This window comes from Hordeum vulgare, chromosome 4H (genome assembly GCF_904849725.1).
Source record: "Hordeum vulgare subsp. vulgare chromosome 4H, MorexV3_pseudomolecules_assembly, whole genome shotgun sequence".
NCBI lineage: Eukaryota > Viridiplantae > Streptophyta > Magnoliopsida > Poales > Poaceae > Hordeum > Hordeum vulgare.
In genome coordinates, this window is record NC_058521.1 from 370,593,330 (window position 1) to 370,665,418 (window position 72,089).

Genomic DNA, 72,089 nt, shown 5'->3' on the forward strand with positions numbered 1-72,089 from the left:
ATAGTACTTGCGCACCAGGCGAAGGTGCGCCATTGCTATCACGGTGTTTATGGCGCACCCCTAAAAGGTGCGCCATTGATATACCAATTTTATTGGTGCACCCCTAAAAGATGCGCCATTGCTAACGCTCCCCCCACTACGTCATTATCCTACTCCTTCCCCTTCTTTCACTCCCACCCCTCACTCGTCTCTCCTTTGCCAGCCACCGCCACCACCCGGCTCGTCCCATCTCGCCCCCACCCACCTCACCGCCACCTAGATCGAACTCCGCCTCCACCTCACTGCCACCCCGATCGAGGCTGCTCCAGCCCGCAGGCTCAAGCGACCTGCAGCAACTCGCCGCCGCCGCCGGCCCAAGTGTGCTCCATCTACAACTCTTCCTCCTCTTCCCCGCCCACCTTCTCCTAGCCGCCTCCCTCTCCCCATCACGCCCCTACCCCTGGCCGCCCCTCCCCATCTCGCCCGACCTGGAAACCCTTGGCGGCGGCGGGAGGAGGGTCGAACGGCAGCAGCGATTGGGTCAAACAACGCCCTCCCTCTCCTCTGATTCCATGGAGCCCTCCCTCTCCTCTGATTCCATGGAGCCCTCCCTCTCCTCTAATTCCTACCTTCTTCACATTCTTCATAGACTAATTGCCAGAGTCTATGAAGTTCTTTCTAATCCATTCTTCACATTCTCCTTTCAGCCTGCGAGTTCTTGCCTTTCCTCACCAATTTCGTAGCTTCCCAATTCTTGAAAGAGGCCCATAAGTGAAGCCTGAAGGTATGAATCATGTGTCTATCTTGATTCAGTTACTCCGATTGTTTGTGCAGAATCTGTTTTTACTGAATCTCCAATGTGCAGCTGCCACTGTGTATGTTCAATCTCCATTGCGGAATCTGAAGAAGCGGATTTAGCAAACAAGAACTGCTTTTGAGGTGTCCTCTCAGTCTTGCATTCTTGTTCCTTTGCCAAGAGTTCAATAAGAGCTTGACTCTGGTTTCCCTGATTCGATGAATTTCTTGCTGATACATTTATTTTCTCTTCTTGCAATCTTCAGGTTCTTGCTTTTCCTTACCAATGCTTGAAATACAGGAAGAAATTAAGAAGGGGGGTCATCCAAGAACCAAGTTCCAGTTCATGTATGTTCGTGATGCAATGATTGTGTGTCAGTTCTTGGTCTGTTCTATTCAAAGAAAAGTTTGATGTGATTGAATCAATGTGTCTGTACAAATGGTGGAACTGTGTGCATGGTCATGTGTTGTTTGCATTCTTAATTTCATAGTGCATCTGTATTGAAAGCGGAAGGTGGTTCTGTACCTCTTGCTCTGTAGATATCGCCAAGTGCTAATGATGTTATAATTATATGGATCGTGTTGCTTGATTTTGGCATTGACTGATTGGATATGATAGTTTCCTCTAAAGATTATGCGAGAATCAAATTTGTTTCACCATTCTTATTATTCTCTGGTTGTAAAACCAACCACTAAATGCTCTATTATTTCTTGAGTAATCCATACAAGGGTATTTTTATTTTTCAATTGCGGTATCTGAAGATTTCTTTTCTTGTTTGCAGAAAACTCCAATATAAAACAAGCACTTAAAGCCTTTCTCCTGAAGGGTATTTTTATGTAGGCCTTTTTTGTGCATGGACAAATAGTTACCCCTTTCTCCTCAAATGTTGATTAATTTCCGTTTCGGTTGAGAATGGGGCACTCCTAGGTCAAGAAAATTAGCAAAGGTCATGCCCAATTTTCTTGACCTAGAAGGTGCCCGATTCTCAACCGAAACAAAAGTTAATTAGCATTTAGAGACAATGTTGTTTCTACAAAGTAAATATTTCTAAGTGTCTTTTATAGTTTTCCCTTAAGTTGAAATGCAAACTATTTTTTCTTCCATACATATGCCATGCTAACGAAAGCTCAACCATCAGGCTCTAGCAATAACTCATTTTTATTTGTTTATTTTTTTGATATATATATATATTGGTTGCCTTGGTTGTTTATCATGAAAAATGTTTTATTTGTATGCTTGGTAATCAGAATGCAGGGATAGCAAATTTTTCTCAGGACTTGTATGAATCACATGTAAAGAAAATAAACAAAGAAAAGGAGATCTTACCTATGGGTGTGCATCAATTTGCATGTTTTATTCTCAGTTTTCCTCTAAATCCGAGAAGAACAGATACTACCCTGATCTCATCCAATAACTCTAGTAGCCTTTTTTCCTATTTAGAGCGAACATGGCCAACAACGATGAGGCCGGCGGTTCGGGCAAGCCATTCTGGGAGCTGTCCTAGGAGATGGAGGAAGAACCACACCGCTATGAGGACGGCGCGGAAGACATCGATCTTGACTGCACAACCCCTAGTGGTGTCGGGGATGACGCCACTGATGGTGCCGCCGGGATGCCACCACTGATGATGGCAGCGAACGCACAAATGGCAGCCAACCGAAGAGGCAACGGAAGGACCGGCGCTCGAACGTGCTCGGCACCGTCAAGGAGGAATTTAGTGAAGTGTCCTCCAGTGGGCATCCAACGGCGCCCAAAGAATTAGTCGGTGGGTACGCGGGACAACTCGGGTGCATTCTCCAGAGCACCGTCTCGATCAACACCGAGAACCTAAGGCATCGTGACCGAGGGAATTTGCGCAACCTCCTCTTCACGAAGCTGCACGAACGATACAAGTTCCCCGGTGACTTCGCAAACACACACCTCTCAGGGAATAAAGTGAAAAGTGCTGCCCTCACGAAGATGAGAACGACCTTGGCTACTTGGAGAGCCGCGGTGAAGAGAAGGATTCTAAGAGGTGATAGTTATGAGAAGATCAAGGAGACAAATCCTTCGATCAGCGAAGCTCACTACCTTGAGTTCAAGATCAAGTGCGAGAGCAACGCATCCGCGGAATCAAGTCAGTGGGGGAAAGATATGCGGGACTTGAACTTAGGGGTGCACAAACTCGGTCCCGGCGGTTACAGAGTGGCGGAACCTAAATGGGACAAGGAGGACGCGGAGCGTGTCGAGCAAGGCCTACCACCCCTCTTCGATAAATACCATGAAAAGCAGACCAGAAACTATGTCAGGGCCCGGTACAAGGTGGACCCGGTAACAAAGGAGCTTACCACGGATCCGAAGGTGAAGGAGCTTAAGCGTGTTCCGGAAAGAAATACACCCCCGCGTAATTAGCTCCATATGGTTGCATTCTAATTAATGAAGCCAAATTTCTAAATGGTTCACGTTCCTTCCACAGGAAACAGAAAGCAGTAGTGTGGGGTCTCAGAGCTCCCCGTCTGCCCCTTGGGACACCACTTTAAATAGGGCATTGAACGTAATGAAACACAAGGATAAGTTCAGTAAGCCATCATCAGCTGGTCGTGTGGCCGGCGAAGGCTTGTCCACGAAATGGTCAGAATACTATAAGGCTGGGTGAAAGGAGAGAAAGACCAGCTCGGAAAGCTAGGAGCGCGAGGTTAAAGAACTCAAGGCACAAGTGGCGCGGATTCCGGAGATAGTCCAAGAGCAAGTGCGAGACCAACTGGGAGCGACGATCACCACCATTATGCCTTCCTTGCTTGAGGGGCTGTGGGGGTGGATTGCGGGCGGCCAACAGGGGCCACCCCCGATTCCCAGCTTCACGGGCAGCAACTCGCACAACACGCCGACATTCGTGTCTCCGGCGGAGGCGACATTGGTGTCTCCAGCGTCGGCGCCGGTATTGGAGCTTAATGCACCCGGGTGTGGGAAGAATACGCCGGACGACACCTCAGCAGCAAGTGGCCCCTCCGTCACTTGCACGCCCGCCATTGGCGGTGCCTCGACATTAGCCGAGCTCGACGCCATCACGGTAACTAAGCCTCGGCCGATGACTTCATCTCCTTGCCTTTGACTGGGCATCCCTGACGCCCTACATGTTTTCGCAGGGCGCCGCCAACGTTCCATGCACTCTCCTGCACTTCGTGGACGGCGAGTTGATCGATGTCGCCAAGGCCAAAATCGTTGAACCGGGCAAACGCGTGTTCCACGGTAATCCGATGCCACCCATTGTGTATAGGGTTCAACTGGTTCGGGTGCCGCGGGGCTGCGACGACTTGTTACCTCCATATCGACCCCCTAGGGGCGACGAAGATGATATGATGACCCTCAACGCCTGCTTAAACTGGTCCATGCTTTGGCCGAACAGCCAGATTCATTTGGGGGCGTGGGACACCACCCCACAGACAACACCGCCAGTCGTGTCGACGCCAAGCCATGACAAGACCGCCGCAACGCTACCGCCGTCAGCTGATCCGGACATGCATATGGCATAGGATCCGGACAATGACGATGGTACATTTTCCAACGTCGATAAGTACATCAACGAACATGGGTATGGTGACGAATTCTTCGGGCCTCCTTCTCAAGAACCCAACCCTGCAAAAGACGATCCCGATCTAGCTGGTACCACGGAGAAACCCAATTGAAACATGCGTCGTCTGTTCAGCTCTCAGGAGACGCCTCCAGCTGCCGCCTTCACCGTGACTCAAATAGCCGAGGTGCGAAATATTATCAGCCCCAACACACTCAAGAAGGTGGTCTCTGAGCAGAACTCGATCCCATTACAGCAGCAGAAGAAGAAGGGACGGAAAATAAAAAATAACAAGGGTGCGAGCCAGCCGGCACCGAGTATGATTGGTGCTCACGACGGGCCACCAATATCTAAGGATATCTCGAGGAGGGTGCATGTGGCGGCTAGGCCGATGCTACCGACTAATCTGCTCAATGTTATAACCGGTGCTATGCGGAGTCTGCATGACGGTGTTCTTTCTATGGAGAAGCGGCGTCTCTCCGAGAATGATGTGGCATACCCAGTTTTCGTGGCCAAGGTGCGAGACCGCAAGGGCTTTGTCAATAGCACCATCCGGCATATGATTGTCCTGCCGTTTGATGACATCTTCGCTATGTTTAACCTTTATCCGCTGCACGAAACCTTCATTTGGCTATTTTCTCTTAGTATGGAGATGTGGATCATTAGAGACAAGACCCCGGACATCGTGATAGTCGACCCCTTCTACATGCATGCCAACATCTTGGGCACCGCTGGGGACCGGCAAGTCGCGAGTTCAAACCTCGAAGGCATCATTCTGGTGAACCCAGATAAGGATAACTTCCTCGTGCCTTACTTTTTCGAGTAAGTCATCCCCTCACCGCCCCGTAACATATGATTTCTTAGATTTCGATCGTTCTTTTTTTTCTAACATTCGTTGTTTTGTGTAATGACACACATTGCACACTCATCCTCTTAAGCCCGAAATATTCCATGGCCACGTATTTCGACTCGGACCTTCAGGCGAAGAAAGACTACACAAATATCAAGAAAGTTCTTGATGATGCTCTCCCCGGCTACGCCAAATCTGGAGGCACCTTCAAGAGACCAATTTGTAGGTACGGCAAGCATGTGTTCACCCACGTAACGACGTTCCCCTACGTCAAGCAGCCGCCTGGCAGTCAGAAGGATGCCTACTACGCCCTCCATCACATGCGGGCACTCGTACGGAACCATCATCAGCTTATGCTACCAAATAATCTCAAAGAATGGGCCACATGCTTGTCGGCAATCCAGGACGAGGAAATCAGACAAGAATTCTTTCGCATCCAGTCGGAGTTTGCGGAAATCATCTATCAAGATGTCCTTCGTACCTCGGGGTAGTTCTACCTCAACTATCAATCGTCCAACAGTGAAATAGAAACAACGCTACAAATGCACGTTGACAACGACAACACATTCATGACCATCACAAAAGACGGCGGTTCATCCACGCTCCGGTCCCTGAATCGAGACGAAAGTATTGATGTTATGTAGTTCTAAAATATTGATTAGCTCATGTTGTAATTAAACTATAATGAACTTGTATGTCTCTTTAGATTGGACAGTCGTTCAACTTATATGTAATCGATGCTATTTATTAGTATGACCATGAATCGTGCTATTAATGTGTTACTTTTCTCTTCCGATCCTTTGTTGCATACTTATATATTGCTTATATATTATCTGTGAATTGCTACTAATGTTTTTTTTGTCTAGTGCATAGAGATGTCGTGTATGTCATGTACAAGGGTGAGGTTCCCGGAATCTACGGCGACTGGGAGGAGTGTCGGAGACAGGTTCACCGTTTCAGCGGTAACAGTTACAAAGGGTACACCACTAGGGCGAAGGCGGAAGCTAGATACGCGCGCTATCTAGCGGGAGAGAGGAGGGAGCGGAAGAGGAACCGGATGAAGACGAGTTTCATCGCGATGATGCTCATCGTGACCGCAACCCTCTTCTATGTGATGGTAGTTTAGATATCGACTTGTAATGTGAAGACAAACTCGCTACTCGCGGTCTCGAGACTTGTAATGTTCTAACTCTGTTCGGTATTTTGAATTCGGAGACTAATACGATGAATTGTATTTGGAGACTAATCTTCTATTGTATTCGATAAATCTGCTGTTTATATGTTGTGCTATTTATATTCTGTGTTATAATGTATTTTGCAACCTGTGCAAATATCAGAAAAGCAAAAAAATAATTCCTAATATTCATAGTAGTGGCGCACCATATTGCACTTTGGTGGCACATGTAAATAAACACCCGAGTGGTGTATTATCTTAAAGTGCACCATTAGTAACCCAGAGCACAAGGTACACATGGCCCCTTGGAGTAACAGCAGTGGCGCACTTCTAGGCCTAGTAATGGCGCACTTGAGCTGCGCCATTAGTGTCTGGGATAGTAATGGCGCACCAGGTGGTGCGATACTATTATGTAGATTAACAGTGGCGCACCAGGCGTGCGCCATTACTGTTTATTAGTAGTGGCGTGATAATAGTGGCGCACCTATAGTGCGCCATTAATAGCCAAAATAGGTGCGCCACTAACAACCTTTTTTCTAGTAGTGTTAAGTTTGCAGCAGCAAACTTAGGGCTGCTAATGAGGGCACTAAGAGGAGAGATAATGGGGAAAAAGCATGTCTAGCAGCCTTAGGCATGGAAGGACTATATTTGTGCAAAGTTTCAGCTCAAGCAAGTGAGCGTAGCTAGTACTTGTTGTACAAAGCTACTTTTCAGCCATAAATCAACTTGAGGATGTGCTGCTCATTTTCTCCACATGAGCATGCCATCTTTTGGCTTGAAACAATGCTTTGGGATGCTAGGAACCCTCTGGCAAGAGGTGATGGCTTTGGCCTAAGAAGAAGTGATGCAAGAGGGTAAATATGGTGATTCCAAGGGTAAAGTGAGGAGTAGTTACATGGAGCCTCTCTCCAGTAATTGACCAATGGCCATGGAAATGTTACTGGAGGTAAAATGTAACTATGTGAAGCTGTGGTAGAAAGTGGAGCTCAAGGGTTAAAGCGGAAGGGGCCAAAGTATCCACTTTAGTGAGTGCACACAAGGTGTTTGATGAGTTCTAGAGCACCTAGATGAACTTCAATGGTTTTGAAACTTGACAGGATCAAATAATAGATGGAATTAAGCTTGGGCACCAAATTTTGGATTTGGTGGAGAAGGTTTCCAATGTAGACTTGGAAAACCCATGAAATGGGCAGAAATGGCTTTCTGCTTACAAAACTATTCAAATCAATTCCCACAAATCAAATAATTAGTGTGGGGGCATTATTTGAGCATTAAGGCATGCCCAAAAAGTTTGGAGGCAATTGGATAAACTTTATAATGTAAAGTTTCCCAAAGTCAGAAATTAACAGAGATGGTTTTGAGGGGCTTGGGACAAGTTAATCCATTCTCCTTGATGCACCACTTGGTGTGGAAGCATTATTGGAGTATTAGAACATGTCCACAAAATTTGACCACAATTGGAGACAGTTGACAATGTAGAGTTGCTCAAATTTGGATGTGGACAGATAGGGTTTTAGAATAATTAGGGGAGTCAAATCCACTTGGATTGAGACGAAACTTGGCAAGATCATCAAACATATCATAGGTTATATGCTGAAATTTTACTGGAATTTATTGAGAATATTTCTTATAGAAATATTTCAAAAGCTTGAAATAGGCACGAAGGGTTTTGGAGGGGTTTGCCCAATATTTTGATCATGGACATGTGTTGAAACTCATATTTATGGAATATATATGTCCACTAAGTTTCCCTAAATTTTCTCAAATATTTTGAAAGCAATAAAAATAACCTACCTTCATAAGAGACCACTTCTGGCCTCACAGAAAGGCATTTAAATAAAATAATAGAATAACTTTTAAAATACTAATATTGTGGTTTTTGGAAGACATTTTTACAATAGGTTTTAAATAAAATAATTGGTGCAAAATAAATTCCTTAATTTGAGGACTTGTAGTACAAACCTCATCTCACGGGTTATGAAGGCTTAATTCAAAGAAATGCATTTTTTGGGAAATTAATATTTGGTAGAAATATTTTTTGGTCCTAAACACATGGCATGATCATTAGGCAGGAGAACATGGGCTAAGGATGTGAGTTGGAGAATAAAAAGAATTATTGAGAACCAACACAAGCATACCAGCAAGCAAGCAAACACAATCACTTCAAGCATCACAAGTTTTCACAAATTTTTTAAATTGGTCCTAATTTTTGAAATAAGTTAATTAGTCAAGAAAGCTAAACACAGGGTGTTACAATTACTTGGTAAAGATGAAAACCAAGCATTAGCTTTATCTCTTAGTGAAACAGGAAATGATTTTAATTCCACAATATCATTGTCCATATACTTTTTCTTTTGCATATCACAAAGTTCAACAAAGTTATTAAAATGAGTAGAACGATCCTCATTATGACTTACCGACAATTGTTCTTTCATGACAACATTCAACAATCTAGCATTAATATCAAAAGCATCCGCACTAGTGGCGGGTGGTATTGGAGTACTAATAAAATAATTATGATTAGTATTTGAGAAGTCACACAACTTAGTAGTATGTGGAGACATGGTGATCGAACATGCAAAGTAACAAGCATGACAAGTAAACTAGAGAGCGAAGATGCAAACTAGTGACAACCAAAGATAAATATTTTTGTATTTTTCATTTTTTTAAGAAAGCAAGATATAACAGGAAATAAAAATAAGAACAAGTTAATGATAATTTTTATGAAGTTACTTGATAGTTGGTGCTGATATTCCCCGGCAACGGTGCCAGAAATCCTTCCTGATGATTATGATCTGCATTGGGTTTTCCAGGAAGAGTAACGGGTGAACGCAACACAATGTGGGTAAGTATTTACCTCGATTAAGAAACCATGGTTTATCAAACCTATATGAATATCAATCCTCAGCCATATTCAGTGGCTGCACATAAAAGACCAAACAAATTTCAACCAACACAGGCAAGAGGGTTGTCAATCCCTCGGTCTAGTTATTTGCTAGAAAATGAGGTGTGTAGATAACTGTAGATAGTTGGGACTTGCATAATAAAATAAAATACAAATAATAACAGTGAGGAAATTATAAGTTTTTTTGAATATATAAGTGAATAGACCCGGGGGATATAGTGTTCTCTAGTGGCATCTCTCATGGAAGCAACATATGATGGGTAAAAAAATTACTCTTGCCTGCACCTAAGCAAATGGTCCGACTCCTGCCTGCACCTACTACTATTATTCCACCCATCTATAGCTATCCAGCATGTATCTAGAGTATTAAGTAAAATAGAGTAATGCTTGGGTAACGATGACATGATGTAGACAAAGTAAACTCAACCAATATGAATAAACCGCAATGTTTAATCCTTATTATAAGAAACATAAAGAAGCAACTTGGCCCCTTCTATCACCGGGATATAGAAAGTCACCACGTTGAACCCACTATAACACACCCCTCACACTAAATATCAAACTACTTGGCCAAATCAATTCAATAGATCAGAGAAAATTATGAAGCTATGAGGATCATACAAATAATAATCATAAAACTCAGACAAGACTCAAATATGTTTCATGAATAATCTGAACATAAAACCACAATTCATCGAATCCCAACAAACACACCATACAAACGAATTACATCGGATAGAAAAAAGCGAAGATGCCATGATCATTGTATTGAAGATCAAGATCATGATCAAGAGAGAGAGAGATAGCCATCTAGACACTAACTATGGACCCATAGGTCTATGGTGAACTACTCACACATCATCACGAGGGCACCAAGGTTGATGAAGAGGCCCTCCGTGATTGATCCCCCCTCTGGCAGGGTGCCAGAATGGAGGTCCAGATGGGATCACCGTGGAACAGAGAATTGCGCCTGCGTAAAAAGTGTTCGGCTTCTGTCATCGGGATTTCTAGAATATTTGTGAATTTATAGGCTAGAGTACGCAACAAGAGGGGCCATAGGGGAGCACCAAGGCATGAGGGCACGACTACCCCCTGCTCGCGCCCTGTTTTGTTATGGGGCCCACGTGTGGCTTCTGGTTTCCTCCCAAAGCTTCCAGGTCTTCTTTTGGTCTAGAAAAATCATAACAAAATTTTGTGGCAACTGGAATTCGTTTGGTACTGGAAACCTAAAAAACAAAAAACACACAGAAAGCAACAAGTGGCACTGGGCACTAGGTTAATAGGTCAGTGCTAAAAATTATATAAATTTATGAATTATTATAAAAAGTATCCTAGGATGATAATATAACAGCATGGAACAATCAAAAAGATAGATACGTTGGAGATGTATCAGTCCTTGCACTGCGGGGTGTTTGAGAACAGGACGAACGAAACATGATCTTTCAAACAATTTCCCTAACACACGTCAGTGCCCATCCAATCCTAACGTTGACTACTTCTCATAGCATTGATCTAGCGAGAGTCACAATAAAGATCAACCAAGCCATAGCCCATATTGACTTGCGGTTTCATAGGTAAGCTTCCGATCTTGAAGTATCCATCCATCTCATTTAGCTTGGGTGGAGCTTTCCTCATGATGACTGGCAAATACACCGCTCACTAGGCTAATCTGATGTGGTAGATATCTGTGGTGCCATGGCAATCCCACACGGTAAACATCCATGGTGCCATTGGTTCCATTCCATAAAGAGGTATACTAAAATTTGTCTTGAGTCTTGCATCTCGAGATTGTCGTCTTGATCAACATGTCTTGAAGTCTTGAAATCTTGAAGTATTGTCGTCCTGAGGTCATGATCAAGCATTCTTCATTCTCACACCTCCAGTATAAGACTCATACATTTCCCCATCTACTAAAGTGTAGCATCCAACTAACTTAACATTTCTCAAGGCTTAGCAATAGGGGTGTGAATTCCTACCTCATTCTTCTACACTCAACTATAAGATTCAATATAACAATTGTAGGATTTATTGAAATGGTGACACTAAATGCTATAAAAGCATAGGTATTACAATATGGTCAAAGTGAACTTGCCACATATAACTTGCTGAAGGTTTATCACTCTCAAAAATAAATTGATAGAACTATCTGTCACTATACGATGAAAATCTATTAATTCAAAATTAGTATTTGTATAAGCAATCATACTAGCCATCAATCCTAGTAATCAATACAAAATCAATAATAAAATCATTAAATAACTCCATAAGAAAAACCAAAAAAGTAATCCAATGAAAACCTGAAAAGGGAGCTTTAAAGGAGCTACTACAAAAAATTATATGACTTTAATATAAAAATTAAGGTTTTTCTTCATTAAACTCAAAAGTAAAACTAAGTTAACATAAATAAAAATTCAAAACTAATAAAAATAAGAAAGTTTTTTCTTAAAAAATTAATAGAAAATGAAACAAATAAAAATATTTGTTTAAACCCCTATTTAGGACCTATATAAGTTTTCCCTACAAAACAAAAGAATAAAAAATATTTAAAAATATTTAAACTAACAAGTAAAAGTGGCTAGTGCTCACTAACGTAAACATGAGATAATTTGTCAAAAGTGAAAAAGGTAAATAATTGAAATCAATTCAAACTAAAAGATTAAAGACCAAATAAAAATAAAGATAAAAGAGTAATGTTCTTGCTAAAAACCCTAACTTAAAATAAAAGAAAAAAATGAAGTGCTACTCGATGCACAATTTTTTTTTGACAAAGTGCAAAAGTAATCAAATTAAAACAATTTTTGAAACTCAAGTTATTCATAAATTAAGATTTCAAGCAAATTTCAGCAAATTCAGATTTAAACTATTCAAACATGACCAAACTTTGCATCTACAAAAACTACCTAAAACTTTGCAACTAATGCAAAAAGAATCATTCTAATTGGAGGTGAAATTTGCAAAGTACAAACAAATCAAAAACATAACAATGTTGATGTCACATCCTGTTTTTACCTCACTTCAACTGTAGCCTTTTCAATATCTGAGTTTACTAAAACTTTTTAAGAAAGTGCTATGAGTGCCATGAATGCTATTGTTTGTGTGTATGCTTGAATGAGTGGATCCAAAAACCATATTTTATAACATGATATTTCCCAAAAACACCATTTTTCTCATTTTTAACTATTTCAAAGCCTTGCTTAGGGTTTGCACTACAAGTTCGTGATTTCAAGGGAGGGCATTCACCGGAAGATTGTATTTTGGTTTTAACACTATTATAACTCTCCAAAATCATAAAATAATTATTATATAAAATATTGTCCTATTTCTTTGGATGTCCTTTTCTAACGCGAGAAGTGATATTTATGTATGAAAAACTACTTTTCTTCCTTAGAAAAATCTAAGTAAATTTGGAGATACTCAGAGGACATATATTTTCCATACATAAGATTTTCAACCCCTACTTATGTTCAAAATATTTGAGCAAATCCTTGAAAACCTATTCTGTCTGTTTTGACCTTTGGAAATATTTCCAAAGGAAATATTCCCAATAAGTTACCAGAAAATTCCAGCATCCTTCCCAAGCTATATTTGGTGGCCACGACAAGTTTCACGTCATTCCAAGGTGACTTGGTTCACCAAATAATCCCAAAACTCTCTTTGTTCAGAATCAAGTTGAAGCAACTCTACATAGCAAAGTTTGTCCAAATGGTTTGAAACTTTGCAGGAGTGTTCAACACCCCAAATGAGGAGTCCCTGCCAAAAATTGAATTTGTGGGGATTGATTTACCCACATTCCCATTTGGAAGGCCAGAACTACCCATTTGGGGGTGATTTCATGTTTGCACTGTCAAACTTGTCCAATGAAGCTCAAATTTGGTGGAGCATCCTATTTTTGCACCAAACCCAATCGTGTTAACTTTCACCACCAGTGGTGAAGTGTAGCTACCCCAAACACCTGTCGAACCCCTTCTACGATCTTGGTAAAACAACATTTATCTCACTCTACACCTATACACTTTCCTCCAAACTCATAGTCCAAGCATCCAGAACCACTCAACTGCAGACGAGTGCCCCCTCTGTGGTTCCAAGCAGAAGAGCCAAAATCTCCATTTTAGTTTCTGGCTCAAGTCTTGCATCATTTCTTTAATCACTCTATTTTACCAACAGTGAGTCCCTCGGCTCTCAAACGGCTAGGGATCATCTACCACAACCCGAGGACACGCCAGACACGGCCAAAGCACCCCCAGAGCGCGCCAGCATGCCATGGCATGCCAAAACTGCACTCTGGGCGCGCTATAGGGCGCAGCCGAGACAAAGGTGGCCAGCCTCGGCTAGTTCTAGCCTCCCCTCGATGCCTATCCATGTCCCCAACAACCCTCCTGCATTAGAGCAGCCTCAGGGCCCCTCCTCCCCCTCTCTGTTGACCAGAGCGACGCGTGCCTACGTGCACCATATTCAGCCAGAAGAACGCGGCCACGAAGCACGGGCGCTCCTCGCTCTCTCTCCCTCTTAGTGAGTCACTGGGGTCCTAAACCACGTCCGTAATACTGTGGTTTCGACCCCGACCTCTCTTTGACTCTCCTACGAGCTACGGTGAAACCACCAGCGCTTCCCGCTCGGTGCACCGTCAATGGCCTATAAATAGTCCCTCTCCCTCACTCCGGCACCATCACCCCACTCCTCCAGAGCCTCTATCGAGCCCCTAGCCACCCCATTCGAGCACAAGGAGCTCCGGTGCTCAAGATCGACCGAGGCCCCGCCTCTTCAGAGCTCCGTCGATCTAGGGTTGCAGGCCAGCTCTCGCACTCTTCTCACCTCCTCTATGACCGTAGTGAGCTCACGCAGCTTCAGCACGACTCCCCCGAGTGAATCCCTGCCCGTAGTGTTGGAAATATGCCCTAGAGGCAATAATAAATTAGTTATTATTATATTTCTTAGTTCATGATAATCGCTTACTATCCATGTTATAATTGTATTGAATGAAGACTTATATACATGTGTGGATACATAGACAAAACACTGTCCCTAGCAAGCCTCTAGTTGGCTAGCCAGTTGATCAAAGATAGTCAGGGTCTTCTGATTATGAACAAGGTGTTGTTGCTTGATAACTGGATCACGTCATTAGGAGAATCACGTGATGGACTAGACCCAAACTAATAGACGTAGCATGTTGATCGTGTCATTTTGTTGCTACTGTTTTCTGCGTGTCAAGTATTTGTTCCTATGACCATGAGATCATATAACTCACTGACACCGGAGGAATGCTTTGTGTGTATCAAACGTCGCAACGTAACTGGGTGACTATAAAGATGCTCTAAAGGTATCTCCGAAGGTGTTCGTTGAGTTAGTACGGATCGAGACTGGGATTTGTCACTCCGTGTGACGGAGAGGTATCTCAGGGCCCACTCGGTAATACAACATCACACACAAGCCTTGCAAGCAATGTGACTTAGTGTAAGTTGCGGGATCTTGTATTACGGAACGAGTAAAGAGACTTGCCAGTAAACGAGATTGAAACAGGTATGCGGATACTGACGATCGAATCTCGGGCAAGTAACATACCGAAGGACAAAGGGAATGACATACGGGATTATATGAATCCTTGGCACTGAGGTTCAAACGATAAGATCTTCGTAGAATATGTAGGATCCAATATGGGCATCCAGGTCCCGCTATTAGATATTGACCAAGGAGTCACTCGGGTCATGTCTACATAGTTCTCGAACCCACAGGGTCTGCACACTTAAGGTTCGACGTTGTTTTATGCGTATTTGAGTTATATGGTTGGTTACCAAATGTTGTCCGGAGTCCCGGATGAGATCACGGACGTCACGAGGGTTTCGGGAATGGTCCGGAAACGAAGATTGATATATAGGATGACCTCATTTGATTACCGGAAGGTTTTCGAAGTTACCGGGAATGTACCGAGAATGACGAATGGGTTCCGGGTGTTCACCGGGGGGGGGGGGGGCAACCCACCCCGGGGAAGCCCATAGGCCTTGGGGGTGGCGCACCAGCCCTTAGTGGGCTGGTGGGACAGCCCAAGAAGGCCCTATGCGCCATAGGAAGAAAGTAAAAGAGAAAAGAAATAAAAAAAAGAGGAGGTGGGAAAAGGGGGAAGGACTCCTCCTTCCAAACCTAGTTGGGCTCGGTTTGGAAGGGGAGGGTTGCCCCCCTTGGCTCGGCCGAAGCCCTTTGGGGTCCTTCGACCCCAAGGAAAGGCTCTCCCTCTTCCCCCTATATAAACGGAGGTTTTAGGGCTGATTTGAGACAACTTTGCCACGACAGCCCGACCACATATCTCCACGGTTTTACCGCTAGATCGCGTTTCTGCGGAGCTCGGGTGGAGCCCTGCTGAGATTAGATCACCACCAACCTCCGGAGCGCCGTCACGCTGCCGAAGAACTCATCTACCTCTCCGTCTCTCTTGCTGGATCAAGAAGGCCGAGATCATCGTCGTGCTGTACGTGTGCTGAACGCGGAGGTGCCATTCGTCCGGCACTAGATCGGAGCGGATCGTGGGACGGATCGCGGGACGGTTCCTGGGACGGTTCACGGGGCGGATCGAGGGACGTGAGGACGTTCCACTACATCAACCGCGTTCACTAACGCTTCTGCTGTGCGATCTACAAGGGTACGTAGATTGGAAATCCCCTCTCGTAGATGGACATCACCATGATAGGTCTTCGTGCGCGTAGGAAATTTTTTGTTTCCCATGTGACGTTCCCCAACAGTGGCATCATGAGCTAGGTTCATGCGTAAATGTCTTCTCGAGTAGAACACAAAAGTTTTTGTGGGCGGTGATGTGCGTTTTTCTGTCCTCCTTAGTCTTTTCTTGGTTCCGCGGTATTGTTGGATTGAAGCGGCTTGGACCGACATTGCTCGTACGCTTACGAGAGACTAGTTTCATCGCTACGAGTAACCCCATTGCTCAAAGATGACTGGCAAGTGTCAGTTTCTCCAACTTTAGTTGAATCGGATTTGACCGAGGAGGTCCTTGTATAAGGTTAAATAGCAATTCATATATCTCCATTGTGGTGTTTGCGTAAGTAAGATGCGATCCTAGTAGATACCCATGGTCACCACGTAAAACATGCAACAACAAAATTAGAGGACGTCTAACTTGTTTTTGCAGGGTATGCTTGTGATGTGATATGGCCAACGATGTGATGTGATATATTAGATGTATGAGATGATCATGTTGTAATAGTTAATATAGACTTGCACGTTGATGGTACGGCAACCGGCAGGAGCCATAGGGTTGTCTTTAAACTAACATTTGTGCTTGCAGATGCGTTTACTATATTGCTAGGACGTAGCTTTAGTAGTAATAGCATGAGTAGCACGACAACCCCGATGGCGACACGTTGATGGAGATCATGATGATGGAGATCATAGTGTGACGCCGGTGACAAGAAGATCGTGCCGGTGCTTTGGTGATGGAGATCAAGAAGCACATGTTGATGGCCATATCATGTCACTTATGAATTGCATGTGATGTTAATCCTTTTATGCACCTTATTTTGCTTAGAACGATGGTAGCATTATGAGGTGATCTCTCACTAAAATTTCAAGATGAAATTGTGTTCTCCCCGACTGTGCACCGTTGCGACAGTTCTTCGTTTCGAGACACCACGTGATGATCGGGTGTGATAGACTCAACGTTCACATACAACGGGTGCAAAACAGTTGCACACACGGAACACTCGGGTTAAGCTTGACGAGCCTAGCATGTGCAAACATGGCCTCGGAACACATGAGACCGAAAGGTCAAGCATGAATCGTACAGTTGATACGATTAGCATAGAGATGCTTACCACTAAAACTATTCTCGACTCACGTGATGATTGGACTTGAGATAGTGGATTTGGATCATGTACCACTCAAATGACTAGAGAAATGTACTTTTTGAGTGGGAGTTCTTAAGTAATATGATTAATTGAACTAATTATCATGAACATAGTCTAATGGTCTTTGCGAATTACGATGTAGCTTGCGCTATAGCTCTACTGTTTTTATATGTTCCTAGAGAAAATTTAGTTGAAAGTTGATAGTAGCAAACTTTACAGAGGATTGTCCTCGTTGCTGCGCAGAAGGCTTATGTCCTTAATGCACCACTCGGTGTGCTGCACCTCGAGCGTCGTCTGTGGATGCTGTGAACATCCAACATACACGTTTCTGATGACTACACGATAGTTCAGTGCAAAATACTTAATGGCTTAGAAGCAAGGCGCCGACGACGTTTTGAAACGTCACGGAACATAAGTGATGTTCTAAAGAGATGAAATTGTGATTTCATGCTTGTGCCCTTGTTAAGAGGTACGAGAGCTCCGACAAGATTCTTTGTCCACAAAGTAAAGGAGAAAAGCTCAATCGTTGAGCATGTGCTCAGATTGTCTGAGTACGACAATCGCTTGAATCAAGTGGGAGTTAATCTTCCAGATGAGATAGTGATGGTTCTCCAAAGTCACTGCCACCAAGCTGTGAGAGCTTCGTGATGAACTATGACATATCAAGGATAGATACAATGATCCTTGAGCGATTCACGATGTTTGACACTGCGAAAGTAGAAATCAAGAAGGAGCATCAATAGTTGATGGTTAGTAAAACCACTAAGTTTCAAGAAAGGCAAGGGCTGGAAGGGATACTTCGTGAAATGGCAAAACAGTTGGTGCACTAATGAAGAGACCCAAGATTAAACCCAAACCCAAGACTAAGTGCTTGTGTAATGAGGGGAACAGTCACTGAAGCAGAGCAACTCTAGATACTTGGTAGATAAGAAGGCTGACAAAATTCGAAAGAAGTATATTTGATATACATGATGTTGATGTGTACTTTACTAGTACTCCTAGTAGCACAAGGGTATTGGATACCGGTTCGGTTGCTAAGTGATTAGTGACACGAAATGAAAGCTACGGCATAAACGGAGACTAGCTAAAGGCGAGGTGACGATACGTGTTGGAAGTAATTCCAAGGTTCATATGATCAAACGTCGCACACTCCATCTACCATCGGGATTGGTGTTAAACCTAAATAAGTGTTATTTGGTACTTGCGTTAAGCATGAACATGATTGGATCGTGTTTATTGCAATACGATTATTCATTTAAAGAGAATAATGGTTACTCTATTTGCTTGAATAAATCACCTTCAATGGTTTATTGAATCTCGATCGTATTGTTACACATGTTTATTGAATCCATGAGATCATATAACTCACTGACACCGGAGGAATGCTTTGTGTGTATCAAACGTCGCAGCGTAACTGGGTGACTATAAAGATGCTCTACAGGTATCTCCGAAGGTGTTCGTTGAGTTAGTATGGATCGAGACTGGGATTTGTCACTCCGTGTGACGGAGAGGTATCTTAGGGGCCCACTCGGTAATACAACATCACACACAAGCCTTGCAAGCAATGTGACTTAGTGTAAGTTGCGGGATCTTGTATTACGGAACGAGTAAAGAGACTTGCCGGTAAACGAGATTGAAATAGGTATGCGGATACTGACGATCGAATCTCGGGCAAGTAACATACCGAAGGACAAAGGGAATGACATACGGGATTATATGAATCCTTGGCACTGAGGTTCAAACGATAAGATCTTCGTAGAATATGTAGGATCGAATATGGGCATCCAGGTCCCGCTATTGTATATTGACCGAGGAGTCACTGGGGTCATGTCTACATAGTTCTCGAACCCGCAGGGTCTGCACACTTAAGGTTCGACGTTGTTTTATGCGTATTTGAGTTATATGGTTGGTTACCGAATGTTGTTCGGAGTCCCGGATGAGATCACGGACGTCACGAGGGTTTCGGGAATGGTCCGAAAACGAAGATTGATATATAGGATGACCTCATTTGATTACCGGAAGGTTTTCAGAGTTACCGGGAATGTACCGGGATGACGAATGGGTTCCAGGTGTTCACCGGGGGGGGGGGGGCAACCCACCCTGGGGAAGCCCATAGGCCTTGGGGGTGGCACACCAGCCCTTAGTGGGCTGGTGGGACAGCCCAAGAAGTCCCTATGCGCCATAGGAAGAAAATCAAAGAGAAAAGAAAGAAAAAAAAGAGGAGGTGGGAAAAGGGGGAAGGACTCCTCCTTCCAAACCTAGTTGGACTCGGTTTGGAAGGGGAGGGTTGCCCCCCTTGGCTCGGCCGAAGCCCTTTGGGGTCCTTGGACCCCAAGGCAAGGCTCCCCCTCTTCCCCCTATATATGCGGAGGTTTTAGGGCTGATTTGAGACAACTTTGCCACGGCAGCCCGACCACATATCTCCACGGTTTTACCTCTAGATCGCGTTTCTGCGGAGCTCGGGCGCAGCCCTGCTGAGATTAGATCACCACCAACCTCCGGAGCACTGTCACGCTGCCGGAGAACTCATCTACCTCTCTGTCTCTCTTGCTGGATCAAGATGGCCGAGATCATCGTCGAGCTGTACGTGTGCTGAACGCGGAGGTGCCGTCCGTTCGGCAATAGATCGGAGCGGATTGTGGGACAGATCGCGGGACGGTTCTTGGGACGGTTCGCGGGGCGGATCGAGGGACGTGAGGACGTTCCACTACATCAACCGCGTTCACTAACGCTTCTGCTGTGCGATCTACAAGGGTACGTAGATCAGAAATCCCCTCTCGTAGATGGACATCACCATGATAGGTCTTCGTGCGCGTAGGAAATTTTTTGTTTCCCATGTGACGTTCCCCAACACGTAGCACCCAGCTCCACCACCTCCCGTAGCATCTCCGTCGTGGCCACCTCGTCGCCGGTGACCCAGGGCCTCCCCGTCATTCCTTCGACCACCAGCAGGTAGGCAACGATGTGGTGGTCCCATTCCTACCATCGTTGGGGCAAGAGGGCGTCGGTGTTGCCGCCGCGCGTGCCTCCCCTTCCTTTGTCCAGAGGAGGAAGACGACCCCGACAGGTGTGCCCCACCTGTCGGTGGCTGATCTCTCCCCCTCTCTCCTCTCTCTTCCGCTGACCGCAGCGGCCCGCGTGTCAGGTTTGAACCTGACGGTGCGCGCGCGTGGGCTGCTGGCTAGCTGGCCAGTTGGGCCGGCCTAGCCACTGGCCGAGCCATGCCAGGGTTGAGCCCCTTTTCTTTTATTGATTTTAATCTGTTTTAAAAGATTTTTTTAGAGTTTGTTATTTAATTAAGTTTAAATATTTTTCCACCACAATTATTCTAAAAATGATTAGAATTTAATAGAGCTGTCATACAAATTTTAGTGACTACTTTTCTGTATAGTTATAACTAAAAGGCTTATTTTGAATACTTTAGTTCCTATAAAATTGATTTGAAAATAATCTTTTCACCAAAACTAGAGAGAAATATTTTTAAAACTACAATATATATTTATTAGAATAGGATAACAATTTTAAATTAAGTTTGTGTTCTGTTTTTGAGTGAGATACTTATTTTTATTACTATTATTACAATGATAGATTCCATGTTTGACGAAGGAGTTGGACCCGAAGACCCTGGATACCTAACTGACCAAGGCAAGCAATTTTTTGACCATGTTTGATCAACATATTATTTGCATGCTATGTAGAGCAATTATTCACGTTGCATATGATCATGAGTATTCGATAAATCACCGATATGATGTTACCGGTGGCTCCTCCGGAGCACTTGCATTTCAGCATGATCCTACCACCTATGAGGGTCACGCTAATATTACATTGACATGTAGAAAGTAGAGCTAAGTATTACAGAAGCATGAGCATGGTGGTAAATATCAAAGGTTTTAAGAAAACCCCGTCGGGTGCCACTAATGCCTGAGGGTGATGATCAGTTAGGTGGCCACTTATGAAGAAGTTGTGCACCAGTTATATTTGGTGTGAGTGGTTTCGGAAACAGGAATAGATTTATGATGTGTCGACCGTCCCAACCTTACATGTGCGACCACGTTACCCCTGTATGGGACGGGGCTTTGTTGATTACTATTTGAGGCTAGCAAAGAGCCACATTACTAGTGGCGGGAGTGATATGTGCTCACTCACGTGACGAGGTCTTACCAGGTAGGTCGATTATGTCATTCATACGTGTTCCGGGAACACCGTTGGTCCCCGCATGGATGATAATATCTAGAGTTGGTGCTCGTAAGACGTACATCATGTGGGCTGGGTACCAATCGAGTGGAACTCTTTGTCTAAAATTGTCAGGGGAAAGGCATTGATCGGGTACTTACCTCGGGTATGCTATATACCGCGAGTTGTGGATGACACGTAATTTCCCGGATCTCGTGGGTACGGCGTACAACCTGTGTAGAGTGTAAAACTATTCGAATAGCCGTGTCCACAGTCAAGAACAGTTGGGTAATCCTGCTTAAACTACGTCCAGTTGTTTCTGCCTAAACCAAATGTGTGTGTGTGTGTTTAATGGTGTTATCCGAAAGAGTTGATATGACCAAGTTTGGTGACTTGGCATATCGGGTGAACCCAAAGTGTTCAGCCCACAGCAGATATGTTGATATATGTAACCTGTTCTTCTAAATAACATCTAGCTTATGATGCATATCCATACCCGTCTATGATCATGTTTATTTACATTCACGCTTGCTTTCCGCAAATGCTGCACAATACTTGTTATCGTATCAACTGCATTATCCATATCATGGGTTGTTTGCGAGTACATTCAATGTACTCACTGGCTTGCCACTGGTTATGTTATTGACCACACATGGAAGGACTGGAGTTTGGAGAAGAATTCGTCTTTGTAGACGGACACGGGATCTAGGACGCTTCCCAGTCAGAATGCCTGTTGGTGAAGGCTAATGGCATGGGCTTTCGTTTATCCCCAAGAATTCTGCTAGTAGATGTATCGGTGTGATTGGCCTTATAGGCCCTACCTATGTGAAACTAGACCATGATGGTCATTTGTTGTATTTATCGGTATGTCGGATGTAACACTATATTCAGTAGTTGTGTGTTTGGTGAGCATTGATCTCCGGGATCACTGAGCACGTTCATTCGGCGATCTTGACTTGTAAGTCGGGGTCCCCACAGAGCTGGTATCACAGCCATCCTAACTGTAGGAAACCTTAGGTAGCATGGACGATAGACGAGACGAGTAGTACACTTATCCCTTAAACTTGAGATTTTCTACACCCTACTACCATTTCAAACTAACCACAAAAATTCTAACCCTCTCCTAAAAACCTTGTAGATGGCCGCCGTACCTGAGATGTTGTCCCACCCTGTTTTTATCTCACTTCAATTGTAGTTTCAAAATCTGAATTTATTAAAAATAAATAAAAAAATCCTATGAGTGTCATGATTGTCCTTGATTGTGTGTATGGTTGATTGAGTGACCCCAAAAATAGCTTTTATAACATGACTATTTCACAAAAACCTTTTTCTCATTTTTGACTATTTCAACACCTTGCTTTGGGTTTGCACTACAAGTCCCTGATGACAAGCGAGTGCCTTCACCCAAAGATGGTAATATGGTTTTAGAACTATTTTAACTCCCCAATATCATTAAATAATGATTTTACCAAAATATTTTCCTATTTTATTTGCATGTCCATTTCTGAGGCCAGAAATGATATTTCTGTATGAAAAAATACTTTTCGGCCTTAGAAAAATGTGAGAAAATTTGGAGATACTCAAAGGACATATATTTTCCATACATAAGATTTTAAACCACTATTTATGTTCAAAATAATTGAGCAAATCCTTCAAAGCCTATTCTGTCTGTTTTGACCTTTTGAAATATTTCCGAAGGAAATATTTCCAATAAATTCCCAGAATATTCCAGCTATCTTACCAAGCTATATTTGGTGGCCATGCCAAGTTTCACCTCATTCCATGGTGGTTTGATTTACCAAATAATCCTAAAACCCTGTGTGTCCAGAATCAAGTTGAACCAACTCTACATAGCAAAGTTTGTTCAAATGGCTTAAAACTTTGCAGGAGTACTCACTCCCCCTCGCTCCTGCACCATCACCCCACTCCTCCAGAGCCTAAATCGAGACCTAGCCACCCCATTCGAGCACAGTGTGCTCCGATGCTCGAGATCAACCGAGGCCCCGCTGCTTTGGAGCTCCGTCGATCTCGGGCTATAGGCCAGCACTCGCGCTCCTATCTCCTCCTCCGTGACCGTAGTGAGCTCAGGGAGCTTCCATACCTCTTCACCGAGCTAATCCCTGCCCGTAGCACCCAATTCATCCACCTCCAAAATCAGTTCCACCGCTTCCACCTCGTCGCCGGTGACCCAGGGCCTCCCCATCGCCCCTTCGACCATCAACAGGTAGACAGCAACGTGTTGGTTCTATTCTTGTCGTCGTTGGGGCTTGAGGGCATTGGTGTCGCCGCTGGCGTGCCTCCCCTTCCCTTAGTCCAGAGGTGGAAGACGACCCCGACAGGTGTGCCCCACCTGACGGTGGCACATCCCTCTCCCTCTCTCCTCTCTTAGCCATTGACCGTAGGGGCCCGTGCGTCAGGTTTGAACCTCACGGCGCGCACCCCCGGGTTGGCTGACTCGCTGGCCAGCTAGGCCGGCCCAGCCACAAGCCGAGCCAGGCCAGGGCTGAGCCGTTTTTCATTTTTGTTTAATTCTGTTTTAAAAGATTTTTGTAGAATTTCCTATTCAATTAAATTTAATTATTTTTCCACCACAATTCTTCTAAATATGAGTAGGATTTGATAAAGTTGTTAAACAATTTTTTATGACAAGTTTTCTGTATAGTGATAATTAAAAAGGCTTATTTTCAATACTTTAGCTTGTGTTAAACTGATTTTAAAAATAATATTTTCACCAAAACCACAGACAAATATTTTTAAAACTATGATATAGATTTATCAATATAGGATAACATTTTTAAAGTAAGTTTGTGTTCTGTTATTGAGTGAGCTACTTATTATTCTATTATTTACTACGCCGATAGATTCCACGTGTGACGAAGGAGTTGGACTCGAAGACTCCGAAGACCCGGATACTTAGCTGATCAAGGCAAGCAGCCCTTTCACCATGTTTGAGCAAAATATTAGATGCATGCTAGTAGAACAATTATTCCCATTGCATATGATCGTGAGTATTCGGTAAATCATCGGTATGATGTTACCGATGGCTCCTCCAGAGGACTTGCATTTGAGCATGATCCTACCACCTATGACGGTCACGCTAATATTATGTTGACAAGTAGAGCTAAGCATAGTAGAAGCATGAGCATGATGATGGTAAATATCAAAGGTTTATGAAAACCCCGTCGGGTGCCACTAATGCCCGAGGGTGATGATGAGTTAGGTGGCTAGTTGTGAAGAATTGGTGCACCGGGTGTATTTGGTGTGAGTGATTTCGGAAATAGGAATAGATTTATGATGTGTCGACCGTCCCAACCATACATGTACGGCCACGATACCCCTTTATGGGACGGGGCTTTGTTGATTACTCTGATCGGTGCTAGCAAAGATCCACATTACGAGTGGCGGGAGTGATGTGTGGTCACTCTCGTGATGGGGTCATGCCAGGTAGGACGACTATGCCGTGTTTACGTGTTCCGGGCACACCGTTGGTCCCCGCATGGATGATATTGTCTAGAGTTGGTGCTCGTAAGACATACATCATGTGGGTTGGGTACCAATCGAGTGGAACTCTTGATCTAGTATCGTCAGGGGAAAGGCATTGATCGGGTACTTACCTCGGGTATGTTATATACCGCGAGTCATGGATGACATGGAAGTTTCCCGGATCTTGTGGGTATAGCGTATGACCTGTGTAGAATGTAAACCTATTCGAATAGCCATGTCCACGATCAAGGACAATTGGGTAGTCCTGCTTAAACTACTTCAGTCGTTTCCGCATAAACAAAGTGTGAGTGTGTGTGTGTGTTCAAGGAGTTATCTGAGTAAGTGTTGATATGACCAAGTTTGGTGACTTGGCATATTGGGTGAACCCGAAGTGTTCACCCTAGAGCGGATATGTTGATATATGTAACCTGTTCTTCTAAATAACATTTAGCTTATGTTGCAAACCCATCTATGATCATGTTTATTTACAATCAAGTTGCTATGCACCAATACTGCATATTACTTGTTACCATAGCAACTGCATTATCCATATCATGGGCTATTTGCGAGTTCATTCAAAGTACTCACTGTCTTGCTACTTGTTATGTTATTGACCAGACATGGAAGGACCGGAGTCTGGAGAAGAATTCGTCATCGGAGACGGACTTGCGGACTAGGATGCTTCCCAGTCAGAATGCCTCTTGGTGTAGGCTGATGGCATGGGCACCCGCTTAGCCCCATGATTTCCGCTAGTAGATGTATCGGTGTGATTTTGCCTTATAGGCCCTACCTATGTGAAATTGACCTTGATGGTCAGTTGATGCACTATTTCGGTATGTTGGATGTAAGACTCTTAATATTCAGTATTTGTGTGTTCTATGAGCAATGATCTTTGGGATCACTGAGCACATTCATTTGGCGATCTCGACTCGTAAGTCGGGGTCCCCACATATCCTTCTAGAGACGGGCTTTCCCCTACTCTTGGGAGACAACTTGGAGAAGTGTCAAGTACGCCGCACGTCCATTTTTCTCTACCACGAGCATTGGGTCAACGCCGGCACAAAGGAATATCACGTGGAAGGGATAGTGAAGGAAAAGTGCTCCCCAACTAGTTGGTTCCTTGAAGGACCACATATGGAGAATCTCATGTTGGCAGTGGAGGCAGCTGCACGAGAGGCGCTCATGCGTCTCCGCGATATTCTTACCGATATGGCCAACGAGTCGGCTACTCGTCACTAGCCTTTTGTTAAAGACAGGATTGACGGGAGTTGGATGCTTGACCCATCTTCGGAGGACGGGACGCCACTCAGATTTCAGGCCTACTTCAGCCTCTGCACCGACACCTTGACTCACCTACTGATCAAGGAGTCTGTGAGGCTTCGCCAAGAACTGCACCAAGTCAAGGACCTACTTCACCTGGAAATGATGAAGACCTGCAAGGTCAAGAAGGAAGGAGCATCCGGAGGGAAGTCAACCATTGTCTTCCGAGGAGGGATACCACCGCTCCAGGCCACTCCTATATAGAGTCGCCGTTTGATCGCAGAAGAGTACACTAAGCTCCTCACCGCCTCGCCAACAAAGTGACACTGGGGTAGACCACTCCCATCTTCCACACCTCTGAAGGAACAAGGTACCGACGAGGATGAAGACGAAGACCGTGTAAAACCTGCATACGAGGCCGAGCAGTCCGCCGCTTAGAGGAACATCTTAGGCAAATTAGGAGTCTCCACGGCGTAGTTGAGTCCATGTATCGGTTCATGAGAACCATGAGTGTTGTGTGATCATGTTTGATGCAAGCGCATTTCTGCCTTAAGAAACTTGTAAGCGACTACATTACTTGTTTTAATTTAATGCATTAGTTTTCTCAAACCCTTTGTTTGACTCACACACTTGCACAGTACCAAACCCCCCTTATCTAGGAGCGTCATCCCTTATGATTCCCCGACCACTTTGGTATATTGACCTGTCTGCGCCCCAAACAGGATGGTGATTTCCACTTACACCAGCACCTTCGGCAACCCCAACACTACCACTTCTGGCCAACAGCAGGGAACCGATGTGTCCGCTCAAGCTGGAGATCACCTCGAGCAACAGCAAGGCGACAATCCCCGCCACCGCCTCCTACGGAGAGCCTGATAGTGGCTCAGTTCCTCCAAGCTCCCCGAGAGGAATGTCAAGCCGACACTGCCGCCATACAACAGTTGGCTCAAGTCTTAGTGAACAATCTGCCGCAGAACAGAAATGGCAACAGTCGCTCCACTATGTCTGAGTTTATGAGGACTACGCCTGCCATATTCACAGAGACAACTGAACCTTTGATTGCCGATAACTGGATCCGCACCATCTAAGACCTCTTCGCACTGGTCAAATGCATGACGACCGCGAGAAAGTCTTCTATGCTTCTCACTATCTCGGAGGCATGGCCAGGGCCTGGTGGGACGGGTTCCAGATCATCCGAGAAGGGCAGGCTGTATTCAAGGAAGGATTCCGCGCCGCTCACATTCCTTCTAGAATGATGACCATTAAGAAGCGGGAATTCTGAGCCTTGAGGCAAGGCAGTGGAACTGTCGAGGAGTATCTACAGAAGTTTAACCTCTTGTCGAGATATGCACCAAAAGACGTCAACACAGAAGCTGCGAAGGTGGAACGCTTCATGGAAGGACGGTAGCAGTCGCTTCAATATCAGCTGGTTGTCTGTGAATGCCCGACCTTCTGCAATCTGGTGAACAAGGCCCTTATGCTGGAGGATAAGCGTCGTGAGATGGATGACACCCGTAAGTGCAAGATGATGGGTAATGGAGGTCCTAGTAGCTAGAATTCACGTATGTGGCAATCAACCCCGGCAACGCCCAAGTACCAACAACAGCAGTATAAGGCACCAACGTTCCCCCAGAACTACCAGCCCCAGCAGCAAGTCAACCCCAAGCCAGCGAGCAATCTGCCCAACAACAGTGGAGTCAAGCCCAACATCCCAGGGCAGGTTACCTGCTTTGGATGTGGTCAGACTAGGCACTACTCCAAACAGTGCGGCAGCAAGAAGCCTGATGCACCGCACTCCAATGCGCCTAATCAAGGACAAGGTCAAGGAGCACCAGGAAGGAACCAAGATCCCCGCAACCAGCAGTACCACAGCCGGGGATGTGTGCATCACATCTCCGTAGAAGAAGCATGGGAAGACCCGGATTGCATTCTGGGTACGTTCCTTGTCAACTCCACCCCACCAACAGTATTGTTTGATTGCGGTGCTTCGCATTCTTTTGTCACTCAAAAGTTTGCAAAAAAATCGGTTTGAAGCCTACTCTCCTTAATGGACAAATGGCAGTACATACCCGAGGAGCAGTGCTAAGGACGGAACTAGGATGTAGAAGAGTCGGGACCAACATTAATGGGATAAGCTTCATAGCCGATCTCATCGTCATTAAGTCGCAAGGCTTGGACGTGATCCTTGGAATCGATTGGTTGGCCAGGCACCCAAGCATATTGGACTGCACTAAAAGGGCTATTACCATGACAAGTGACCAAGGGGTCAAAGTCAAGTATGTCCCTGAGCCTACCTCCACTGAAGTTCCTCACGTCAATTGCCTATGGGAAGAAGAGTTGGACCGAGTACCTATAGTCTGTGAGTACGTGGACGTCTTTCCTGATGAGTTGCCAGGGATGCCTCCCGACTGAGACATCGAGTTCATCATTGAACTCATGCACGGATGAAGGCCTATCTATAAGAAGCCTTATAGGATAGGACCCGAAGAACTAGCAGAGTTGAAGATGCCGTTGGATGAGCAACTCGGGAAATGATTCATCCGTCCAAGTGCATCACTTTGGGGGTCACCTGTTCTGTTCGTGTCTAAGAAGGACGGGACTATCAACATTTGCGTCGATTACCGTTCCCTCAATGAAGTCATGATCAAGAACAAGTACCCACACCCTAAGATTGAAGACCTATTTAACCAGTTAAATGGTGCCAAGGTATTTTCGAAGATCGGCCTCAGATCTGAATATTACCAACTGAAGATCCGACCCGAAGATATACCTAAGACGACATTCATGACCTGGTACGGTCTATACGAGTGCACAAACAAGTCATTTGGGTTGACCAATGCCCCAGCCTACTTCATGTACCTCATGAACAAAGTATTCATGGAATACCTGGATAAGTTTGCCGTCATCTTCATTGATGACATATTAATGTTCTAAATGTCCGAAGAAGAGCATCAACAACACTAGAGGCTAGTGCTGGAAAAGCTCCAAGAGCACCGGATTTATGCCAAGTTTAGCAAATGTAAATTCTGGCTGCATGAAGTTGGATTCTTGGGTCATACCATGACAGCAAACGGATTGGCAGTCGATCCCTCCAAGATTACCGCGGTAACGAAGTGGGAGTCGCTAATCGATGTGAAGGATGTCCTAAGCTTCCTCTGACTCACGGGATACTACCGCAAGTTTGTGGGAGGATTCTCCCGCATCGCTCAACCAATGACTCAGCTCTTGGAGAAGAGCAAGAAGTTCGAATGGACGCTGGAGTGCGAAGAAAGCTTCCAGGAATTAAAGAAGAGACTGACTACCGTCCCAGTATTGGCTACTCTGGATATCAGCAAGAAGTTTGTGATATACTGTGATGCCTCAAGAACCGGGCTAGATGGTGTCCTAATGCAAGATGGCAGGGTCATGGCTTACCTGTCACGGCAACTGCACCCGCATGAGGAGAACTACGACACTCTTGACCTCGAGTTGGAAGTAGTAGTGCATGCTCTGAAGACTTGGCGACATTACCTTCTCGGGAAGCGATGTGAAATATACACCGACCACAAGAGTCTGAAGTATATTTTTACTCAAAGGGAATTGAATTCGAGGCAGCGAAGATGGTTGGAGCTAATCAAAGACTACGACCACAACATTCAATACCACCCACGTAAGGCCAATGTGGTCGCCGATGCCTTAAGCCGGAAGGCCAACACCTTGAACACTATGCTCAAGGAAAGGATACCCGCCTTATATGAGGAGCTGGAAAGCTTTGGGTTGGAGATAGTTGAACCGGGATTCCTAGCTAACCTCGAAGTCAAACCCACTTTGGACGACGACATCAAAGAGGCCCAGAAGGAACACAAGAGCATTGAAGGCATCAAGAAGAAGATCCAGGAAGGCAAGGCCCAAGAATTCTCAGTGGATGAGCAAGGAGTCGTGTGGTTTGGGAAATGTTTATGCGTACACAACAAGGCTGAACTCAAGAATTTAATCCTGCAAGAAGCCCATGACACGCCCTACTGTATTCACCCCCGTGGCACCAACATGTATCAAGACCTCCGGGAAAGGTTCTGGTGGCATGGCATGTAGAGGGAAATAGCTTCCTATGTCGCCAAGTGCGATGTGTGTCAGCGAGTCAAGGATGAGCACCAATGACCTGCTGGATTATTACAACCTCTCCAAGTGCCTAAATGGAAGTGGACCGAGTCGGCATGGACTTCGTCACCGGTCTACCTAGGTCCAGCAGAGGCCATGACTCCATATGGGTCATCGTCGACCATCTGACCAAGGTGTCCCACTTCATTCCGGCCAGCCCCACTTATGGTGGCGACAACCTGGCTAGTCTCTACATTAAGCGTATTTTGAGCCTGCATGGAGTTCCCAAGGATATTATATCTGACAGAGGCACGCAATTCACCTCAAGAAGAAGTTCCAAGAGGCTCTCGGAACCAAGATCTCCTTCACCACCGCCTTCCACCCACACACGGGCGGACAGACGGAGCGAGTGATTCAGATACTTGAGGATATGCCCCATGCTTGTGTCTTAACACATGGGACCAAATGGGAAGACTGTCTGCCATTCGCTGAGTTCTCTTACAACAACAGCTACTAGTCCAGTCTCCAGATGGCCCCCTTTGAAGTGCTATATGGATGAATATGCCGCACCCCGCTTAACTGGTACGAAATTGGTGAAGGCCTGATTTTCGGACCGTAAGTTCTTCATGACCGTATGTTCTCCGGGAAAACCTGAAGGCAACAAGTCGCGGCAAAAGAGCTATGCGGATTCTCACCGAAGGGAATTGGAGTTTAACCTCGGAGACCAGGTGTACCTCCGCGTCACACCTCTCAAGGGAACATAGTGTTTCCACATCAAGGGGAAACTTGCTCCAAGCTTCATTGGACCTTTTAAGATCACGACAAGGCGTGGAGAAGTGGCCTACCAGTTGGAGCTACCTCCGGAACTTTCGGGTGTGCACAACGTCTTCCACTTGTCACAACTTTGGATGTGTCTGCAAGCGCGGAGCCGCCCAGATCTTTATAAGGACATTGACCATCCAGCCATCGATCTTAAACCAGACCTCACTCAATGTGAGAGGCCGATCCGCATCCTGGACGAAGCCGAGCGTTGTACCAGAAGACGTACCATCAAGTACTTCAAGGTTGAATGGAGCAACCACACCGAAGCAAAAGCAACATGGGAGCGTGAAGACTATCTCCGATCAGGATTTCTGTACCTTTTTAGCACCTAGCTTAGGAATCTCGGGGACAAGATTCTTGTAAGGGGGATAGGTCTGTCACACCCTGTGTTTACCTCACTTTACTGTAGCCTTTTCAAAATCTGAGTTTACTAAAACTTTTTAAACAAGTGCTATGAATGACATGAATGCTATTGTTTGTGTGTATGCTTGAATGAGTGGATCCAAACACCATATTTTATAACAAGATATTTCCCAAAAAGACCTTTTTCTCATTTTTGACTATTTCAAAACCTTGCTTTCGGTTTGCACTACAAGTCCCTGATTCCAAGGTAGTGCCATCACCCAAAGATTGTATTCTGGTTTCAACACTATTATAACTCTCCAAAATCATAAAACAATTACTTTATAAAATATTTTCCTATTTTATTTGCATGTCCTTTTCTAAGGCCAGAAATGATATTTCTCTATGAAAATTTACTTTTCTGCCTTTGAAAAATCTGAGAAAAATTGGAGATACTCACACGACATATATTTTTCATACATAAGATTTTCAACTCCTACTTGTGTTCAAAATATTTGAGCAAATCCTTGAAAACCTATTCTGTTAGTTTTGACCTTTTGAAAAATATTCCAATAAATTCCCATAAAATTCCAGCAAGCTTCCCAAGCTATATTTGGTGGCCATGCCAAGTTTCACCTCATTCTAAGGTGATTTGGTTCACCAAATAATCCCAAAACCCTCTTTGTCCAGAATCAAGTTGAAGCAACTCTACATAGCAAAGTTTGTCCAAATGGTTTGAAACTTTGCACGAGTGCTCAACACCCCAAATGAGGAGTCCCTACCAAAAAATTGGATTTGTGGGGATTGATTTCCCCACATTCCCGTTTGAAAGGCAAGAACTACCCATTTGGGGGTGATTTAAAGTTTGCATTGTCAAACTTGTCCAATGAAGCTCAAATTTGGTGGAGCATCCTATTTTTGCACCAAACCCAATCCTATTAACTTTCATCACCAGTGGTGAAGTGTAGCTACCCCCAAACACCTGTCGAACACCTTTTGCCATCTTGGTAAAACAACACCTGTCTCACTCTATACCCATACACTTTCCTCCAAACTTGTAGTCCAAGCAGTCAGCACCACTCCTCAACTACAAAAGAGTGCCCACTCTCTTGTTCGAAGATAAAGAGCCAAAATCTCCAATTTAGTTTCTGGCTCAAGTCTGGCATCATTCTATAATCACTCTCTTTGACCAATAGTGAGCCCCTCGGCTCTCAAACGGCTAAGGGTCATCTACCCCAACCCCAGGACACGCCAGACACGGCCAAAGCACCCCAGAGTGCGATAGCATGCCGTGGCATGCCAAAACTGCGCTCTGGGCGTGCTACAAGGCGCACCGGAGACAAAGGTGGATAGCCCCGGCCGGTTCAAGCCTCCACTCGTTGCCTCTCCACGTCCCCGACAACCCTCCGTCATCAGGGCAGCCTTAGGGCCCCTCCTGCCTCTCTGTTTACCGGTGACACACTTGCCTGCACGCGCCATAGTCGGACAGAAGAACGCGGCCACGCAGCATGTGTGCTCCTCGCTCTCTCTCCCTCTCAGTGAGTCACTCGGATCCTAAACCACGTCCGCAATACCGTGAGTTCAACCCCGAGCTCTCTTTGCCTCTCCTGCAAGCCACGGTGACACCACCGGCGCTTCCCGCTCGGTGCACCATCGATGGCCTATAAATAGGCCCTCCCCTCGCTCCAGCATCCTCACCCCACACCTACAGAGCCTCTATAGAGCACATCAAGCTCCGATGCTCGAGATCGGCCGACGCCCCACCGCTTCGGAGCTCCGTCGATCACGAGCTACAGGCCAGCTCTCGCGGTCCTCTCACCTCCTGTGTGACCGTAGTGAGCTCAGGGAGTTTCTCCACCACTCCCCGAGCGAATCCCTGCCCATAGCACCCAGCTCCACCACCTCCGGTAGCATCTTCGTCGCGGCCACCTCATCGTTGGTGACCAAGGGCCTCGCCGTCGTTCCTTCGACCACCAGCAGGTAGGCGATGATGTGTTGGTCCCATTCCTACCTTCGTTGGGGTATGAGGGCATCGATGTCACCGCTGGCATGCCTCCTCTCCCTCTGTCGGTGGCTCATCTCTCCCCCACTCACCTCTCTCTGGTGTTGTCCGCAGGTGTCAGCGCGTCAGGTGTGAACCTGACGGCCCGCGCGCCTGGGCAATTGGCTGGCTGGCTGGCCAATTGGCCAGTCGGGCCAGTCCAGCCACTCGTCGAGCCAGCCCAGGGCTGAGCCCCTTTTCTTTTTTTGATTTTAATCTGTTTGAAAATATTTTTGTAGAGTTTGTTATTTAATTAAATTTAATATTTTTCCACCACAATTCTTCTAAAATTGAGTAGAATTTAATAGAGATATCATACAAATTTTTCTAAATAACTCTATAATAAAAACCAAAATAATAATCCAATGAAAACCCCAAAAGATAACATTAAAGGAGCTACTAAATAAAACTCTATGAGTTTACTATAAAAAATTAAGTGGTGTCCTAATTAAACTCTAAAGAAAAGTAATACAACTAAGTTAAGAGAAAAGAAAATCTAAAACTAATAAATAAACATAAAGTAATTTTCATAGAAAATTAATGGAAAAAAGTAAAATAAATATATTTTTATAAAACCATATTTATGATCTATATAAGTTTTTTCTACCAAACAAAAGAAACAAAAGTACAAAAAATATTTGTACTAACAAGTAAAATTATCTACTGATGACTAAGGGAAACATGAAACATCTTGTCAAAAGTGACAAAAAGAAACTAATTGAATTCAATTACAATTAAAAGATTTAATAGAAAATAAAAAAGGAAGTAAAAATAGTACTGTTTTTGCTAAAACCATGATTTAAAACAAAACAAAGATAAATTGAAGTGCTACTGGATTCACAACTATTTTTGTGACAAAGTGCTAAAAGAATCAAACTAAAACAATATTTTAAACTCAAATTATTCACAATTTAAGGTTTCAAGCAAATTTGAGCATAATCGAATTTAAACTATTCAAACATGACCAAACTTTGCATCTACCGAGCCTGCATAAAATTTGGCAACTAATGCAAAAAGAATCACTCAAATTGGAGTTAAAACTTGGCTCTAGAAGGGATCACGGTGGAATAGTGAGTGGCGGTAGCGGAAATAGTGCTTTGGGTGGCTCTCTGGTGTTACACCGTGATCCCATATTGAGCCTTCGTCCGCTGCTTTGCCGGAGGGGCAATCAATCAGGGAAGGCCTCTACATCAACCTTGTCGCTCCCATGATGTTGTATGAGTAGTCTACCATAGACCTACAAGCCCATAACTAAAACTTAGATGGGTCTCCCTCTCTCTCTCTGTCTCACTTTCTCTCCCTTTATGTTCTTCTATACAAAGCTCGTCGCGATTCCAACGGTGATCTATTCAATGTAGTCTTCTTTGCGGTGTGTTCGTTCGGATCCGATGAATTGTGGGTTTATGATCAGATTATTCTTGAAAATATATCGAGTCTTCTCTGAATTCTTTATGCATGATTATGATAGTTTTGTATTTCTCTCCAATATGTCGGTTTCGTTTGCCCAACTAGATTGATTTATCTTTACAGGGAGTGGTGCGTTGTCATGGTTTCAATCTGGCAGTTCTTAATCCCAGTGACAGGAGGGGAGATGGAACATATTGTATTACTTCCTTTAAGTGTAAAAATATGGTGTTTATTCATATTATTCAAGTTTACTTTGTCTACATGATGTTATCTTGCTTCAAGCATCACTCTGTTTTACTTAATACTCTAGATGCATGTTGGATAATGGTTAATGAGTGGAATAATATTAGTAGATGCAGGTCAGTGTCGGTCTAGTTCCTTATGGATGTGATTCCTATATATGTGATCATTGATGTGAATAAATATTTCATAACTATGCGCTTTTCTATCAATTGTCCATAGTAATTTGTTTACCCATCGTATGCTTTCTTAGGGAGAGAAGCCTCTAGCGAAACTATGGCCCCCGGGTCTTCATAAGTCATATTTCCAAAAACAACAAAAATATTGCTGCCATTTACTTTATATTATTATATTATATTTTATATTTATATTATCTATCTATCACTACTTATTGCTTGCAATTAACGAGTTCAAGGGGATTGACAACCCTCTTGCCCGCGTTGGGTGCAAGCGTGTGTTGTTTTGTGTGTACACATTCAAGGCAGGAATTCGTGTGGTTGTCCTATTGGTTAGATAACCTTGGTTCTCACTGAGGGAAATACTTATAATTAGTGTGTTGCATCTCCTCTCCTCCTTGGGGTAAATCCTCACGTAGTTTACAAGTAGAAGGAATAGTTTCTAGTGTCGTTGCCGGGGAGACATCATCAAATTCCTTTCAAGTAACATCACACAAATAATCATTCACTTGTTCAACTTTTCACTTAAGTCTGTATTTTCTTTCCTAGAAATATAAAAAACAACAAATTTTTTATCTTTAGTAGTTACTTGCTTGCTTGTTATTATGGCTAGTTCGTGTCTTGTTTCATGTACTCCCGAGAGTGAGGTGCTTAACTTTAAACAAAAAGGGGAGGATAGAGTTTAAAATATGCTTGGCATAGGATTTGAAATTCCCAAAATATATCAACTCGTAAGCAACCCACCCACATATTGCTTTATAACTTTTATGTGTGTATTACTAGGTGGTATAGATATGTGCTTGATGCTATTACGGGTGGTAATTTCTAAATGAGTCATACTTTGGATGCTTTCAAAGCCATGGAAAATTTGGTGGGATCACAACCTTTCACTATTAATGAAACAACATTAACTTTGGGGCATGATATGCAAAGTCTAGTGATTACTGAAAATAAAATGCCTACTAAATAACACATTGAGTTTTAGATAAAAGATTCATAATCATATTACTTTGAAAACACTGACGGAGAAATATACAATTATTAATGAGAGGGTGGAGAAAGGTATTGATACAATTGATAAAATGGAGGAAGTCATTGATAAAATGGGTTCCGCTTTCACTCCCTCTAAAATTAATGCTAGTACCTTTCAAAGGAAAATTTCTAAATTTACAGATCTTAAAATGATAAATGTGCATCCTAATTTTATAAACATGATAAGGGATCCTATGATCAAGACTCCTCATTTTCCTAGGATGCATGGTTGTGTGATTTAGGAGCTTGATAAGAAGGATGACAACACTTGAAATGGTGCATTACGCCTAGCTAGGAGGGCAAAACAATAGCACTTGTTGGGAGGAAACCCAATAGTTATCTTATTTTTGTGTTCTACTTTTTGTTATTTTGTGTTCACATAATTATTGCTACTGTAATGATTGCATTTTTATGTTTTATTTACTGTTTCTGCCAAGTAAATACTTTGGGATGATTTGGATGATAAGTAGATTTGAGCCTGTGCAAAAACAAAAAAAATCGTCCAGTGTAGAATTTCTTTGATTTTACTCACATGTTTTTTTATCTGAATTGTTTACAAAACATTGATTTAAAAATTCCCCATGTTTTCCTAATTTGCCAGAATTGTCGGAGTTAGAGAAGTTATTTTTAGTGCTGATCATTATAGACTGTTTTGTTTTAGACATATTCAGTTTTTGCTTGCATAGTTTGATCTTTTTTTATTGCTGTTGATTACATCGGGGGTATACGTCATGGATAAGTTCAAATATATTACCATGTGCAATAATTCAATATGAATCAATTTACAACAATACCTAAAGTTTATGATTTTCCTATTGTACTAACGGATTTCACGAGGTTTCTGTTGAGTTTTGTGTGCTGAAGTTTTCAAGTTTTGGATGTGATCACAATGGATTAAGGAATAAGGAGAGACATGACCCTAAGATTGGGGATGCCAAGACACTGTCACATCCCTAGCTACCCTTTGATTATTAGCAAGACTGTGCTCATGTTTTATTATTGCATTTAAAAGTGAAAATAGAAATCCATGACAAAAACCCTAGCAACTTCATATTTAATTCAATTCAAAATTGTGATATATCGATGAACCTAATGGCTTTCATAAAAGTCCATCATTTTTGATAAATATTGGAAACAACAATTCAGGGTTGTAACTTATTTTTAAAATCCATTTGGCATATTATTTAAACCACAAAATCCAATGATAATATTCAATTAAGTGGTTTTAAATATCTTTGGTTATTACAAAATGTTGAATCTTTTATGTGGGGTTCGAAATATTCCAAATAACACCCCAACATTATTTTCACTATTCTAGAAATAGTTTGGAGCCAAAAATAAAATGAAACAAATGTCAGAAAGATTAAAATATAAACCACAAAAGAAAGAAAAGAGAAAAGGGTTATCTAGCGATCACCTGGCCCAGCCCATCTTCTCCCTCGCTGTCGTCTTCCTCGCGCAAGTAGGCAGCAGGAGGTGGCCGCCACTCTCTCCGGCGCGGCCATGCACCTGAGTACGTGCCTGGCCTCCCCGTCGCGCTGGCCGCGGAGGGATAAGGCTCCCGCACCCATTCCAGCTCTCTCCCTCTCCTCATTCGCTCTCATGTGCCTCTCTCTCGTTCGCCATTAGAGCCGAGCCTGAGCTCGAGCTCGCCGTCGTTCCTGGCCACCCCAAGCCTCCCTGAGCATGCCGTTCGCTCTGCCTCGTCGAGCACATCGTCCCCGTCAAAGGAAAAGAGCCCTCGAGCCCTGCATCATCAGATCGCCGTCATCTTCTTCCTCGGGTCGCCGTTGAAAGCCGCCGTCGTTTTCGCTCTCCAGACCGTCCCCGAGCCCGCTCTCGAAGTCTCTGCAACCCATGTGAGCTCAGGATGATTTCCCCCTTCTTTTCCCCTCGATCCCGTGCCCTAGCGCCTGATTCCACCGGAGCCCGACGAGATCCGCAGCGGGAGCTCGTCGCGGGTGACGCTCCGGTGATCGGTTGGTCGATCAGAGGCTACCATCGGCTTCAGCTCGACGAGTAGGTGCAGTAGGAGCCCAGCCCTGCGCGTGATAGGCCCTGTAGCAGTGATCCCGATGAGGCCCAAGTTTCGGCCGCCGCCAAGCTCGTCGCCGGCGTCATCTCCGGTCGTTTCACCCCCTGTGACTTGCAAAAATGGACGCGCGGATGAGTGGTCGTTCCTCTGGTGCCAGCGCCGCTAATTTGGTTGCCGGAGCTGCATTTTCGATGACCTCTGCCATCCTCGGAGCCACCGGCGGCTCAACGCCGGTGGGTTTGACCCCCAGCGCAGGTGGGTTGACTACCGTGGGTCTATGACAGGTGGGGCCAGCCCCTGGTTAAATAAATCTAACTTAAAAAGAATTAAAGAAAATGTTAATTACTAAACATACACTCACATGTGGGCCAACCCCTGTTAACTAACTAATTAACTTAAAGTTCAATTAAAATCTGGCCAGAGTCAGTGAACAATGGGTCCCACTGGTCAGGTTTGACTTTCAACGGCCAGATTGACCTGCTGATGTCATGCTGACGCAGTAAATCCAATTCTTTGATTAAATTAATTCCAGAAAATGCTGAAACTTTGGAAATTCATAGAAAATTAAATATAACTCCAAATTTGACAAATAATATATGCAAATTGATCAGAAAAATTTAATGGACACAGTGGTGCTATTTTCATGCATGACAAACAAAGTTATGAAACAGCATCAGATCAAATCAATTAAATGAATATGATAAATATACTATTTCAACTAATATTTGAATTTGAATTCAAATCAGCATCAACCCAAAAGTTTGATAGCCACACTAGCTCATGCTACATTTCATTTCATGCCATGATCATGCATGATATTGTTGCATATGAATGTTATTGATTGTCATTATTGTTTCGGTAGGCTCTGCCCTTCCGGATACGTCTGAATATTCGACTGATGGATTTAATCCCTCTGCTGAGCAACAAGGCAAGCACCCTTTTTGATCATCCCGATATAATCCCATGTTCTTGCTCCTGCTCCCACTTATTGCATTAGGACAAAATAGTTCAAATGCTTTACTTCGATAACTGAACCTATTCCTTTGCATGACCTGTCATTGCCACAGTAAATAGCCAAACCTTGCAACCTAGCATTCTTGGTAGTTGCTTGAGCCATGATGTGCCTTTTCCTGCTATGCTTGCTATGCCTAGAGTTGTGTCAGGTCTGTTTCATCTGGGTGATGAACGGAAATGGATGAGTGTGTTCTAGTGACTAAGTATAAGTGTGGAACCTGATTTGGTAAAGGCACCGATGAAAGGCTATGTAGGAGTACATGGCGGGTTGTTTCATTGCAACCGTCCTTAGGAACCGAGTTCCATGTTTGTCATCCAAGATTAGATACTACCACACGTTGGGATACTTAATTGACCCTCTCGTCTTATTAATCGCCTAGTACTCGGTCCAGGAGTTGCAAGTAGTTTTTGGTGTTTATAGTCATGTTGGAGTCCGTGCATAGTGCTAACCTTAGAGGTGGGCTATGATGCGGTAGGCAGTGGCACCCGGATGGTGGGCTTGGGAACCATGCGCACATCGTTTGGGGCCGTGGCGGAAACCTCGACCAGACTTCCGTTCGGGTTCACTATCAAATAGGCGATAAACCTGGACTAGGTATTAGCGTGGTTAACGGTCGTGGCCGACTCCCTCGTTGGGCTTCCGCTTGAAGGTTTCCGAGGTGCATGACGTGCACATGGCGATAAGTGGCGAGAGCGTGTGTGAAGAAGTACACCCCTGCAGGGCTATGATCTATTCTAATAGCCAAGTCCGCGGATATGGACTACTTGGAGACATATGTTGTTCATAGACAACTTTAATGGCTACTCATAAAAGTATCAAGATAAGCGTGAGTATCATGTACGACATTTCCGCAGGGAGACGGAAAGCAGTTCATGATAGTGTATTGTTGTGGTGGTAGTGGACTCGTGTACGATTTATCAAAGTTGTTTAAAACTATTTAAAATTGTAGTTTAGACTAGCCAAGAGTCAAAGCTGGATTGCTGCATGAAACACCACAACCCCTTTATTGATACCTATGCATGAGTAGATAGATCTGTTCTAAAGTCTTGTTGAGTACTTTTGTACTCATGTTTGCTTAATAAATGTTGTAGAGGACACCCACGAGGCAATAGGTGGGTTCTATCTAGACATCGATGATGACGAGTAGCTGGTGTCCCAGCTACGACCTGGCCCCTTTCAGAAGGGATCTGTAGATAGTCAGGCTTTGTGCCTTTTCCTTTCAACTGTTTGTACTCAGACAGCTTTTATGCTTCCGCTTGATTTGTATGACTCTGCTTGTATGACTTGAGTGTCGGGTCGTGTGACCCTTGTCTGAATGAACATATTATGCAAGACACTTCCGAGTCTTCTAAATAAATGTTGTGATGTTGTATGGTTATGTTGGGATGCCATTGTTGTATCTATGCATATCGAGTATGTCATGCGTATGTGTGATGCACTGTGATATGTATGGGATTCAACACCTAGTCATATGCCCTTAGTAGCTCTCTGTATAGAGAAATGCCCCTTTGTGTTTGCACCGAGCCCTGGTAATTCGCTACTGCTCCGGACACATTGGTTGACCGGCATGTATGTTTCTTAGCTGCTGTGTCTGTCCCTATGGGGAAATGGCACGCGGTGTAATGGAGTCCTTGTAGCTTGCTACGACTCGTCTACACTCGTTGATGACCGACACCTGCTTTGTTGGGTTATGTATGCCTGTCTCTGTACACTTGAGCCACTTGAGTTTATGACTAGTTATGTCGACCCGGATTCTTTGACATTGGAATGCTAGCGACATAGATGCATACGTCAGTCAAAAGGCGCAAACGGTCCCGACTAAGGTAAGGTGGCCGCCATGGGGTTAACCGTGCGTGAGACCGCAAAGGGATGCGATGTGTTACAGGCTGGATTCCTATGGCTTAGGATCAGGGTCCTGACAACGTTGGTATCAGAGCCTGACTAACTGTAGGATTACCAAGCCAAACTGGTTGAAGTTGAGTCTAGAATTGCTTTAGTTATATATAAGGGAATTGTTTGTGGAAGGGTACGTAACTTTCTTGCTTCTCTTCTCAAGTCATTCTATTCTGGTCATCCTCGTCATTTCTACGGGGATTAAGAACTAGGTTACCTTTCAATCTCTCAGGATCGCGTGTTACTATTCGGTAGATTGTAGGAAAACGGTTCGAGAGTCAATCCGAGTTTCTTTTGTTCCAAGGGAAAGAAAATAAGTTCTTGATGAACATGGAATTGAACTTGATAGTTGAGTGGTTATGCTATCCTATCTTTTGTGGGTTGTCTCAAATTGTTTTGAGCATTTACAACCGTTATGTTGCACAATTTTATCTCCAGAGCCCTAATGCCTTTTGCATTACTCTCTATTTCAGATGCCTGGTCGTCCTTCTCGTTAGGTGGTCCGTCTGACTAGGTGCATTGATGTGTCGGGTCACACGGCCATGCTGGTCAGGATGATGTCAGTAGCCGGTTACCGCTGGTACCCAGAGCGTACAGTGAAAGAGCAGTACCGGGATTTCAACCAGAGTCAGTACGTGTGCACTGTTAGGGTATTCCCATATTACCCTGGAGCCGAGGAGCCGATCCATTGGTCTTACGGATTGGGGGTTACCGTTGACATGGCGGTACCAGATGCTGCCTATTCAATGTTGACCATCATGAGAGCCAGACATGCACTGCTGCAGAATTCAGAGTTCTGCTATGTTCCCGCTTCTCAGCCAGGAGAAGAAGGATACCTAAGTGGGGTCTACCACTACAAGGAATATGCTAGTACACGACGCTATTTTTTCGTCGCTACATCGTCACGGTTTTTCATTTACGACGATCACACGACGAAAAACCAAGCGTCGAAAATGGAGCGTCACAAATGAACAGCAACGACGTTTTGATCAAAATCATCATAACCTTTACGACGATTCCTGGATCGTCGTACCCTTTACGATGATCCTAAATCGTCGTCGCTAATCCAACCCAGTCCTACATGGCAATATTACGACGAAATCAAAACGTCATGGTTGAAATCAGCCCAACCCATTTCAATTGATCACATGGGCTCGTTTTATTTTTTTGGGCTTTTCTTATTGGGCTTCTTTTTGGGCCTTGGCATATTTACAGCCACTTTAGTATTTTTTTCGAATTTTTTATCATTCTAATTTGGGCCCTGGCCTTTTCATGCCCAAATACATTTGATCCAGTTTCAGTTTTGGCCTTTCTTCATTTTTAAATTCAGCAATTTTTTTCCCAGAACTTGGTTTCATTTCTATTTATTAGGACTTTCAACCAATTATTTGTCCAATACTAAATGCAGCACTATTTCATATTCAAATCAAGAAAACTCCAAGTCGAATTAAAATCATCCATCATATAACATCACATAATACATCTCCCAGGTTTACGTAACACAATAACTCATCTCATGGATACATTTCCTTACACACGAATATAGCAAAAACGGACAGAATATAGCAAATACATTACCTCTAGCTGGCCATTCACCCGTGTCGCGCCAGCATACTTCTCCTGAAAACAGATCCATAGCAATGGCCTTCAGCATGATCAACAATGTGGAGGAAACAATTCAACCAGGAAGGTAAATTTTGATTATTCAAATTCAACTTGGCAAACATTTATTGCAACATAAAGATAAGCATGATAATTAATGATCCATTTCTTCCAAGTAGGAGAAGACATTATTATTAGTATCACATTATGCATGTTCAACCAGTGAGGTATACCGATTTCCAGGTCTATACAGAGATATATTTATTTAAATTCTGCAAATATTGCCAAAGATAACTCGGGTTAAATGTTTTTTTTATCAACATGCATTTGTTTAACAGTCTGGAAAGATGTGATAATACAGGGGACAAACCATTTAAATTCTGTAAAAGGCTACACCACTGAACAATGGAGTAACAACCTATTTATTTAAGCAAAAGGAGGCATCAATTGAGGACATAGTAAATAAGTCCAGTTATCCAAATTCTAAATGTACTGTGACTGTGAGGTCTCAGTTCTGTGTTGCCAGAGTAAGGTTTTTGTTTCGTGCGTTAGATATGATGAAACCATATATAAATGCATGACAAATAGTGCAAACTACAGTAGTCACCATATATTTATATGGTAATATATCTCATTGTGGGTTCTTGCAGCTCTGCCTGATATTCTTCTCCTAACAATGTCTGGGTTTGAATTGAACAAGAGTGTTCTTGTGCTCGTCCTCAGGACGTACTAGCTAGAGGACTGAACCATGAGAACATTGTATCAACTTAGGAGATGTAAACTATTGTCTATTTCAGTGAATCTATGTTCAATTTCATGTTCGTTGGCTACACTAGGAATGGTGAACATGGGACTGCAGAAGAACAGGGGACAGGGCCAGCAGTACCAGGTCCTGTGGATGCACCTGAGAATGCTTCCAAGGAGAACGTTAGCCCCACCAAGGAATCTGATGAGGTTCAAGACAATGGGTAAGTAATTGAATGGACATCTTTTATGTACTAGCATTTTTAGTGGCTTCTGTATTTTTAAAATATCTTCTATGTATAATCATTGGCTGAGTCCCTTTATGTATTTAAGTTAAATCTCCATTTGCACCTGAGTGAAAATCTGAATTCGTTCTAGCTGTTACATTCCATTAGCCTTGTCATTCTTGTAAAATCTTGATTGATTTTTTTACAGCCTTGACATGTATAAAGATAAGCATGATAAATCCATTTCTTTTTGAGGATGCAAAAGTTTAAAAAGAGTGTTACCATTCAGAGACACAGTCCTCTCAGAAAATATGTTTACAGTGAAGGAGGACAGGAACATACATCTTTTCCTAGCAGATGGCGCACATATCACCAGCAGCGATTGCCTGAAGTGAGTTCCACCAACACACAGATACAAGTAGACTCTCCTGCAATCATCTCTATCCGAGCCTGAAAAAGCAGCAAATCCCATTTTCTTTTGCAGACAACCTATACAGGAGTAAGAAATTCAAGAGTCAAATAAAATCCATCAACTAGTGAACAAACAAAAAAGCTACCAGATCTTCAGGAAGTAAAACAATTAAACAGTCACAATTTATAGATACACCAACATCTATGAACCGAATCTGCACTATGGGTTCAATGCCATCAGCATCTCCAGGGTTTATAGGAGAAAAAGTGAACCGCAGGCAAAATATTCATACTTAAGACTGAAAAACAAAGATAGATGATGTCCTTAGCAGAATCCAGACCAGCGAGAGTTGTATGCGCATGACTTAGCACAACTCGGAAAGTAAAATAAGATAAAGATAAGAAAGACTAAAAAAATACACATCAGAATAACTGAAATGCATTATGCGGGTAATGACTACCAACTTCTCCTTGTGGGGGAATACCAGCAAATAAGCATAAAATACGGTAGACTAAAATTGCACTAATGACAATCTAGCAGCTGATCCACTAATAGATGGTATGCATGCAGGGAAATATAGAGCAACTACAAGTCCTTTAGTCTACACAATATACAACCACTAATAGATGGTATGCATGCAGGGAAACATAGAGCAGCATGAGTTATCCTGTTTACAATGGATGATGCGTGGGATATAACTAAACAACATTTTAATTTCTTTCTACCAGTACATTATTTTCTTAATTTTGTATCTGATTGGTACTACTATAAGAAGTAACCTTTGGTGCCGTTTGTAGATATTGGACGATCAATATTGTGGAAATGTTTGGCAGGTCGTCTTTTTCAACTGAAAAATTGCACGTTTATATCAAGAAAACAATTTGGAATCTACTAGTTGTGTGATTTTTCAGGGTCGAGCCCATTATCTAGTATAATTTAGTGGGGAAAAGATCCATTGAAAACAGTATAATTTAGTCAAAACCTTTCAAAAGTATAGATATGGTAAAATTCTTTTGAAAACATTCGAACATGATCAAATCCTTTTCATGATATAAGGATATAATAAAATCGTACATATATTCAGAACCAACAACATATAGTAAAATTCCTTTGAAATATGTTAATCTTGTCAAAACGTGTCGAAGAAAATCCAATTATGTTTGGATATGTTTTTAATACAATTGCTTCTGGTCAAATCTCATTAAAACAATTAAATTAGTTGAAATCTTTTAAAACGTATTGATGTGGTTTAACATATGAACTTGGTCAGGTTTTTGAAACACATGCCGCTCTGGTCAAAGCAATGCATGCCATAGCTAATTTACTTTTGCTTTGCTATCCAGTTGGCATGTGGTGGTAGGGAGGGGAACGGCTTTGCGTTAGGTCCATGTGCACAGTGAAAAAATAGACAACAGCAAAAGAGAAAAAAATACACACACAGAGGATGGATAAAGACAAAAGCAGAGGAGGTCACAAAGTAAATATAATAAGTGCCCAGCTCTGGGGTCAAATAATGCAGACCCTTACCAATGCGGCCCTGACGCGCCTCACTTACCTGCCCGTTTTTAATCCTCCCCACACATTAAATTTAATCCCTTTTCCTTTTCCCAAAATATTATGTGAGGGCGGGGGAGTTTAGAAAAGAAAAGCAAAAGAAGACCAAGAAGAAGCAGAAGAAAAAAGAAACGAAATTGGGAGGAGCGCTCGTGAGGAGGGCAAACAAATTATGTAGGAGATAAACAAATTACATCAAATAATTACAGTACGAACATATTTTACGCCATGGGACTAGATGTATTGATTTGGTATTGTAAATGCTCATGTTTTTTATAAACCAGGTTAAACTTCAGGAAGTTTGACTTATGACAAAGCTAACACGTGAAGGAAAAAAATGGAAACAAATGTATATTCTTAATCTGCACAGTTCAACAAGCAATTCCAACCAAGTATGTTACACCATTGCATGACTAAATATTAAAACTAACTGATAACAGGTTTTATACTAAATTACCCCTGGAAGCTAACCTGTACACCTTTTACTTGCATCTCCTGAATCAACTCGGTGAAAACACCTGCAAGGCATAGGCTCTGGTATAAAATATGCATATGCGATGTTCAAACAATGACAAGAAGATTGCATCCCACTGTTAGTCTGAACAAAGAACAAAGACAACATACTAACAAGACACAGAGCTCCCTATGATTGATCCATAAAGCATGACGACTTAAGCACTGGTATAACCAGCGAGGGAGGCGAACCTGCTTAGCAACACAGGCAGCACTGTCAGTACCCACTACTCAGAGTCAGATGGGAACCTGATTGAACTCACCCTAAGAAAACCTGCAGGCGTATTGCTTAAGCTTTTATTCCATGGAACAATCACTAGTAGAAGTATAAAATAAGGCCGAGTGATGCATTGTTCTTCAGTTGAGATTACAGGAAATGACATGGCACCGGATGGTAATCTAATCTTGCGGGGAGGTTCAGCTTAGAGAGTTACTGCGTTAGCTAGACTAGATGGTGGGTTGGGTAATGGGTACCCGAAAGAACGACACGTACGACAGTCAAGGGGAAGAGTCAGGTTCTCTGGTTCTGTATTGAAGATTCAAAGTGACAAACTGAACCCAAAACTGTATTAAGCTTGCCTTCCCTTGGCCTTGCTTCTCTTGTCTCTCATTGATGAAAAGGAGTTACCTGCCATCTTGTTAACCCCTTTCCTAACTGAACCTGAACGTGACAAACAATGACAGTGGAGCCATGGGATTAGAAGAAGGGCGTGCGTACATGAGGATGTTGAGCGGGAATCACCCCACTGGTAGATCAAAATGGTAGTTTAGGACCGGTTGTTGATATATACAAAATTGTTGTCAATCAAGCAGGAATCAACAAGCTTGTCCGTTAAATAAGCAGCAAGGGAGGCTCTAGCTAGCTTCTAGTTTAGCTTGCGTAGGGCACACAGTGCTACTCATCTACTATAATCAACAGGTTAAAAAAGCAGGAATCGCATGCCTACCACCTCCATTATCTAGCACTCTCCACATTTCCAGCCATAGCTAGCTTAGCTTAGCTAGTTGTACGTACTCCTACCGTGGATTGGTGTCACTGGTGTTCTTAACCCTACCGTGGATTCCATCTACTCCCTCTATTTCTAAATATAAGTCTTTCTAAAGGTTCCACTAGTGGACTATATATGTATGTACATAGCATATTTTAGAGTATAGATTTATTCATTTTGCTCCGTATGTAGACCGCTAGTGAAATCTATTAAAAGACTTATATTTAGCAACAAAGGGAGTATGATTTTACCCTGGAAAAGTAAGAAAATGCAAAAGGACTACGTTTCCAATGTATAATAGCTGGCTCACTCACCAGTGTGCGCCACCCAACTGTGTGTGAAACTGATCTACTCGGCCGTAGTGTTAGTGCAGGCTTATGGTCATGGAGCCGTAGGGCGATCGTGCATGTACTAAGGTGCTACTAGCTCTGGCAGGTGCTAGTTCAACGTGGGTGTGTCATCAGCGGCTTTTGGTCATGGAGCCGTTCGCCTCAACTGTCCCAAGATAGGTACCGAGCTGATATTTTCATGATGTAGGCGGATTCTCTGTCTAACAAAGTGTGTGTTGAATCCATGCATGTGCCTATCTGCTCATCAAAGCGGTAGAGGGTAGTACACTTTAACGTCTGATAATCAATAGGTTAATCGATCTCTCCTGGCATGTGATGTGAGTAGTAACAAAGCGAGATGGCATTGCAAAGTGCCGAAAACAACCGTTTTGTTTTGAGAATCTAGTGCCGGTCAGAATCCATTCCCTTAATTCCCTATTAATCACGGATCCAGTCTCCTCTCTCCCCGTAATCTACGTAAGAAACCAACCGGCCTAAAGGAAAAGCATGAAAGAGATGAGATCCGGGACGCACCACTTGGGGGAGCCGTGCTGGTAGTGCTGGGGCCACTTGGAGCAGTCCTCGTCGGCGGGGACGGTCTCGCCGAGGAACTCGGGCTCCCTGTCGCCGGCGGCCACGTTCCGGGCCTTCTTGGCAGCTGCGCCACGCACCTCTTGGTCGCCGCCGCCGTCTCCTGCTGCTGCTCCCCGGAGGCGGCCATCTCGTCCTCCTCCCCGAGCGCCAGCTCCTCCTCGTCGGGCTCCTCCCCGCACACCTCGTCCTCCACCATCGGGTTCTCCTACGCCTTCTCTTTCTTCTCCCGCGGCGCCTTGGTGGCCTTCTGCTGCTTCTTGGCGGCCTTGGGCGCTGGCTTCTTCTTGCCGGAGGAGGAGCCCCGCGACGGCGCGGCGGCCGAGGCCGGCGAGCTTGGCGGTGCCATGGGCGGGCTAGGGTTCTGGGGGAGGGTTCGGATCTGGGAACGAGGGAGGGAGGGAGGGATGTGGGTTTGGGGCGGCTGCGGACTGGGAAGATTGGAATGGGGTGTGGCAGGGAGGAGGTGGGGATCGGCGGCGGGGAGGAGGTGGCGACGGCGGCGAGGAGATGGGGACGAGGGAGGAGAGGAAGGGTGGGATGGGGGATCTGAGCTAGGGTTTGGGTTACTTTTTTAGTTTTTTTTTCTATAGATAGATGGATGGATGGATGTGGGATGGAGAGATGGATGGATGGATGGATGGGCGCAATGTAATCGATCCGTGGGAAGGGTATTGATTGGTTCGAAAAATCAATGATTTAAAATTGTTTGCAAATACTAAAAATAGAGGAATATCTATACCTAATAATAAAAGAAATAAGTATTCTTAGTCCGTCAACATAGTTAGAACATGTTACGACATTTTTATAATCGTCGTAAAAGTTATGACGATCTCATCTTATGCGGTTACGACGTTTTTGACTCACATCGTCATAATTTATATGTAGTTTTGATCCCCTCAAACGATTTACGACAATCTCGAATGAAATCGTCATAGATTTATGACGAGTTCATCAACGACGTCTTAAAAAACGTCAAGTATGAGCATATTTCTTGTAGTGTACTTTGATTCCTCTTTGGAGGATCTGCTGCTGCAGTCTACCGCTGAGATGTTAGAGAATAGAGACAGAGATGCTCGTGCCCTTCGTATGGAGCTCTATGCTACTCGTGCCAGTTTGTGGACAGCCTTGACATAGCTGGCACCTATGGTTCAGACAGGTTATAGGGAAATGGATATGTTGAACCCCGTTAGGACTCATCTTCCAGCTCATGTTGACTGGCCTGCTATAGGAGGAGTCACCCCTCTTCAGGGACCTCTACTGCCACCAGTCAGGGGACCAAGGCCACACCCGTGTCCTTACGGTTCTCAGTGGTCTCAGGCTCGAGTATTTCCTGATTCGTAGGTTGAGCTCGTAGGCCATGGATGCAACCTTTATGAGATGTTTTATGCGGATGCTTGAACCCGTGAGTGGAAGAGTAGTATGGTAGTAGTTGTACTTCCACAGTCATGTGTGGCTTGTGGAGTATGACTATGTTGTGAGATGAGTTCCGGAGGCATAGATAAATAATGTATAGGAAGCTTGGAAAGCCTGATGAGTGGTATCATCTTTTCAATAGTTCGCTCTTCAGTTTGAGATTGTACTGAACTATGTAATGGTGTGTATGAACCATGGTGTATATATGGAAGTTGCTTGTTACCATGTTGTTCGGATGTTCATTTCTGCATTCCACGTGTTCAGTGCATTCTTAATCCATAGTTAGTATTGATGTTGATTTAGTCTAAGCTGTGAGTTTGTTTGCCAGGATGGTGTTTACCAGGCTGAACCGTGCCCCTAACCATGAGCAGGGAGAAGGTAGTCAGGTAGCACAGGAGGAACTGCCTCACCCGCCTTCTCTGGCGGAAGTTATGCTTGAGGCGGAAAGAAACAAGCGAGAGACCAACCGTCTGCTAGAACGTATTGAGCAAAACATGGCTCGTCGGCCGCGAAATGACGCAGTGTCCCTCAATGACTTTGTGAAGCCGAATCCCCCGAAGTTCCATCACTCCGTCGATCCTCTCGACGCTGATGACTCATTGTGCAGTATATCGCGCAAGATACGCTCTGCCAATGTTTCTGAGGCCGACAAGGTGACCTTTGCTGCGTACTTTCTGGAAGGCCCCGCCAATCTGTGGTGGGAGAATTTTGAAGCTATGCGTCCTGCCGGACCAGCAGCCACATGGGCAGATTTCAGTGCAGCCTTCTGTTTGCACCACATTCCAGAGGGTCTGATGGACCGTAAGAGAGAGGAATTATGTGCCTTCACCAAGGGAAAGTTGACCGTGGATGCTTATAGCCGTGAGTTCGATAATCTCGCTCGTTACGCAACTGAAGAGGTGTCAACTGATGCCAACATGCAAGCAAGATTCCGCAAGGGCTTGAGCCCCGAACTTCGTCCTAACTTGCGCCTTCATGAATGAACAAGTTTTCAAACTCTTGTTAACAAGGCGATCAATGCTGAGGCTGGTCATACCGACTATGAAGCCACGATGAAGGACTCTCGCGATTCGGGCTTCTCATCCGGTTCCGCGTTTCCGAAACGCAGGTTGTGGGTCCCGAATAGCTCTTTGCCGCGAAGATATACCCCGAAGCCATACTATGTGGCGCCTCAGGCGAACCAGAGCAACCCTCCACCAAAGACCTATGGTGGTCCAGTGCTACTTCTCAAACAACAGCGCTAGAAATTGACACGTTGACGGAGACTTGCTTGCGTTGGTTTTTCCCTTGAAGAGGAAAGGGTGATGCAGCACAGGAGCAGTAAGTATTTCCCTCAGTTTGAGAACCAAGGTATCAATCCAGTAGGAGAATCTCGTCAAGTCCAGAGTACCTGCACAAACACAAACGAGCTTGCACCCAACGCTATAAAGGGGTTTTCAATCCCTTCAAGATTATTTGCAAAGTGAGATCTGAAGGCGGAAAGTGCAACGAAGTAAAAGAGTAATGCTGAAAATATGGTGTGGAGTAGACCCGGGGGCTATAGTGTTCACTAGAGGCTTCTCTCAAAATAGCAAGTATTACGTGGGTGAACAAATTACTGTTGAGCAATTGATAGAACCGCGCAAAGTCATGACGATATCTAAGGCAATGATCATACATATAGGCATCACGTCCGAGACAAGTAGACCGATACTTTCATCATCTACTACTATTACTCCACACATCGACCGCTATCCAGCATGCATCTAGTGTATTGAGTTCATGACAAACAGAGTAACGCCTTAAGCAAGATGACATGATGTAGAGGGATAATCTCAAACCAATGATGAAAACCCCATATTTTTACCCTTGATGGCAACAACACGATGCGTGCCTTGCTAACCCTTCTGTCACTGGGTGAGGTCACCGCACGGTATGAACCCAAAACCAAGCACTTCTCCCATTGCAAGAATCATAGATCTAGTTGGCCAAACAAAACCCACAACTCGAAGAGAATTACAAGGATATGAAATCATGCATAAGAGATATCAAAAGAAACTCAAATAAGATTCATAGATAATCTGATCATAAATCCACAATTCATCGGATCTCGACAAACAAACCGCAAAAGAAGATTACATCGGATAAATCTCCATGAAGATCATGGAGAACTTTGTATTGAAGATCCAAGAGAGAGAAGATGCCATCTAGCTACTAGCTATGGACCCGTAGGTCCATGATGAACTACTCACGCATCATCGGAGAGGTCATGGTGTTGATGAAGAAGCCCTCCGTATCCGAATCCCTCCTCCGGCAGGGCACCAAAACGTGCCCCAAATGGGATCTTGCGGAGACGGAAGCTTGTGGCGGCGGAAAAGTACTTTCGATGATCTCCTGATTTTTTATGGAATTTTAGAGAATATATAGGCGCAAAACCTAGGGCAAACGAGGATCAGGGAGCCCACAAGCCAGGGGGCGCGGGCCCCCCTGGCCGCGCCATGAGGGCTTGTGGGGTCCCTGGTGGCCCCCTGCCCTGATTCTCCGGCTTCCCGATCTTTTTCTGTTCCAGAAAAAATCTTTTTGGCAGTTTCATTCCGTTTGGACTCCGTTCAAAATCCTCCTCTGAAAGGGGCCAAAAACATGGAAAAAACAGGAACTAGCACTTGGCAGTGTGTTAATAAGTTAGTCCCATAAAATATATAAAAGGCATGCAAAACATCCAAAGTTTGACAGGATAATAGCATGAAACCATCAAAAATTATAGATACGTTGGAGACGTATCAAGCATCCCCAAGCTTAACTCCTGCTCATCCTCGAGTAGGGAAGTGATAAACACTGAATTTTTTATGTGGAATGCTACATACCATAGTTTTCCTTTGCAACTTCTTTCACGTGACATGAATGTTCAGATCCATAAGATTTGAAACAATAGTTTGCTATTGACATGAAAACAATAATACTTCAAGCAAACTAGCAAGGTAATCATGAACTTTCAAAATAACAAGGCCAAGGAAAGTTATCCCTACAAAATCATATAGTCTGGCTATGCTCCATCATCCTCACACAACTAATGTAAATCATGCACAACCCCGGTATTAGCCAAGTAATTGTTTTCACACTCTTACTTTCTCAAACCTTTTATAACTATCACGCAGTACATGAGGGTGAGCCATGGATATAGCACTATACGTGGGATAGAGTGTGGTGGTGGTTGTGAGACAAAAAGGAGGAGATGGTCACATTGACTCAGCGTATCAAAGGGCTATGGAGATGCCCATTAATAGTTATCAATGTGAGTGAGTAGGGATTGCCATACAAAAGGATGCACTAGAGCTATAAGTATGTGAAAGCTCAAAAGGAGAACTAGTGGGTGTGCATCCAACTTGCTTGCTCACAAAGACCTAGAGCAATTTTGAGGAAGCCCATCATTGGAATATACAAGCCAAGTTATACAATGAGGATTCCCACTAGCATATGGTAGTGATAAAGCAAGAAGCTCTCAATCATGAAGAACATGGTGCTATTATGAAGCACAAGTGCGGAAAAAGATAGTAGCATTGTCCCTTCTCTCTTTTTATCTCTTTATTTATTTATTTTTGTTTGGGCTCTTGCGCCTCTTTTTTTTCTCTTTTTTTATGGGCTCTTTGGCCTCTTTTTTTTATTTCCTCACATGGGACAATGCTCTAATAGTGATGATCATCACACTTTTATTTACTCACAGCTCAAAGCTTAGAACGATGATGACTCTATAGGAAATGCCTCCGGCAGTGTACCGGGATGTGCAACGATCTAGCTTGGCATATGATGGTGAAACATCTTGCTAGCTATCTTACGATCATGCAATGATAATATGAGAGTGACGGCACAAGTCATGAGACGGAACGGTGGGAGTTGCATGGCAATATATCTCGGAATGGCTATGAAAATGCCATAGTACGTAAGTATGGTGGCTGTTTTGAGGAAGGCATATGGTGGGTTTGTGCACCGGCGAGAATTGCGCAGCACTAGAGAGGCTAGCAATGGTGGAAGGGGAAAGTGCATCTATACCATGGACTCACATTAGTCACGAGGAACTCACATACTTGTTGCGGAAGTTTTTATTAGTAATCGAAACAAAGTGCTAAACGCTTACTCCTAGGGGAAGGGTTGGTAGGTGTTAACCATCGCGCGATCCCGACCTCAACACAAAGGATGACAATCAATAGATCAATTATGCTCCGACTTCCTAACATAGAGGTTCACCATACGTGCATGCTACGGGAATCACTAACTTCAACACAAGTATTTCTAGATTCACAACACCCTACTAACATAGCTCTTAATATTAACAAATCCACATTTCAAAACTAATTGAGAGGAATCAAGACTTCTCTTTCTACTCAATGCACATGAAGATGGAGGTTTTTGTATCCTCTATGGGTACCTATCACCTTTGGGACTACTTTCATAGCATAAGCCAACTACCAAGTCACGCACCGATGTGCTCTAAAAGATATAAGTGAAGCACATAGAGCAAAATTATCTAGCTCAAAAGATATAAGTGAAGCACTATGAGCATTCTAGCAAAATCACGATGAGTGCATGTCTATCTCCCTCAAAAAGGTGTGCAGCAAGGATGATTGTGACACAACAAAAATAAAAGACTCCTACGATACAAGACACTCCAATCAAAACACATATCATGTGGTGAATAAAAATATAGCTCCAAGTAATGTTACCGATGGATTGAAAACGAAAGAGGGGATGCCTTCCCGGGGCATCCCCAAGCTTAGGCTTTTTGGTGTCCTTGAATATGGCTTGGGATGCCTTGGGAATCCCCAATCTTGAGCTCTTTCCACTCCTTATCTCTTTGTCCATGAGAACATCACCCAAACTTGAAAACTTCACAACACAAAACTTAAACAGAAACTCGTGATAACATTAGCACAAGAAAACAAACTACCACTTCTTTTGGTACTGTAGCAAACTTGAATTCTATCTATATTGGTGTTGGGCTACTGTATTCTCACTTTTCCATGGCTAGTACCCCCCGATACTAACCATAGTTTCATCAAAACAAGCAACCAACTCAACAAAAATAGAATCGGTCAAAAACAGACCAATCTGTAGCAATCTGTATACTTCTTATACTTCTGGTACCTCAAACATTCTAAACAATTACGACTGCCTGGGAAAAAGGTATATCAAACAGCAGAAAAAAGAACCAACTCAAAATCTCTTTCTGAATAAAAATGAAAAAACATCTCGGGAGCGAAAAGTTTCTCTCTTTTTCCAGCAGGATCAAACAACCATCACCAAGACTAGTCATAAAGGTTTTGCTTGGCTCAAACACAAAAAGAAACCCAAAAAACACAATCACAATAGAATTATGATGGTTTGGATGCAACAAAACAGAAAGAAAAAGATAAATTCATTGGGTTGCCTCCCAACAAGCGCTATTGTTTACCGCCCTTAGCTAGGCATTGATAAATCAATGATGCTCGCACAAAAGACAAGAATTGAAGCACAACGAGAGCATCATAAAGCATGTGAAAATCGCATCTAAGTCTAACATACTTCCTATGCATAGGCATTTTATAGGAGAACAAATTGGCAAGACAACCAATAGTTACCAAATGCAAGGAAGAAGAAAGAGACAATAGCAATCTCAACATAGCGAGAGGTAATTTGGTAACATGAAAGTTTCTACCACAATATTTTCCTCTCTCATAGCAATTACATGTGGGATCATAATAAAATTCAACAAAATAGCTATCACAAAGGATATTATTTTCATGATCCACATGCATGCAAAGTTGACGCTCTTCAAAAATAGTGGGATTATGAACTAAAGTCATGACTTCTCCAAACCCACTTTCAATATTATTGCAAATATCATTGCAACAAGTAGTGGACATAACAAAACTAGCATCCCCAAGCTTAGGGTTTTGCATATTTTTAGCATGATTGTCATTAATAGAATTTATAATGAAATCATTGCAATCATGATTTTCATTCACGGAGCCCTCGTGAATCATTTCATAAATTTCTTCATCACGATTTTCAGATTCACGCATCTCAAGCAAAACCCCATAAAGATAGTCAAGTGCACTCAACTCAGTAGCAATTGGTTCCACATAAGTGGATCTCTTAAAGAGATTAGCAAGTGGGAGAGGATCCATATCTTTAGATTTTCAGCAAGCGAAGATGCAAGCATATTGAGGGCACATAGCACACAAGCGAACACAAAGCAAGCGAGAAAAAAGGGCAAATGAAAAGGCAAACTGTGAAGTGGGGGAGAGGAAAACGAGAGGCAACTAGCAAACAAAGTAAAAGCAAGAGATGAGTCTGTGACACTTACTTGGATGAGTTCTTGACTTGATCCTCCCCGGCAACGGTGCCAGAAATTCTTCTGCTACTTCTCAAACAATAGCGCCAGAAATTGACACGTTGACGGAGACTTGCTTGCGTTGGTTTTTCCCTTGAAGAGGAAAGGGTGATGCAGCACAGGAGCAGTAAGTATTTCCCTCAGTTTGAGAACCAAGGTATCAATCCAGTAGGAGAATCTCGTCAAGTCCAGAGTAACTGCGCAAACACAAATGAGCTTGCACCCAATGCTATAAAGGGGTTGTCAATCCCTTCAAGATTGTTTGCAAAGTGAGATCTGAAGGCGGAAAGTGCAACGAAGTAAAAGAGCAAGGCTGAAAATATGGTGTGGAGTAGACCCGGGGGCCATAGTGTTCACTAGAGGCTTCTCTCAAAATAGCAAGTATTACGGTGGGTGAACAAATTACTGTCGAGCAATTGATAGAACCGCGCAGAGTCATGACAATATCTAAGGCAATGATCATACATATAGGCATCACATCCGAGACAAGTAGATCCATACTTTCTGCATCTACTACTATTACTCCACACATCGACCGCTATCCAGCATGCATCTAGTGTATTGAGTTCATGACGAACAGAGTAACGCCTTAAGAAAGATGACATGATGTAGAGGGATAATCTCAAACCAATGATGAAAACCCCATCTTTTTACCCTTGATGGAAACAACACGATGCGTGCCTCGCTACCCCTTCTATCACTGGGTGAGGTCACCGCATGGTATGAACCCAAGACCAAGCACTTCTCCCATTGCAAGAATCATAGATCTAGTTGTCCAAACAAAACCCACAACTCGAAGAGAATTACAAGGATATGAAATCACGCATAAGGGAGATCAGATGAAACTCAAATAATATTCATAGATAACCTGATGATAAATCCACAATTCATCGGATCTCGACAAACACACCGCAAAAGAAGATTACATCGGATAGATCTCCATGAAGATCATGGAGAACTTTGTATTGAAGATCTAAGAGAGAGAAGAAGCCATCTAGCTACTAGCTATGGACCCGTAGGTCTATGGTGAACTACTCATGCATCATCGGAGAGGTCATGGTGTTGATAAAGAACCCTCCGTATCCGAATCACCCAACATTTGTTCTTTTTGACACTTGGTCATCTCATTCCTTCATTTACGAAAGTTATGCGCAGTTGCATAACATGTCCTTTTGTGATATGCCAATCCCATTAGTTGTCCAAACCCCTTGTCATAAATGGCAAACTTCTAGGATAAGCTATAACAATGAAATCCTAGTTGACAAGCTAGTTTTTCTAGCATCATTGATAGCCCTGAAATCCTCAGATATCAATATCATCTTGGGTATGGACTGGATGTCAGCTCATTATGCCAAGATTGATACCCATTCTATAAATGTTCAGCTTACCCATCCCTCGGGTGACATAGTTAATGTTTCAACTCGAGTTGCCAAATGCCAACTCTATTCCCTCAATGCTAGTCCTCTTCCAGAACTTGAAGACATTCCGGTAGCCGTGACTTCCTGGATCTTTTTCCAGAAGAACTGCCAGGAATTCCACCTGACAGGGATGTAGAGTTTGTGATAGATCTTGTCCCAGGAACTGTCCCAATAGCCAGAAGACCCTATAAGATGGCACCCCTAGAGCTAGCCGAACTTAAGAAGCAACTAGATGAGGCCTTGAAGAAAGGTTTCATTCGTCCTAGCTCTTATCCTTGGGCGTGTCCCGTCCTTTTCGTTAAGAAGAAAGATCGAATAGACCGACTGGTTGTAGTTTATCGACCAGTTAATCTGGTCACCTTAAACAACAAGTATCCTCTTCCCAGGATCAACTATTTGTATGATCAGCTCGCTGGATCCTCATTCTTCTCCAAAATAGATTTGAGGTTGGGCTACCATCAAATCAAGATCAAGAATGGGGACTATCCAAAAACGGCCTTTGTCACTCGTTATGGCCAATACGAGTACACCGTCATGTCCTTCGGTTTAACCAATGCCCCAGCCACCTTCTCTCGCTTGATGAATTCAATCTTCACGGAGTATTTGGATAAATTCGTCATGGTATACCTCGATGATATTCTCATCTACTCGAAGAACGAACAAGAACATGTCGAGCATCTAAGGCTGGTATTGATGAAACTTTGAGAGCATCGCCTTTATGCCAAGTTTTCAAAATGTGAATTTTGGTTACTAGAAGTGACCTATCTAGGCCACGTAATTTTGGTAAGGGGATTGCTGTCAATCCCGAGAGAGTTCAAGCCATCCTTGATTGGACTCGACCTGAATCGGTTAAGCAAGTTAGGAGTTTTCTTGGACTAGCGAGCTATTGTCGCCGCTTTGTCGAGAACTTCTCCAAGGTTGCAAAGCCTCTAACTGAACTCCTCAAGAAAGATAAAAAGTTCGAGTGGACACCACAGTGTGAGCATAGTTTTGAGTAACTGAAAAGACGCCTGACTTCCGCACCTGTGTTGCTACCACCAGATTTATTCTAAGGACTTTGTTATCTATTGCGACGCCTCGCGACAAGGATTAGGTTGCATTCTCATGCAGGATCGTCATGTGGTTGCATATGCATCTCAACAGTTGCGTCCACATGAGGATAATTATCCCACACATGATCTTGAGCTTGCAGCTGTAGTCCATGCACTAAAAACCTGGCGACATTACCTTCTCGGTAATCGTTGCGAAATATTCACTGATCACCAAAGTCTGAAATATATCTTCACCCAGCCGGATTTGACTCTCACGCAAAGACGCTGGGTTGAGTTGATCTTAGACTACGACTTAGGAATAACTTACACCCCAGGGAAGGCCAATGTTATGGCTGATGCACTAAGTCGTAAGTCTTATTGTAACAATCTGATGCTACAACGAGGTCAACCACGTCTCTATGAGGAATTTCGAAAGTTAAACCTTCACATTGTTCCTCAAGGATTCCTGTCTACCCTGGTGGCGAAACCTACTCTTGGGGATCAAATCATAGCTGTGCAGAAATATGATAAGGCTATATCACGGATCAAGGAGAATATTGCTAGCGGAAACGCTACGGATTTCTCTATCAATGAGCAAGGTGTCGTGTTCTTTCAGAACCGTTTAGTGGTTCCTAAGAGCAAATGTCTGCGACAGTTGATCCTAAAGGAGGCTCATGATTCTCCTCTCACCATTCATCCTGGTAGTACTAAGATGGATCAGGACCTATGCCAGACGTTTTGGTGGACTAGGATGAAGTGAGAAATTGGTGAGTTCGTTGCTAACTGCGACGTTTGTCGTCAAGTTAAAGCAGAACATCAAAGGCCTGCTGGCACCCTTCAACCTTTAGTTATTCCTAAATGGAAATGGGATAAAGTTAGTATGGATTTCATCACTAGATTTCGCAGGACCAAGAAAGGAAATAATGCTATCTTTGTGGTCATTGACCGTCTTTCCAAAGTATGTCATTTTCTTCTCGTTCGTGACAGTCTAACAGCTAGCCAGCTAGCAGAGTTATATATCTCTCGAATAGTGTGTCTTCATGGTGTTCCTCTGGAGATTAACTCAGATCATGGAAGTATTTTTACTTCTCGCTTCTGGCAAAGTTTTCAGAATGCCATGGGGACTCACCTATCTTTTAGCACCGCTTTCCATCCTCAATCAAGCGGTCAAGTAGAAAGAGTGAATCAAATCCTAGAGGATATGCTCCGAGCTTGTGTTATATCGTTCGGTATGAATTGGGAGAAGTGCCTTCCATTCGCCGAGTTTGCTTATAACAATAGTTATCAATCAAGCTTGGGCAAAGCCCCTTTTGAAGTTCTCTATGGAGGAAGATGTCGAACACCTCTTAATTGGTCAGAAACCGGAGAGAGGCAACTCTTTGGCCGGATATGATCCAGGAAGCAGAAGAGCAAGTTCACATTATTCGTGAAAAGTTGAAAACAACCCAATCTCGTCAAAAGAGCCAATATGATCGTCATCATAAGGCTGTGACCTTTGAAGTTGACGAGAAGGCTTACCTTCGGGTTACACCTTTGAAGGGTACCCATCGCTTCGGTATCAAAGGCAAATTGGCTCCTCGTTACATTGGTCCCTTTCGCATTCTTGCCGAACGAGGAGAAGTTGCCTACCAGTTGGAACTTCCTGCGCATCTTTCCAAGGTCCATGATGTTTTCCACGTCTCGCAACTCAGGCATTGCTTTTCGGATCCTATCCGTGAAGTGGACCACGAAACGTTTGATCTCCAAGATGACCTTTCATACCGAGAATACCCTGTTCGTATTCTTGATCAAGCTGAGCGTACCACTCGACGTCGAAACCTCAAGTTTCTTAAAGTTCAATGGTCAAATCATTCTGAAAAGGAGGCAACATGGGAAAGAGAGGACGGTCTTCGACTTGAATATTCCGCGCTATTCCCGACGACTTCCAAATCTCGGGACGAGATTCTTTTGAGTGGGGGTGAGTTGTCACATCCCTAGCTACCCTTTGATGATTAGCAAGATTGTGCTCATGTTTTATTATTGCATTTAAAAGTGAAAATAGAAATCCACGACAAAAACCCTAGCAACTTCATATTTAATCCAATTCAAAATTGTAATAAATCAATGAACCCAAAATGGCTTTCATAAAAGTCCATCATTTTTGATAAATATTGGAAACAACAATTCATGGTTATAACTTATTTTTAATATCCATTTGGCATATTATTTAAACCAAAAAATCCACTGATAATATTCAATTAAGTGGTTTTAAATATCTTTGGTTATTATAAAATGTTGAATCTTTTATGTGGGGTTGGAAATATTACAAATAACACCCCAACATTATTTTCACTATTTTAGAAATAGTTCAGAGCCAAAAATAAAATGAAACAAATGTCAGAAAGATTAAAACAGAAACCAAAAAAGAAAGAAAAGAGAAAAGGGTTATCTAGCGCTCACCTGGCCCAGCCCATCTTCTCCCTCGTTGTCGTCTTCCTCACGCCAGTAGGTAGCAAGAGGTGGCCGCCACTCTCTCCGGTGCGGCCACACACCTGAGTGCCTGCCTGGTCTCCCCGTTGCGCTCGCCGCGGAGGGATAAGCCTCCCGCACCCATTCCAGTCCTCTCCCTCTCCTTATTCGCTCTCCTATGCCTCTCTCTCTCGACCGCCATTAGAGCCGAGCATGAGCTCGAGCTCGTCGTCGTTCCTGGCCACCCCAAGCCTCCCTGAGCATGTCGTTCGCTCCGCCTTGTCGAGCACATCGTCCCCGCCAAAGGAAAAGAGCCCCCGAGCCCTGCATCGTCAGATCGCCGTCGTCTTCTTCCTCGGGCCGCCGTTGATCTCCGCCATCGTTCTCCCTCTCCAGACCGTCCCCGAGCCCGATCTTGACGTCTGTGCAACCCCTGTAAGCTCAGGATGGTTTCCCCCTTCTTTTCCCCCTCGATCCCGTGCCCTAGCGCCCGATTCCACCGAAGCCCGACAAGATCCGCCGCGGGAGCTCGTCATCGGTGAGGCTCCAGTGATCGGTTGGTCGATCTGAGGCTACCATCGGCTTCAGCTCGACGAGTAGGTATCGTAGGAGCCCAGCCCCGCGGGTGATAAGCCCCGTAGTAGTGATCCGAACGAGGCCCGAGTTTCGGCCGCCGTCAAGCTCATTGCCGGCGTCATCTCCGGTCGTTTCACCCCGTGTGACTTGCAAAAATGGACGCGCGGATGAGTGGTCGTTCCTTTGGTGCCATCCGCCGCTCATTTGGTCGCCGGAGGTGCATTTCCGATGCCCTCCGCCGCCTTGGAGCCACCGGAGGCTCAACGCCGGTGGGTTTGACCCCCAGCGCCGGTGGGTTGACTCCCCTTGGTCTATGACATGTGGGGCCAGCCCCTGGTTAAATAAAACTAACTTACAAAGAATTAAAGAAAATGTTAATTAGTAAACACACACTAACATGTGGTCCAGCCCCAGTTAACTAACTAATTAACTTAAAGTTTAATTAAAATCTGGCCAGAGTCACTTAACAGTGGGTCCCACTTGTCAGGTTTGACTTTCAATGGCCAGATTGACCTCCTGATGTCATGCTGACGCAGTAAATTGAATTCTGTGATTAAATTAATTCCAGAAAATGCTGAAACTTTGGAAATTCACAGAAAATTAAATATAACTCCAAATTTGACAAATAATATATGCAAATTGATTAGAAAAATTCAATGAACACAATGGTGCTATTTTCACGCATGACAAACAAACTTATGAAACAACATCAGGTCAAATCAATTAAATGAATATGATAAATATACTATTTCAACTAATATTTGAATTTGAATTCAAATCAGCATCAACCCAAAGGTTTGATAGCCAGAATAGCTGATTCTACTTTTCATTTCATGCCATGATCATGCATCATATTGTTGCATATGAATGTTATTGATTGTCGTTATTGTTTCGGTAGCCTCTGCCCTTCTGGTTACGTTCGAATATCCGACTGACGGATTTAATCCCTCTGCTGAGCAACAAGGCAAGCAACCTTTTTGATCATCCCGATATAATCCCATGTTCTTGCTCCTGCTCCCACTTATTGCATTAGGACAAAATAGTTCAAATGCTTTACTTCGATAACTGAACCTATTCCTTTGCATGACCTGTCATTGTCACAGTAAATAGCCAAACCTTGCAACCTAGCATTCTTGGTAGTTGCTTGAGCCATGATGTGCCTTTTCCTGCTATGCTTGCTATGCCTAGAGTTGTGTCAGGTCTGTTTCATCTAGCTGATGAACGGAAATGGATGAGTGTGTTCTAGTGACTAAGTATAAGTGTGGAACCTGATTTGGTAAAGGCACCGATGAAAGGCTATGTAGGAGTACATGGCGGGTTGTTTCATTGGAACCGTCCTTAGGAACTGAGTTCCGTGTATGTCATGCAAGACTAGATAGTACCACATGTTGGGATACTTAATTGACCCTCTCGGCTTATTAATCGCCTAGTACTCGGTCCAGGAGTTGCAAGTAGTTTCTCGTGTTTATAGTCATGTTGGAGTCCATGCATAGTGCTGACCTTAGAGGTGGGCTATGATGCGATAGGCAGTGGCACGGTGTCCAAGTGGCACCCGGATGGTGGGCTTGGGAACCCTGCGCACATCGTTTGGGGTCGTGGCAGAAACCTTGGCCGGACTTCCGTGCGAGTTCACTCTTAAATAGGCGATAAACCTGGACTAGGTATTAGCGTGGTTAACGGTCGTGGCCGACTCCCTCGCTGGGCTTCCACTTGAAGGTTGTCGAGCTGCATGACGTGCACATGGCGATAAGTGGCGAGAGCGTGTGTGAAGAAGTACGCCCCTGCAGGGTTATGATCTATTCGAATAGTCGCGTCTGCATATATGGATTACTTGGAGACATATGTTGTTCATAGACAACTTTAATGGCTACTCATAAAAGTATCAAGATAAGCGTGTGTATCATGTATGGCATTTCCGCAGGGAGACGGAAAGGAGTTCATGATAGTGTATTGTTGTGGTGGTAGTGGACTCATGTTCGACTTATCAAAGTTGTTTTAAACTATTTAAAATTGTAGTTTAGTCTAGCCAAGAGTCAAAGTTGGCTTGCTGCATGAAACACCACAACCCCTTTATTGATACCTGTGCATGAGTAGATAGATCTGTTCTAAAGTCTTGCTAAGGACTTTTGTACACATGTTTGCTTAATAAATGTTGCAGAGGATACCCATGAGCCAACAGGTGGGTTCTATCTAGACATCGATGATGACGAGTAGCTGGTGTCCCAGCTACGTCCTGGCCCCTTTCAGATGGGATCTGTAGATAGTCAGGCTTTGTGCCATTTCCTTTCAACTGTCTGTACTGAGACAGCTTTTATGCTTCCGCTTGGTTTGTATGACTCTGCTTGTATGACTTGAGTGTCGGGTCGTGTGACCCCTGTCTGTATGAACATATTATGCAAGACTCTTCCGAGTCTTTTAAATAAATGTTGTGATGTTGCATGGTTATGTTGTGATGCCATTGTTGTATCTATGCATATCGAGTATGTCATGCGTACGTGTGATGCAGTGTGATATGTATGGGATTCGACACCTAGTCGTATGCTCTTAGTAGCTCTCTATACAGAGAAATGCCCATTTGTGTTTCCACCGAGCCCTGGTAGTTTGCTACTCCTCCGGACACATTGGTTGACCGGCATGTATCCTTCTTAGGTGTTGTGTCTGTCCCTATGGGGAAATGTCATGTTGTGTAATGGAGTCCTTGTAGCTTGCTACGACTCGTCTACACTCATTGATGAACGACACCTGCTTTGCTGGGTTATGTATGTCTGTCTCCGTACACTTGAGCCACTTGAGTTTATGACTAGTTATGTCGGCCCGGGTTCTTTTACATTGGAATGCTAGTGACATAGATGCATACGTGAGTCAAAAGGCGCAAACGATCCCGGCTAAGGTAAGGTGGCAGCCGTGGGGTTAACCGTGCGTGAGACCGCAAAGGGATGCAATGTGTTACAGGCTGGATTCCTATGGCTTAGGATCGGGGTCCCGACAGACACCCTAAGGTATACAAGGAATACTCAAGCGTCTAAGCTTGGGGATGCCCCGGAAGGCATCACCTCTTTTGTCTCCATTCCATCGGTATGTCACTTGGAGCTATATTTTTATTCATCGCATGATATATGTTTTGGTTGGAGCGTCATGTATTATAATTTCCTTTTGGTTTAGTTTTCCACAATCATTATTTTCTAGAGACACCTACTTGCTAGAGGCACATGTTCATCATGATTTGTTACAATACTCTATGTGCTTCACTTATATCATTTGAGCTAAGTAGTTGCTCTAGTACTTCACTAGTATATTTTCGGGCACGGTGGCGTGTAAATTTTATAGAAAAAATTGTACTCTATTTCTTCACTTATACTTTTTTGAGTGTAGGCACCTCCTCTGTTGCATAGCGGGCGAGGTTACCGAACTCGTGGCTATAGGCATCCACAGACAACTTGCCCTGAGTGAAGGCACAGAACTCCTCTCTCTTTCTGTCCATCAGGCCCTCTGGAATATGGTGCAGACGAAAAGCTGCACTGAAGTCTGCCCACGTGGCCACTGGTTCAGCGGGACGCATAGCTTCAAAATTCTCCCACCACAGATTGGCGGGTCCCTCCAGGAAATACGCCGCAAAGGTCACCTTGTCGGCCTCAGACACATTCGCCGAGCGAATCTTGCATGAGATGCTGCACAGCCAGTCATCAGCATCGAGGGGATCGACGGAATGATGAAACTTTGGAGGATTCAGCTTCACAAAGTCATTGAAGGACACTGCAGCATTCCGAGGCTGTCGAGCCGTATTCTGCTCAATACGCTCTAGCAGTCGGTTGGTCTCCCTTTTGTTTCTTTCTGCCTCAAGCATCACTTCTACCAGAGAAGGTGGGTGAGGCAGGTCTTCCTGCGACGCTTGACTACCCTCACCTTGCTCATGAGCAGGGGCACAGTTCAACCTGGTGAACACCATCCTGACAAACAAACTCATAGCTTAGACCAATATCATATCAATACTAACTATGGATTAAGAATGTACTGAACAAACGGAATGCAGAAATGAATATCCGAACAACATGGTAACAAGCAACTGCTATATATACACCATGGTTCATACACACCCTTACATAGTTCAGTACAAACTTAACCGTAGAGCAAACTACTGGCATTATGAAACTACTCATCAGAGGCTTACAAGCTTCCTATACATTATTTATCTAGGCCTCCGGAATTCATTTCACATTACATGCATACTTCACAAGTGATGCAGGACTGTGAACGTACGGCTACTACCATACTATCCTTCCGCTCACAGCTCAGACATCCGCATAGAACATCTCATAGAGATTACCTCCATGACCTGGAAGCTCAACCTGTGGATCAGGAAACACTCTAGCCTGAGATCCCTGGGATCCATAAGGACACAGATGTGGCCTTGGTCCCCTGACTGGTGGTAAGAGGGGTCCCCGAAGAGGTGTGACTCCTCCTATAGCTGGCTAGTCAACGTGGGCCGGAAGATGGGTTCTAATAGGGTTCAGCATCTCCATCTCTCCATACCCTGTCTGGACTACCGGTGCCAGCTGCGTCAAAGCTGTCCACAGACGGGCACGGGTAGCATAAAGCTCCATGCGGAGAGCACGAGCATCCCTGTCTCTGTTCTCTAGCATCTCAACAGTGGACTGCAGAAGTGGATCCTCCATAGAAGAATCAAAATAGACTCCACTGAGGTATCCCTCTTCACCAGACTGAGAGGCCGGAACATAGCAGAACTCTGAATTCTGCAACAGTGCATGTCTCGCTCTCATAATAGTCAGCATTGAATAGGCAGCATCCTGTACTGCCATGTCAACGGTGACCCCCAACCCATAGGACCAATGGATTGGCTTCTCAGCTCCAGGGTAGTCTGGAAATACCCTAATAGTGCAGATGTAATAGCTCTGGTTGAAGTCTCGGTACTGTTCCTCCACTGTGTACTCGGGGTACCAGCGGTAACCGCACACCGACATCACCCTGACCAGCATGGCCGTATGACCCGGTACATCAATGCACCTGGTCAGAAGTACCACCTGACGAGAAGGACGGCCAGGCATCTGTAAATAGAGAGTAATGCAAAAGCATTAGAGCTCTGAATGCAAAATTGGGCCGCATAACGGCTGTAAATGCTCAAAACAAATTTGAGACAACCCAACATGGAATAGCGTAACCACTCAACTATCAAGTTCAACTCTCTGATCATCAAACTTACGTCCTGCTTCCTAGGAATAAAAGAAACCCAATATCTCTCGACCCGTAGTCCTATAATCTACCGATCAGAAACACGAGCCTAGGAGAAGATGAGTAACCTAGTCCTTAATTCCCGCAGAAAGGACGAGGATGACCAGTATAGAATATCTTGAGAAGAGAACAAGAGTGTTACGTTCCCTTCCACAAACAATTCCCTTATATATAACTAAGAAATTCTAGACTCAACTTCGACCAGTTTGGCTTAGTAATCCTACAGTCAGTCAGGCTCTGATACCAACGCTGTCGGGACCCCGATCCTAAGCCATAGGAATCCAGCCTGTAACACATCGCATCCCTTTGTGGTCTCACGACGGTTTACTCCACGGCTGCAACCTTACCTTAGCCGGGACCGTTTGCGTCTTTTGACTCACGTATGTGATAGTGTCGCTAGCAATCCAATGTCAAAGAACCCGGATCGACATGTCTAGTCATAAAGCAAAGTGGCAGTACCGCACAAGGACAGGCATACATGACCCAACAAAGCAGGTGTCGGTCATCAACGAACGTAGACGAGTCGTAGCAAGCTACAAGGACTCCATTATGTCACGTGACATTTCCCCAAAGGGGACAGACACAGCAGCTAAGAAGGACACATGCCGGTCAACCAATGTGTGCGGAGCAGTAGCGAACTACCATGGCTCGTTGGATCACAAAGGGGCATTTCCTTGTAAGGAGTGCTACTAAAGTTCACGACTAGGTAATCGAACCCCATACATATCAAGTACGACACACGTACGCATGGCATACCGATATGTATAGATACATTGATGGCATCACAACATAACCATAAACATACAACCTTTATTTAAAAGGCTCGGAAGAGCCACACACATAATATTACACATTAAGGGTCTCACGACCCATAATAACAGTCATACAAATACAAGCCAGCGGAAGAGTTATAAACTGTCTGGGTACAGACAGGGCAACTAGTAGGCACATGGCCTGACTATACTACAGAGCCGACGTAGGGCCAGATCGTAGCTGGGACACCAGCTACTCGTCGTCGTCGATGTCTACGAAGAACCCTCCATTAGGGTCATTAGCAACCTCTGCAACATTTATTAAGCAAACATGAGTACGAGGGTACTCAACAAGACTTTAGGAGAACTAACTACTCATGTAAGGTATCAAAAGGTATTGTGGGGTTTCATGCGGGAAGCCAGCATTTGACTCGTGGCTAGACAACTTGCATTTTGAAATTAGTTTTGACAACTTGATTTCTCGCACACGAGTCCACTAACACCACAACAATACACTATCGTGGAATCATTCCGTCTCCATACGGAAATGCCGTCCACGACACTCACGCTTATCTTGTCAATTTTATGAGTAGCCATTGAAGTTATCTATGAACAACATATGTCTCCAAGTAGTCCATATCCGCGGACGCGGCTATTAGAATAGATCATAACCCTGCAGGGGTGTACTTCGTCACACACGCTCTCGCCACTTATCTCTATGTGCACATCATGCACCTCGGAAACCTTCAAGCGGAAGCCCAGCGAGGGAGTCGGCCACGACCGTTAACCACACTAGTACCTAGTCCAGGTTTATCGCCTATCTGAGAGTAACCTGTACGGAAGTCCGGCCGAGGTTTCCGCCACGGCCTCAAACGATGTGCGCAGGGTTCCCAAGCCCACCATCCGGGTGCCACTTGGTACACCGTGCCACTGCGTACCGCATCACGGCCCACCTCTCAGGTCAGCACCATGCACGGCCTCCAGCATTACTATAAACACCAGAAACTACTTGCAACTCCTGGACCGGGTACTACGCGATTAATAGGCCGAGTGGGGTCATATTTCAGGGCCCAGCATGTGGTAGTATCTAGTCTTGGAATACATACACGGAACTCAGTTCCTAAGGACGGTTCCAATGAAACAACCCGCCATGTACTCCTGCACAGCCTTTCACCGGTACCTTTACCAACTCAAGTTCAACACACAACCTTTGCCTACCGAACACATTCCACATTTCTGTTCATCTCCCGGATGACAGACCATACACAACTCTAAGCATAGCATGCATAGCAGGATAAGGCACATCATAGCTCAAGCAACTACCAGGTATGCTAGGTTGCAAGGTTCGGCTATTTACTGTGACAAGGCTAAGTCATGCTAAGGAAGTGGGTTCAACTATCGTGGCAAAAGCAGTTGAAGCATTTGATCTTAAATGCAATAAATAGGTGCAGGAGCAAGAACATGGGAGTTATCGGAATGATCAAAGGGGTTGCTTGCCTTGTTGCTCAGAGGAGGAACGATATCCGTCAGACGGATATTCGGTGGAATCCGGGGGTGCGGAGCCTACCGAAATGAATGGCAACATTCAATAACAATCATATGCACTCAAAATGATGCATGAGCATGGCATGAGAATGCAAGGTGATAAGTTATTATTTTCAACATGTATTAGGTTTAGAGTTGATTTGAATCACATTCGAATAGCAATTCAAACGGGGTATTCTCGGATACCGGTTTAATTGATCCGATCTGATGCTCAGATCAACTTGATGTTAACATGCATGAAATGTCATGTTATGGTACTAAATTGTAATTAGGATAGTGGTGAACATTGTATATATAATGAAATTTGAATATTTTTGCAAATTCCATTTAAAAGGTGATTATAAGAATTAAATTATTCCTTATTCCACAATTTAGGGTTCTGTAACTTTTTTAAACATGGTTGAAAATAGCATAATCAGAATCCTTGAATTTTTCTGATACTTTTTCATATATAAATTATTTTCATTGGAGTTACAGATTAATTTCTATGAGTTTTACATTTTTTAGCAATTTCCTGAATTAGTTTTATACTGGAAATTCTATTTATTGCATCAGACTGACGTCAGCAGGTCAGCCGACCTGTTCAGGTCAAACCTGACAGGGGGGCCCCACTGGTCAGCCTCTCTGGGACTAATCCCGCGCTGACCAGCCCTAACTGAGGTTTGACTTGGCCTTGCGCCCACTTGTCAGCGAGTGATTAGGTGCTGAGCTGCTGGGTTAGCTTTGCCACGTCGGCATCCACCGGCGGCGAGGTCGTCCTTGCCGGCGGGGAGCCTCCGGCGACCACCAGCACGGCGGAGGGGCTCGGAAACGGTGCACAGGGGGCCAAATGCTGCGCGGAGAGCACCAGAGGAACGGCACGTCTCCCGCAGCTTCATTTCTGCACCTAGCCGGGGCTGATCTGGCCGGAGATGACGCCGGCGACGAGCTTGGCGGCGGCCAAGGCTCGGGCGTCATCGGGGTCTTTGAATCAGAGGGATCTACGCTCGGTTCTTAGCTGCTACAGCATCTACACGTCGACCTGGAGCTGCTGGTGCCCTCAGAAGGACGAGCTGATCATCGGAGGGCTACGGGCGACGAGCGGCAGCGGCGGTCCTCGTCGGGCTCCGGTGAAACTAGAGCTAGAGGAGGGGATCGACAGGGAAAACTTAGGGGAAACGACCGCATGCTCACGGGGAGTGCAGAGCAGAGCTTAGACGGCTCGGGGAAGGCCTGGGGGCGACGAATCGACGGGAGAGGTCCGGCGGCCGGAGGTGGAAGACGACGGCGTTGCGGGCGTTGCAGGGCTCGAGGAAGCTTCGGCTTCTACAGAGATGACCAGGGCGACGAGGCGGAGCTAATGGCGTGCTCTGGGAGGGAATCCTATGGCCAGGGGCACGGGCAGCTCGAGCTCGAGCTCGGCTCTCATGGCGGCAGCAAGGAGGAGGAGGAGATCCGGGAGGAGGAAGAGAACCGAGGCGGGGAATGGATAGGGGAGGCCCTGGGGAGCTTATCCCCGTCGTCGCCAGCGCGAGGCGGCGGCCAGGCAGGCACGCAGGTGCGTGGCCGCGCCGGAGGGGGCGACGGCCACCTCCTGCTGCCTACTGGCGCGAGGGAGGGGACGAGCCAGGGATGGGCCGGGCCAGGCTTAGGCGACAGGTAAGGTTTTTCCATTTTTTTCTATTTTTGTTTTTCTGTTTTGCTAATTATTGTTTTGCTAATTAATTCAGCTCCAAAGCAATAAGAAAAAACTATTTTAGACCTCCTTAAATATTTGTTATAATATCCCCAACCATTTCCAAGGTTTTCAACATTTTTGGAAATTTATAGTTTCTGATTTCAAATTTAAAACTTGAAACCAGTAGCCTTTTTCATTTATTCAAAAAGCTTAAAGTGTCAAGAAAATAGTTTTCTCCAATGCTCATTTACTTTCATGATTTATTAGAAAGTTTGAACATTTCTTGAGGCCATTTTGGGTTCATTGATTTTGAACTAGTTTGAGATTTCCTTTAATTGAAATGGTGGCTAGGGTTTTGAGTTTTTCCTTTGCCACTTTGTTGTTTTTGTTGAAACTTCTTAGATGCAAATGCAAAGAAGACATGAGCACAATGCTATCTTGCTTAAGGGTTAGGGATGTGACAACTCACCCCCACTCAAAAGAATCTCGTCCCGAGATTTAGAAGTCGTCGAGAATAACGCAGGATACTCAAGTCGGAGACGATCCTCTCTTTCCCAAGTTGCCTCCTTTTCAGAATGATTTGACCATTGAACTTTAAGAAACTTGAGGTTCCGACGTCGAGTGGTACGCTCAGCTTGATCAAGAATCCACACGGGGTATTCTCGGTATGAAAGGTTATCTTGTAGATCAAGCGTTTCGTGGTCGACTTCACGGATAGGATCCGAAAAGCAACGCCTGAGTTGCGAGACGTGGAAAACATCATGAACCTTGGAAAGATGCGGAGGAAGTTCCAACTGGTAGGCAACTTCTCCTCGTTTGGCAAGAATGCGAAAAGGACCAATGTAACGAGGAGCCAACTTGCCCTTGATACCGAAACGATGGGTACCCTTCAAAGGTGTAACCCGAAGGTAAGCCTTCTCGTCAACTTCAAAGGTCACAGCCTTATGATGACGATCATATTGGCTCTTTGACGAGACTGGGCTGTTTTCAACTTTTCACGAATAATGCGAACCTGCTCTTCTGCATCCTGGATCATATCCGGGCCAAAGAGTTGCCTCTCTCCGGTTTCTGACCAATTAAGAGGGGTTCGACATCTTCGTCCATAAGAACTTCAAAAGGGGCTTTGCCCAAACTTGATTGATAACTATTGTTATAAGCGAATTCGGCGAATGGAAGGCACTTCTCCCAATTCATACCAAACGAAATAACACAAGCTCGGAGCATATCTTCTAGGATTTGATTCACTCTTTCTACTTGACCACTTGATTGAGGATGGAAAGCAGTGCTAAAAGATAAGTGAGTCCCCATGGCATTCTGAAAACTTTCCCAGAAGCGAGAAGTAAAGATACTTCCACGGTCCGAGTTAATTTCCAGGGGAACACCATGAAGAGACACTATTCGAGAGATATATAACTCTGCTAGCTGGCTAGCTGTTATACTCTCACGAACAGGAAGAAAATGAGCCACTTTGGAAAGACGGTCAATGACCACAAAGATAGCATTATTTCCTTTCTTGGTCTTGGGAAATCCGGTAATGAAATCCATGCTAACTTTATCCCATTTCCATTCAGGAATAGCTAGAGGCTGAAGGG

At 44.2% G+C, this 72,089-nt stretch overlaps 1 long non-coding RNA gene across 3 annotated transcripts; it reads right to left on the minus strand.

Annotated features, from left to right (window-relative positions):
• Positions 1–42,673: 42,673 nt before the first annotated feature.
• LOC123446489 lies at positions 42,674–48,016 on the minus strand. Of its 3 annotated transcripts, none has more exons than XR_006631387.1 (4): positions 48,005–48,016; positions 46,097–46,157; positions 43,589–43,648; positions 42,674–42,720 (listed from the first exon to the last, which is right to left on the minus strand). It is a non-coding gene; the product is annotated as an uncharacterized LOC123446489 (long non-coding RNA). The 3 variants fall into 3 exon arrangements; XR_006631386.1 differs by lacking the exon at positions 48,005–48,016 and adding an exon at positions 46,781–46,881; XR_006631388.1 differs by lacking the exon at positions 48,005–48,016 and adding an exon at positions 46,345–46,592.
• Between the last annotated feature and the right edge of the window lie 24,073 nt (positions 48,017–72,089).